Raw genomic sequence first — 72,089 nt, forward strand, 5'->3', positions numbered from 1 at the left:
TCGGCGCCAGCGGGTGTGGTTGGGGCAAAATGAGATTTTTAGTGCAATTTAATCTATAGGTGAAATAGAGTAAAATTAAGTGTTCCCGAGTTGTTCCACACCCCCTAGGCGCCAGGGGTGTGGTTGGGGCAAAATGAGATTTTTATAAAAAATTAATCTATAGATGAAATAGAGTGAAATTAAGTGTTCCCGAGTTGTTCCACACCCCCTCGTCGCCAGGGGGTGTGGTCGGGGCAAAATGAGATTTTTACAAAAAATTAATCTATAGGTGAAATAGAGTGAAATTAAGTGTTCCCGAGTTGTGGTGGGACCGTTTGGGGTGAAGTACGTCTGAAGCTACTTCCGTATGCGCGTTTGCGACGGTTTATTTACATATATATTTAACAGTACATAAGTATCATGTATAGGTATGGTCACGGCTTAGGAGTATTGGCGCTTAGCTTCGCACACATGTTTAAATTTTTAATATGACCCAAGCGGCATGGGACAGCAGAATCACGCAACTCTCAAGGATAACACGATGTATAAGCTTCTTAAATATTAATTTGAAGTTTTGAATTTAGTTAGACGAATTTCCGTGCAAAATCTACTTCAAATTGTGACGATATTTGTGACCTAAGAACGACCATCAGAAGCATTGGATTTCAAGCGGGCTGCCCCGGAACGGTTAGGTCGAATGCACATTCTATAGAGATTTAAGAGAATTTTTTCATTGTAAAATAATGTCTACAAATTCAAAAAAAATTTGTACAAAAAATAAAGTACAAAGTACAAAAAATAAATATTTTGCAAAAATTTGATGTTTGGAAAAAAATTTTACAAATTATTAAAAACTTTAATCAATCAATCAATTAATCATTCAATCAATAAGGATCAAGATGAAATTATTGTTTATTATTGTTTATTATTATTATTTTATCATAATAATATAGCATAACGAAAAACAAAAATTGAGGTTTTCCCCATTTTCAGAGAACACTTCGAAATTCTCGTAAGAAATTCCAGGTATGGTTTCAGGTCGGAAGGATAATTAGAGGTTTCACAATATTGTGTATCAATGTATTTTATTATAAACTTAATACAATTCGGTACAGGGTTTCAAAAGATCTCATCAAGTATTACAGTTTTCTCTATTCTTCCTACAGCATAAATGCATTCTCTGTTTAATTCTAGCAACTAGAATTCCCCCATATTGACCAGCTCTCTCTACAATCTTTTTCCTAAAATTATCTTCAAACCCCAAAAATTCAGCAATTAAAACAACTCCCGTAAACAAGTGTCCACAAACCAAAATATAAAATATCATTTGTATATGAGAATTTAAGGGTATCGGGGCATAATCCTTGTCTCCAAAAGAAATTCCCACCTCACTCCCTTTAATAAATTCGTTATAAAGCCTTTGCCAATTTTCCACTAACTTCCAGTACCTATAGATTCCTGCTTGCTCCAAATACTTGCTTACCATTCGTATCTCACTCTTCCAAAAGTGGAAAGCTATGAAAAGTAAATGTTTAATTTGTCTGTCCCTCTGGTCAAATAGAAAACATCTGATGGTTCCATTACTCGTGTCAAAATACTTCCCACCTTCTCTAATGTGAAGGAGTTCCCCTAAAATCTCAAACACATCGAAACCTTTAACCTTCCTCATTACCTCGTATTGTGAAACAGAATAACGAGTAAAATTTCCAATTACAGCATATGCATTCCCATTATCATCTGACTTGTGGGGGGATGTAAAATTTATGCCATGCTCGATATTATACCTTTCTTCAGCTGCAGAAATTATATGAATCCAATTCCTGAACTTGTTATTTATCAAATGCCTGAACCCGTTTTCATAGAGGTTATTCCAGTCATAAAATTTTTGACCGGTTGGCAACACTAAAAAATCACTGGTTACAATGCCAAGATAAACATTTACGAGGATAACTAGATTCAGAGCAATGAAGGACAAAAGCACACGGTTATTTTTGAGGTTATAAGATAAATACCCGTTCGTAAAAATTGTGTAGTTAATACTGTCTAAGAAGATTCTGAACATGTTATAAATTTTTTTATCGCGTTGTTTTACAAAGATATTGAAGAAGGTTATTAAGAAGCAAAATACGACAATGGTGCACCACACCCAAGGCTGGAATGGAGAAAGAAATATACTCCATCTAGGTTCAAAGAACAAACCGCTGTTATCCGTACAGTAAAAAAATGTATTTTGTCCAACCGATAGGAAATCAAAGTCTGCATTGAACTTAAAAATTGAGCTAATATCCTCGTCCGTCAATAAGTCCAACGGGATATATTTTACTTGAGAGGAGAGCATACTGGTGTCCAACAACTCGTCGAAATCTATTCCTGGTAAAAACGTTATTTCGCTGAAATTCAAATGATGCATCCCAATTACTGTGACGACAGAAATGGATCGGCAGTGGTTAACGTATTTTTCGACTTCCCCCCTTTTCTGACATGGATAATTTACGGTATTTTGAGTACCAAAAATGTCGTCGTAAAACAATTTATCTCTCAATGGATCCCTTATTTCTAATCTGTTCATCCAGTAGAAATATTCGTGGGCATATTGGAAATCGGAGTAGTGCAGGGGCAAAGTTAGTTTAGCGTTTTTGACTGGGTAAAGGTGTTTTTGTAATATGACGCTATAAATTTCCCAGATTGTTGACGTTTCTTTCTCGGAATTATAATCGATCGAAAGTTTACTTATAAGCAAAGGTGATGTTATGCGCAAATTATCGAATTCATCATTCCCATTAAAAGTTTTCGTCAATTTATTCCTCATTTTGTGCCATAATTTCGGGTCTGTGTAGAGTAGGACAAAAACTGCATGTTTCTGATTAAGAGCATCGTGGGAAGTCTGAATGATTGAAAACGTTTCAGTCAATCCGACATTGATGTAGTAGTAAAAGTTACAAGGATCACTACAATAAGTTTTAAACTTTTGTAAAAATTAGATTTTGCAATTGCTTGCACCTATTTGCGTACATAAATATTATTTTCACCTTTTACGATGTAATTTTCCAATGACTGCCAAATCATAATTTTCTTTAGCCTTCGTAAAATTTCCATTCCACAATACTGTTGGATACCTGACAAGAATAAGTGTGTGCACTTTATTGCTTTCTTCTTGAATATTTGTTGTCGTAACTACTTCTTGAAAGCATTCCCCTAAAGATTTATTTATTTGTGTGAAAATAATAAAGCAGATAACAATACTCCTCATTGTTTTTAAAGTCGCAATACGAAATGTGCATTAAATAGAGGACAAAGTTTTTATGTGTAATAAAAGATAAGAATTTTATCTTGCCAGTACGAACTCCATTGACCAATATGCTTAAAAGGGTTTGCTAATACATAAATAGGCAACACTTATATAGTACATAATTTCTTGGTGGTTGGATCGTAAGTCCTTTAAATAATAAATTTCACTTAGGTAACCCTCAACCATCTTAAACTTTCATTTAAAGTCACGCCACCTTCAAGTAAAGAAAAATTGACTTACGCAACTTTGTCGATATTTCCCTGCTTCATATGACTCTTCTGCAATAGCCCCTCACTTATATAGTATAAGTCCGTAGGTATATTTATGTAAGTATTAACTACATATTAATATTAAATTCAAAATCAAGTGATTCAAAAAGATCATCATGAATTAAACATTCTACACAACACTAGTAGCATACTTTCTGCAAGATCCCTACTGTATTTTACTCTTCGCTTCATTATTATGGATTTTGTCGTTCGTTTAACAAATCGCAAGTTTCGTAAGTGGAATCCGGATTAAATTACTGCAAAAAATCTCATTAAAAGATTAGGCATGGTGGCTTTTACTCGACATTTTGTTTGAATTTAAAAGCGTTACGTATGTAAAAAAAAGGGCGCTACATACGCTGCCGGTGTTACGCCAGCGATTGTATTTAACCAGGCCGTCGAGCCCTGGTTAAGTCGACGGCAATGCCATTTTTGAATTCCTACATAGCAATCAGAGTTAAGTCAGATTTACGTTTTCAGAAACCCGATCCGTTTTCCGGATTTACAAAATATTCGATCCGTTTTTGCATTTTCGAAAATATCCTATCCAATCGGATTAAATCGGGCCAGGGATTATCGAAAAAACGTATATTTGACTGAACTATGATAGCAGTGCAAATTGAAAGCTAGAGATACAATGGTTAGAGATATATAAGAATAAAGGGTCAGTCCACGTCAATGTCAATCATGTGTTGCGGGCCAAGTCTCAGATTTTAGGGCTAATTTTACCATAAATACGTACTACTTAAATAAAGTTACTAGTGAAAAAATAAAAATTCTATGTTAGAAATTGGCCGAGAATTTAAATTTGTAAAAAATTTAAGAAAAATTTTCCATGTGATGCACTGAGTGTCCCGTAATTTTGGGAAGGTTTACCTAAACCTAAAAGTTGTTGTAGGCACCATAAACTAAATTCTAAAATTTAAAAAATTTGAAAAATTTGAATTCTAGCCACCTTGTAATGGTAACTTCAAAACGCTATAACTTTTTGCACCCTGTCGTGTGCAACCCAAATTTCAAAAATTATAACGTAATTCTAAATTTCTAATCCACCATAAAAAAGTTAGGTCGCACACGATAGGGTGCAAAAAATTATATCGATTTTTCTGACACACATTAACACATGCAAGCTTATGTATGGGAATATTCCCAAAAATTATCAAAAAACAAGAGGCGTAAACAAAACTTTCAGTGACAAAATTCAAATGCCATACCAGTCAAGATTATTTTTAACCCTGAGTTTCAAAAAATCTGACTAAAAAAATGTAGCCCTGACCGCGTCGACATTTAAAAAGTTAGTACGTATTTCGTACGTACGTGCTACGCCCACTGCTGTTGAGCACCACCATCAGTAGCGTCGCTCGGAGTGGAGAGGCAACATCTCCGCTCTCATGACGCTCGCCCGATCGTGGGTATTGACGTGGACCGACCCTAAATAAACCGTAGTAACGTTAGAAGTAGCTCACCATGCAGCAATGATTTGATATAATTTTGCACCAAAGGTGCAGAATAAGCCGACAAAATAAGTGCATACATGTTATAAAATTTTGCACCATTGGTGCAGAATAATCAGTGAAATTAGATATATTGCAATCATAATTTTGCACCAATAAGCTGCATCCATAGTCCGTGATTTGTTCATGATTTGGTGATGCTTTCACGGGTCCATAATTACAGCATGTTAATCACCATAACAATTAAAATATGGACCAATCAGAAAATCGGAATAAAATAATTTTTGGAAAGTTATGGAGTATGGATGCGATAAACCATCAAATCATGACGAAATCATGAACAAATCACGGACTATGGATACAGCTATAGTGTATTTAGGATAACGCGAGAAAATAAATATTTACTTTTGACAAAATTTGGACTTTTGGCACTAACGAAATAAATCGTGATGTCAATATTTTGTGATTATTAGCTCACCCTGCGTAGCTCGGGAGCTATTGTATTCCTCTTGTCCGTCCGTCTGTCTGTCTGTCTGTTAACGACCCTTTTGCATCAATTGATGCTAATTAAAAATCCCCTTGACAATTAATGAATATGTTAGGCGCACCATTGGTATTGAACAAACCGAATCGAATTTTTTAGTAAATAAATAGCACCGTTGATATCTAACAATCGGTAACACAAAATGATGCGAAATAATTGGGGGATGGGATGCATAACGCACCAATAATGCATACTACTCGGCGGATTTTATTAGACAATTTTGACATAAATTTTTCAAAATTATCGGTGATCATTGGTAAGATAATCTGCATCAGTGATGCACAATATTTGGACTTTCCTCGATGCATAATAATTATTGAGCTATATTGTTTAATTGGTCTGCACCATTGGTGCACTATTGCATACAAATTATTGATCTATTTTGTTGCATTTTTCTGCACTTTTTGGGCAAGGTATGTATAACCAAATCATTATTACAGGGTGAGCTACTTCTAACGTTACTACGGTTTATTTCTTTCAGTTATACTTCAATATTGGTGCATTTTGCATCGATTCTCCCAATTGTTTTGCATCATTTTGGACAACCGATTGTTCGATACTAACGGTGCTAATTACCACAAAATCGTAGTCCTTCGTCGATAAATTTTCCGAACTAATTTGCACCATTTGCATACTGATCGATCAAAATTGTGTAATTATTAGCTCACCCTGCGTAGCATGAGAGCTATTGAATTCCTCTTGTCCGTCTGTCCGTCCGTCCGTCCGTCCGTCCGTCCGTCCGTCCGTGTGTTCACGAGTTTTTTGCATCAATTGATGCTAATTAAACAGCCCCTTGACCATTATTGGATACGTTAGGCGCACCATTGGTACTAAACAAACCGAATCAAATTTTTTAACAAGTTAATAGGACCATTGATATCTAACAATCGGGAACACAAAATGATGCGAAATAATTGGGGGAAGCGATGCAAAACGCACCAATAGTGCAGAATATCCGGGAGAAATGATCATACAATTTTGACATACATTTTTCAAAATTATCGTTGATCGTTGGTAGGTAATGCTGCACCAGTGATGCACAATTTTTGGACACTTCTCGATTCATAATAATTATTGATCTATTTTGTTTAATTTTTCTGCACCATTGGTGCAACATTGCATAAAAATTATTGATCCACTTTGTTGGATTTTTCTGCACCATTGGTGCATAATTGCAAAAAATTATGTAACTATTTTGTTGCATTTTTCTGCACCTTTGGGGCAAGTTATAACCAAATCATTATTACAGGGTGAGCTACTTCTAACGTTACTACGGTTTATTTCTTCCATTTCTTCTTCACTTTTGGTGCATTTTGCATAAATTATACCAATTATTTCGCATCATTTTCGATAACCGATTATTCTACCCCAAAGGTGCTAAATAGTAATTCCAAAATTGTAGTCTTTTCACTATCGATGTTCTGCATTAATTCGCACCAATTGCGTCACGGATACTTCGATACCAATGGTGCGATTAAGATGCTCAATAATGGACAAGGGGATTTTTAATTAGCATCAATTGATGCAAAAAAATCGTGAACACACGGACGGACAGGCGGACAAGAGGAATTCAATAGCTCTCATGCTATTAAAATGTCCCAGGTCAATTTTTTCATAAATTAATAGCACCGTTGGTATCTGACAATCGGAAACACCGAATGATGCTAAACAATTGGGGCATTTGATGCATAGCGCACCAATAATGCATACTAGTCGGCGGATTGTATTAGTCAATTTTGACTTAAATTTTTCGAAATGATCGCCGACCGTTCGTAGGTAATTATGCAACAGTGATGCAAAATATTTCGACCCTTACTCGTTGCTTAATAATTATTTATCTATTGTTTTCCATTGTTCTGCACCTATGGTGCAATATTGCATGAAAATTATTGGTCTGTTTTGTTGGATTTTTATGCACCTTTGGGGCAAAATAATATAGCCAAATCATTATTACAGGGTGAGCTATTTCTAACGTTACTACGGTTTATTAGCTCACGCAGGGTGAGCTAATAAAAGAATATCTGGAATCAAGTATGTACCACTCTATTTCCGAAATTGCATTAGAATAATAAAAAGAGTAAAAATGTGTTGGAATATCTGAAATATTATATATGTATGTTAAAAAATTTACCTTAATGTAAACATGGCTAGAGTAAAACATACCCCTAAGATCAGCTTGTTGTTTAACTTGACGTAGTTGTTGAAAGAAACCTCAGTGGGATGATTTGTTAAGAAACTATGTAATTCACGAATCTGTAAATAGCAGCAAAACATAAACATATTTATGCACATATATATAAAATCTAGATATTTTTATAGAAAAATAGTGAATTTTGACATAGCATGAGCTGCGTATTCGTATAATTCAAACGCACACAAAATGAATACTTGAGTCGTTTATTGTAAAAACCAAGCTATCACCTACCCGGAGTAGTGTCTTTACGAATATTTAATTGTGCCTTGCTCGTTGGAATTAAAGAAAGTGACTGAGTGAATTATACGGTTATTTTATCCACTTAAACTAGATTTTATTTAAATCAATTAAACGATGGTCAACACAATTCAGAGCTCTGCAACAACAAGAGTTGATTGATGACTTACTTTAATTATAAATTGATCGTGCAGCAAAAAAGAACTAACAATTCTAAACTTGATTGCCTACCACGACGACTAAAATCCAAAATGTCTGACTCTGACAACGACTAAAACTCGACTGTGTAGAATTCTTCTACCTACTTACTCTCTACGACTATAACAAAGAGAGACGCGCACCTAAAAATCCCACCCTGACGTCACCATGGCAACCACCACCACGTCACGGGGCAATCTTACACGCATATCCAACAATTTACAAAAATACATAAAACAATTTCATAAATACATCATTTTACATTTAACATTTATTGATTTACTAGTAAATCCGGCACATATGTACTCAAGAATTTTTCCGTTTTTATCTACACCAAGTGAAATATTACTCAAAATCACACGACGAATTACTTATTTGTACTTTACGCGAACATTCCAATGTACATATGTACCAGATAAGAACATTTGCTGGGTCTTTGCTTCGTCAGCAGGACCGTTACGCTAGTTATCTCAATTTTCGACCGGTTTGCACAGATAATCCGAACTTACAGAGATCTCTGTGTGGTGGGAATCCCTTCTTGGAACTTCAGATTTTTGCCTCAATTCCTCCATTTCCAGGATGGATGCGATCTGTTGTTCCTTTTATTCAGTAAAATATTAACGCAACTAAAGGGTGTTAATAAAGTCCGATCCCATGCATTTTTTGGAGCGTGGTTGTTACAAATTCAGCTGGAACTTTTGAACCAGTGAAGTTATTTATTTCAAATTTTTACCATGGGAGGAACAACTAAACGTGTAAGTCATGAGCATCTTAGAGTTGAGATACAAACATTGCATCAGCAGGGGCTTAAACCTACAGAAATTGTGCAAAAATTGGGCTGCAGCCGCAGAACTGTTTGGAAATGGAAGAATAAAAATTTTGTCCACGACAAAAAGCGACCAGGGCGACCCAGAAAGGTGTCACCTACCACAAAAAGAATGATTAAAAACAGACTTTGCAAGAAAACCGGTAGTTCATTACGTAATTGAGCAAGGGAGTTAAATGACTCAAAACGCTATAAAGAGAAGAAGAAGCAAATTAACTGTGTGACCGTGCAAAAATTTGTGAAAACTACGAAGTGGGGTCACACAGCTTACAAACTAACCAAAAAAACCTCTCATGTCACAAAAATATATCGATGACCGTCTGAAATTTGAAGAACTCCTTCAGAAAAGTGCCCATTTGAGTGAAAAAAGACTTGGTGAAGAATTGCGCAGTCACATCCTTTGGACTGACGAATCTATTATTGAACTATATCCAAAATTGAACCAACAAAATGTTCGTTACAGGACAGAAAACAAATCGGATGTACCATCAAGAGTAGTCCCAAAATTCGGGCTTAAAGTTATGGTAGCGGGTGGATTTTGTGCACGTGGCGTGACTCCTCTACATATCATACCAAAAGGCCAAACAGTCAATGCAAAGTATTATATGGAAAAAATATTACCTATCTATTTCGATAGCATGGGGAACAAGGAAATATTTCCGAATGAAAGAAAAATAGTTTTCATGCAGGATGGTGCTACAGCCCATACAGCAAAAGCGAGTTTGAGTCTCATCAAGACGCAAGTTTCAACGGTCTGGAGCAAGGGGGTGTGGCCCGGAAACAGCCCAGATTTGAATCCCCTGGAGAACCTGTGGTCCATACTTAAGGAAAATGTATACAAAGAACCACAACCCCGGACGAGGGAAGAGCTAGTAAAAAAAGTTCAAGATGTATGGAATTCGATTCCCACAGACACATTGGAAAAATTAGCACAGAGCCTTAAACAAAGAGTTGAGGGCATGGTTAAAGTAAATGGTAACAAGACCAAATACTAAGGTAAATATGTCGAACATTTTTTGTAAGTATCACGGGTAGTTTTTTTTATACTAGCCTTCACTTTTTTATAGGAAAAATGGGATCGGACTTTATTAACACCCTTTATAAGTGGTCGAAAATTAGCATTTTTCTCGTGACGTTATTATTTTTTTGCTTTTGATGGAGAAGCAACTGACGTGAAGCACCTTGACTGCGCTGCCGACGTCTAAAAATCATCAAACTTCGGCGCCGCCGAAAATTTATCGGCATCGACCTTTCATTCACGATTCCACTGCAAGCATTAACAATAAGCAAACTAGAGTGGTCTCCTGACAATAGTACGACAAAGATGTTTATTTATAATAATAAATAGACAATTATAAATGATTATTAGACGACATGCAAAATATTTATCAATATTTATCCGGACTTGAATTATTCAAGTTGAATAACTTAATTAACTTACATAATTGCATATAACAGTATGTATGTCACCTGGAAGCTAATGTGTTCTATTAATTGAGATCGGTAAAAAAATCCCTTAAAGTTCGGTTTGAGACTAAATGCAGTTTTTCTTTCTAAAAATAGATTCAACAAGGGCAATAAACTTCTGTTATGAAACTCGATGCAAATTTTACAGTTCTTCCTTCAATAAATTCTCCTCGATTTCATTTCCGTTCTCCTCATTTTTTAACAATTCTTCTAAGCTTTCACGAAACTTTTAAATTCTTTTTGATCAGCGAGTCTCTCTTTCATGAGTAGTTTAAAGTTGTCCACATGTCCTTGGTAGGTTTGAAACAAGTCGACGCATCATTAACAAAATTCCGAGTAGTTAACAAAATTTTCCTTTAATTTCGAAATTGCGAATTGGCAACAGGACATATCAGAAATCCGTTGTAATATTGAACATAAACTCCTTGCTCATATTCTAATTTCGATTTCGTTCAAATTTTGTTGCGGAATGTGTCTCAAGCTCGCAAATGCGGTCCCCAAATTTAAGGCTAAATAATTACAAACGTCGAAGAGTTACATCTATATTATAATTTCGAAAAGTCCGTCCCGCGAAATTTTCCGTGACATCCCGGCATTCTGATTGGATGCCAGCTTTCTGAATCCGCCAATCACAGCACGCATGTATTTTCGGGTACAATTTATGTAGCTTACAACCGATGTTACAATCGATGTTACAATCGATGCTACAATCGATGTTACAACCGATGTTACCATCGATTTTACAATAGATGTTACAACAAATGTTACAACCAATGTTACAACCTATGTTACAGCTTATGTTCAAACAAATACTTTCACAACGTAAAAACATTACCTTAGAAACGTACAAAAAATCCATCATTAACGCCTTGAAAATTCCTTCGTAATACAAAATTTCATAACAACACATAAAGTATTCCTTAGCACCATAAAAAAATTCTGTAGTAACGTGAAAAAACTCCTTAGCAACATAAAAAAATTTCCTTATCAACATAAAAAAATTACCTTGCCAACGTCAAAAAAATTCCTTAGCAAGGTCAAAAAATTCTTTAGCAATATAAAAAAATTTCCTTACCAACATAATAAAATGTCTTTAGCAACGTCAAAAAAATTCCTTAGCAACGCTAAAAAAAATTCTTAGCAATGTTGAAAAATTATTTACCAACGTCAAAAAAATTCCTCGAAAAAATTTAAAAAATTCCTTAGATACGTCAAAAATTTTTCCTAGCAACGTGCAAAAAATTCCTTAGCAACACATAAAGGATTCCCTAGCAACATAAAAAAATTCTGTAGTAACGTGAAAAAACTTTCTTAGCAACATCAAAAAACCTCCTCAGCAACATAAAAAAATTTCTCTAGCAACGTCAAAAAATTTCCTCAGCAAAATAAAAAGATGTCTTGGCAACATACAAAATTTTACTTATAAACAAAAAAATTTCGTTAGCAACGTCAAAAATAATCCTTGGCAACAGAAAAAGATGTGTTGGCAACATAAATAATTTTGCTTAGAAACAAAAAAAAATTCCTTAGCAACGTCAAAAATATTCCTTGGCAACATACAAAAATTTCCTTAGCAACGTCAAAAAATTCTTTAGCAAATAAAAAAATTTCCTTAGCAACATAAAAACCTTCCGTAGCAATATTAAAAAAACCCTTATAGAAACCTAAAAAATCCTTAGCAGCATAAAAATTACTGGATGATTTTGGACTTCGATTATAAATATCAAAACACTCGACTTCACTACATTTGCTGTTTATTTACTTAGAATTATAATTTTCATCGAGCTTAGTGCATCGCGTCTATTATGTACTGGCTTAATTTAATATACTTGGAATGATCGTGCAAAATAATTGATGTGGCCCGTCTTGAGGACGGGCTTATAGGCTAGTATTTACATAATTTCGAATTATTAAAAACATTCCCAGTTGGTTTTAAAATTCGTAATAAGTAACGGATTATATCTAGCGATTCCGCTCTATCATTAGACCTATGGATCAACTTAAAATGCTAAGCAAAATTCCATAATTCGATCGTGGCGTGCTAATATGCAAATTGCAATTATTTTGCAAAGTTCAACATCTTGGATAATTGGGGTCTAAAATCGAGGCAGCGGCGAAATTCTAGCATAAAATAATTTTTAAAAATTATTTCCAGTAATATTTCACCAGGTTTGAACGATTTTGACATAAAACTCAAAATTCGCAAATAATTCGAACATTTTTGCTCGTGTCGCGAAAACTGATCATGCGCTCCCCCAATATTATTTCAGATTCTTTATATACACAAAATTACGGAAATTTTAAGCCATCAAACTCGAAAATCGTACGAGTGCGAAAAAACACGATCTCATTGTATATATCTATCTTAACTATTAAAATTATTAGAAAATTGCAAAATCAGTTATCTATTATTAGCTCGCCCTGCGTAGCACGAGAGCTATTGAATTCCTCGTGTTCGTCCGTCCGTCCGTCTGTTGACGAGTTTTTTGCATTAATTGATGCTGATTAAAAATCCCCTTGTCCATTATAGACTTGTTTAGCCCCACCATTGGTATAGAACAATCCGAGCGCAAATGGTGCAAGTTAATTCAGCAAATAGATCGAGATAGGACTATAATTTTGGAATAAGTAGCACCGTTAGTACCGAGCAATTGGTTGTTAAAAATGATGCGTAACAAGTGGGCCATCTGTTTCCCCCAAAAAATCATGTCAGAATTCTGTTCTATTTGTTCGATTATTCTGCACCATTAACGCAAAAATATATAAATTTTATAATAAATAATTGGGGAAGGGATGTCCTACGCACCAATGATGCAGAATGTCGGGAGAAAGAACCATACAATTTTTTCAAAGTTTTCAAAATTATGTTCCCCGTTGGTCGCAAATGTTGCACTAGTGGTGCAAACTAATTCCGGATTTTTTTTATATTCTTCCGTTGATATTGCGCCATTGGTGCAAGAATCTATGAGAGTTACAATCTATTTTGTCGCCTTATTCCGTACGTTTGGTGGAAAGTTATATGACAGGGTGAGCTACTTCTAACGTTACTACGGTTTATTATTGAATCAACTGGTTTCATTTTAAATATTACAATTATTTTCATACCTTGGAAAATGAAACCTTTTTATTTTCATAACTTCTCGACCTGATGTTACTTGTCACCGATTGAATGCTGAATACTTGGCGAAATGCCTCCGTCGTCGCGACAATAGATGAAATATGATCTTCTTGATTTTGAATATTTTCAATAATGTTTTCCGCTCCTCTTCATCTTCTTCCGTCTGAATTCAATAAATGAGTTATTTATACAGGGTGGTTTATGTAAATGCCAGGTTACAATGGAAAATTTTTCAATGAGAAAACTCATAAATTTCGATTAGTTGCGGATTTGGGAGTGAGATTTTTATTAATTTTTATCAAAACTTATGGAACATTGATGACAAAATTCTTAAAATATTAAATTTCACAGGCAAAATTACGGTAACTAATCTAGATTTGCGAGTTTTCCAATTGAAAAATTTTACATTATATATAGCCTGACGTTTAAACCACCCTGTACGTCCAAAATTCCAAACAACGTTTTTTTACATAAATTATTTCCAGACCAAAAAAATGTTTCGTGTCCCTTCCAAATTTTCGTACAAGTTTTGCAGGACTTGCAACAACTCGAGATCAATGTCTTCAAGGAACGGGAGCTGTGAAGTGGATGCTATTTTCGAGTGGACGGATACATCTTCCCGCTCTTTTACCATCGCGTGTTGCAAAGCGTTGTGAAAATTTTTTTATGTATTACTTCAATCTCGTCAAATTTGTGTGTAATTTCGTAAAACCTCCTTTTCAGCGGCCTGAGCCAGCTTAAAAACCCTTCATTTTGGGCTGAGGGTAAAGAATAAAATAAAATTTAAAATTTTTAAAACATTATTTAGTGGGAATATTTTAATTATGGCCGAAGCATTAAAATTATGCTTATTTGTAGACCTATTCAAAATTTATGCAGAAATACCGGCCGCGGAAATTGTGGGGTACCGGAAGAATTATGGGATAGGAAGAACAGGGACTTATTCACATGGACAAGATTCGATTATGACGAATTTCTTGGGGTACCATGTCCCCCTGCTTCTGCCGCCACTGCGCAGAAATGGACATAATTATAATGCATAGACCATATAATTATGTCCATTTCTACACAGTATCTGCGGAAGCAGGGGGACAAGGGAACATTGTACCACCACAAATTCAGCAAATTTTAAACATTATTTGTTAGATATATATTATTTTGCAAGTAATTAATTATTCAAAAGATCCGCTACGGATATCGTATTGTTGGCAAAATTTTGAAATTCCGTGCTGTCCGGATATATATGAAAAATCGTTTTGGCAAGATATAGCCATAAATAAATACATGCTTGCACATGGGTCGTTTCCCCTTTTTTCTGTACACTTAGGTCTTTTCTGAATTAAGCATCGACTGCACTTAGGTTGTTTCTGAATTAAATACCGACTGCACTTAGGTCTTTTATGAATTAGTAGGACGATATATATTTACGACGAGCCATCCCAAATGAATGAAATGCGTCCCCCAATACTCAAATACGGTATGACTGTCAAATGGACATGACAATTACATGAGCCCTGGTTCGGGCTAAAAATTGTACAATTGGCTTTACAATTTTTAAATGTTATTAAATAAAGCTTTTATTAATGTGTTGAGAAGTAAAATAGAACACCTATTTATCCATTTCATTTCCCATTTACGTATGTACATGAACTGGAGGGATGAACTGAGGAGAATGAAATGTGCTGGGTATGATAAGTGAGGGAATGATGCGTGGGGGAATGAGGTGTGCCCGGAATGACATGTGAAGATATTAACTGTGGGGGAATGATACGTGGGAAATGTAATGTGGGGGAATGATGTGTGGGGTATGTAGTGCCCGGACACCCTCAAATACCATATCATGGGGAACGTCCGTATATTACGTCATCATTTTAGTGGGCGAGTGGTATAAGTCTTCCTATCTTTCCCATATTAAAATTCCCTATCCCTTAATTTACATACATGAACGTTGGGTGGATGGGTGCTAAAAACGAGCATGTTTGATGACTAACGAATGGTCGCGTGCTATGAGACAGAGAGACAAAAAAGGTCGGATTCATGCGAGTCCTGGGTCCACTGCAGCGTCTAGGAATGGGTTCGGATCGGATTTTGAGGTCTTCGGATCAAACCGATTCGGATTATGCAGGGTCTCGGATTGATCCGAGACGGATTAACCAACCAATCCGATCCGACTAGGATCAATCCGACGGATTTCGGATCGGATCGGATTAGTCTTATGTTTGTATATGATTGCGATACATAATTACAAATGTACAATCATGTAGTCTAAATACTCAAAGGGTGATGCCAACATATTTACATACATACCTATGTATACATATATGTATATACAGCCTAAATTATCCAAGAATTATATATGCGCACTAAATTTATACAACCCGACAAATATGCAACAAATAGGATGTGTATTATTATTGAATCATATTTTCAAAGCGGCAATTCTGGTACAAAAAGATAATTATGTCAAAAAACCTTGGAATACAATCTGAAGCTTTCTATATATTCATTTATTGAACAATAAATAATTTACCCCATCTGCTGACAAAATTTTTAACTTTAACTTCATATTATTAGTTTGCACCTCGATTTGAGTCATTGTACCTGATATATCAACGGTTCATAACCAGAGTTCTTATAGCGTAGCTTATATTTTTCGAAATGTGACTCATCCTACTTACAAAGTAAACTGCCGAGGTGAGATCGTGTCCAGGGTCCATCCATATTTTCGTGCAAAACTCATCCGCGTCATGGCATGATGCAAAGCTAAAAATCTGAATTCTAGACCAATTTCAAACCTCCATAAATTCAGTTTCCGCGGGATTTTCCAAACTTTCGCTTAAGATAATCACTAAAGTCAAAATTTTAAGAAAAAAATAAACAGCTACAAATTTTAAATTTTTGAAATATTTGTATGATTTGTTCGACGCATCCTCATGATTCAGAAAATGTGAAAGTTTTCAAAAAAAATTTACACAATAAATTTTTTGAAAAATTTCACGGTGGAAGTTGGACTATTTGCCATGATCTTAGTCAAAAGTTTTGCAAATCTGTCAAGGATATCAAAAGTTTTGTCGGTTTTAAAATTAAAAACAATTAAATTTGTCGAATATGCCGCCACGCCATGGCGCCAAATATGAATTTTGCCGATACCATGAATGAAACATAATGGATATCCTGGACCCGACGGGAACCTCGGAAGTTTCCCTCGTTTTCCTAAATAGTTGCTTGCAACTTGCGAGAAATTTCTAAATTTCATCTTTCAACTACAATTTTGAAATTTTGGCACATAACATCACTGTCCCACTTGTATAACCCCCACTACTGCACACTAGTCAATCATTTCCGATTTCCCTCAGCTGAAACCAGATTCCTAATTTGTCATGATTTTTTGTCATTATCTGAATTTGCCGTCTTGAAAATATGATTGAATAATTGTACACTTATAGAATCTACTAAATCCTGTATATTTGTTGCATATTTGTCTTTACATATTTGTCTGGTTGCATAACCGTGTGCGTACATATTTATATGTCCCTGCATAGTTTCCGGTTGAATATTTTTCACCACAAATATCACTGTTTCTACTGAAAGGGTGACCTTAACGCTACTCAATATGCATTTGTCAACAATGGTACTTTATTTTTAATTTTTATAATTTTTTGTTATTAAAATAACAAAGACAAGGAAAATTTTATCCTAGTAAATAATTAAGGTTGTTAGTCAAGAATTTTTGACTTTGCCCATGATTTTAAGCACATGCATTCACTAATTGTTCCAGAGGAAAGTTTATATCGATTTCCAATCAAAAGTTTGGCGCTGGAAAATGCACGCTCGGAAGGGGCACTGGTCGCTGGTGTTGCTAAATAGTCACGAGACATTTTGGCCAGTCCTGGGAATTGAGATTCATTGGCCTGTAATGAAAATATGAATTATGCATAACTAAATAATGACCAAAATATTTATAACTTATAAGTTATAATGCTCTGAATGTATCTACACACCTTCCACCATTCTAGTCGATTGCACGGCACGCCATTATTTTCATGTGCAATCACAGGAAGAGCCATATAGCGGTCAAATTCGCTTCGCTCATCTAGTTTGCGTTTTTTGTAAAGCTGGGCTACTAAGGAAGTGCTGCATTCTTGTGTAGGTACCTTTTCAGGAGACATTTCTACGGGGCTGATGGCATAATTTGTAAAGACCTGCTGTGTCTTCTCCTGTACCGCATCTATGCTACCTTGTGTCCAATTCTTATCTTTAAAGAAGGATCCTTTCAGAGTAGGGTCCAAAATAATTGCACATCCATATATTTCGTTAAGAGGAGTACTCTGTCCTGTTAGGTTGTTGTACTGGGCGATTTTATCATGACGGCGGACTGAAATTCAGCAGCTTGGTTGGTCGACTTGTTGAACTCTGCAATGTTTTCTAGCAGATAGTTGTAGACTGGGATTAAATACTGTATAGTTGGATACTTATCGCCACAGAGATAAGTAGAGGCATTTTCGAAAATCTAAAACAACGAAAAGTAAACTCACGGCGTTGAATTCCCTGAAACTTTAATTATGGTGCATGCCAAAGTACATCGTATTTGCACAGTTAGAAAAATTGACGCTGAAACTGACATCGGCGTTGATGAATTTGTTTTGTCTATTATGTGTTCTTCAGACCTTTGGTTAGCCATCCTATATCGCCGTTGCCACGAATGCGTACTAAGCAGCTACGTTTCGAGAACAAAATTACCGAACTACAAAAACCCTACAGTTTTTCTAACTGTGCAAATATGATCTATGTATGACCTTGTAAAGTACTGATCGCTCCGGTTTTGGGTTTTAAGGGCGAAGGCAGGAAAAAATAGTCATCGATAATTCAACTTACAGGTAATTTCATATAGTTCTAAAAAACTTACAGTGTATGTATTTCATTTAAAAAATTGTTTCAGCACGAGCCGAAAACGATGAATTTGCGAACGGACAATGCAGCAAATTCAGGAAAATTCAGGACTGGACAAAACTTGGGAGCCTTAATCTCCACAAATTACAATGGCATAATAAATTGTCTAAAGGGTAAAACTAACATACAACCTATGAGCATTTGTACAAATTCAGATTCTTTGAAATAAATGGAACTATAATAAAATGACGGTCATTTTTCCATCTTCACTTTACTTTTGGCATGCACCACATAATATTAAATTCATGTGCAAAAAAATACCTCCAAAAACCTGGACGTGCTTTCCAATGTTGCCCATTCATGTTCATCCAGAGCGAGGGACCTTAGTTCTGGCTCCCATGAAGCCATAATCTCAACGGCAGGTTTTAATTGAATTGCACGCATAATCATTTCATATGTGGAGTTCCATCGAGTTTTACAATCTAGTATCAGAGCAATTTCCTTCAAATTGGAAGTTTTACAGGCAGTGAGAAACTTTTGACGCCTTTGGGGCGAGACTCTTATCTTGACTACCAGTTTACGAAGCTAAAATTTAAATAATCGTAATTAGTTTTTACTACATACTACAATTTTTTCCGTATTATTGACCTTATTGACAGCTCCGATCGGTTGAAAATCGGTTTCCTCGGAGTCCAATGGAGGTGCCTTGAGCCCATTGATAAAGGCCGTAACCGCAAGATGAATTATATGAGCTATACATCTTGTGTGGTGATCTTTGGGACAGAATTTTTTGTTGGACTCCGCAAATGCTCGGCACAATGTATTATTATTACTCGCGTTGTCGGTGACAAGCGCCAGAATCTAGAACACAGTAAGATTTTTAAATCAAAAAGCTTCTATCGTACACAAGCTAGCTTTTAATGACAGTGTCGTTGTAATTAATAACAAATGTATCTAATTGACTACAAGAAAACGTGAAAAATCAATGCTAGTTAATTAAAATTTCTTTGCCATAATGTAATTGTAATTAATAATTAATTAACGATTTGGCTCCAATTAAGCCAAAACCTTAAGTTATGTGGCTAATTAGTTTGGGTAATTAACGACTCATGTTTAAAATTTGAATGCCAACATGTATAAAATCTTAATTTAGGACATGTTTTTAGATGGGTAGTCTAAATTAATTTTGCCGTTAATTACTCTCAAATGTGTCATTATTCATTTTTTGCTAATTTAATTTTTTGGAATATTAATCAAATAAAATCTTTCATTGCAGTATTATGCAAGGACATGTAATTAATTTGTTATCAAGTAATTAATTGGAATTTAAGTCAGTATTAATTTTCAATTAAGTAATTGTAATTGCGGTCAATTATCCAGCCGCTTTATTTATTACTTGAGTACTTAATTATTTGCTCTCGTCAATTGGAAATAAGTAATTAGCAATTAATTACATACTCAAGTAATTTTGCGAGATGACACGAAATTATTTGAGAAAAACTAATTTTGTAACTCGCCTTGTTTTCACTAATGTGATACTTCTTCAACGTATTAAGTAAAGCATCAGCAAGATTCTCTCCAGTATGCGGGCCATCTAAACTCACGAAATCTAACACCAATTGAATTTGTTTCCAGTCTTGAGAAATATAATGAGCCGTGATACACATGAAGGCCATTTGTGAAGGTGATGTCCACGAATCCAGAGTTATTGATATTTTAGACTCCATACCCTAGAAGTTCCACGTTTGGATTATCATTGGTATGTTTCAATATTTCGAAAAAGGTACTACCTGAATCAGATTAATCAATTTATCTTTCTTATCTAAATAGAGCTCCAATATCCACTTTTTGAGAGTCTTTCGCGTAGGTATTTGTGCCATCGGATTAAGGGATGTAACAAATTTTCGAAACTCTTCATTCTCGACTTCAGAAAAAGGCTGGTCACTAGATGTAATCCAATCCACTAATGCACTCTTCATTTGCTCCTCGTCAAACTGTAAGATTTAGAACCATAATTTTAACATTTATTTTAAGGGGCCGTTCATAAATTACGTAACGCAAGAGGGGGGGAGGGGGGGGGGGGGAGGGGGGGGAAGGGGGGTCAAAGCCTCCAATGGTATCGTTCCTATTTTACGCATGTTAAAGGGGGAGGGTGGGTCTGGAAATTTGCAGTTTTCGCGTTATTTATTTTATGGACGGACCTTAAGAGGTAGCAATGTGTAGTTTACCTTTTGTGGATTTTCAGGTTTAAAATAGCTGCTTACAGATGTACCGCTCATCATAGTAGTTTCTTTGGAAGGATGCTTATTTCGAATATGAGTTTGAAGGGTTTTAGTACTGCCCATAGATTTACGGAGGTCATATCTACAAAAACGTGCACTGTGAGTACTCAAGAAACTTAACAAATTAAAAGTTAGTTATCTTACACAACACTACAGTAGTTGCATGCCTTTCCTACGAAAGTTTGTCCGTTCTTTTTAACCTCCTTGTCCGAAAAATGCTTCCAAACCCAACTTTTACCTTGGTTCAGCTTTGGCGGATCGAACCCTTGGGGGGCAGGTCCTTGTGAATTGCCTGCATCGTCATCGTCGATAACTACACTTCCGTCGTCGTCCTCCATTATCTTACTATACATAATCTAATTTTTTACTGGTACAGAATTTAGCTTTAGCTTTAGAAATATTATTAGGCACGAGATTTGCCTGTAGTGCGGAGGACGAGTTGGTGAAATCTGCCTCACAATTTGTGAAGTGCGGGCGTGGAAGCTTTTGGGGCGATTTCATTCGAACCCAAAAATCCAATATCCATTGATTGAAACATTGCGACTTAAGTTGTCACTTTACATGACTTCGACTTTAAAATGTTTACTGATATGATATGCAAATTTGTGGGATAGTTATTTTGTTAATTAAAAAATTTGTGATAAATGAGTTATTCTGAACTTTTTCTTCTTTTCACTGTAACTTTTGTTTTCATGATTAACATGTGATATACATACATACATACATACTTAATTTGATAAGAATGGCCCTGGATTTTCAATACATTTACGTTCCCGTACATAATTCCCAAATAGCATTCACAATATTGTACATGTGTAAGCCCGGGTTAAATTATTGCAAATTTAATGACGACGCTGCCAGCGTCGTCATTAAAATCACCCACTTTATATCTATTTAAATATTCCATGTCATAAACCAACAACTCATTTAGTTAATATGCAAATATTCCATTACTTCTAAATTCAGATTTTCTTATATTATTCATTTTGGACGATTTGGGTACTTTCATTAATTTGCTTATCGCATGGATATACCACAACAAATGTCCACTTAATGTGCACATCGTGTGCACTGTTGACTCTGGACGGTGTATCATACACCGTGTATGGAAGACATTAGAACTTTTCGGGCACTGGCGTAAATAGGGGTAGGTGGGGGAGGTCCCACATATCGGCCCCCAAGATGAGACGGCCCCCGGCCGTCGGACGCTTGTGTGTATATATTATTGGACTTTTTTCATTGCCGAATAAAATATTTAGAAACAGGAATAATTAGTCGAAGAAATTTATATGCTGGCAAATCTAAAGCTGTTACCATTTCATCCACATTTTGCAATTTGTTTTTGGTTGATGAACAGGGTGCATAAACTTATTTGCTCTCCGTGGTTTCTCCTATACAGGCTGTAAGATACAGGACTGATTCTAACTTAGAAGCTATGCATTTATTTGTGCTATATTTGTATAATACGGACAGTTGTCACGCTATGCGCAAAAAACTACCCGCTACCATAAATTTCGACACACATTTTGAAACACTCATGGGTAGTACGGGCAACGTTGTTTCGGTTGTGTAAACCATATGTTGTAGGTTCAATTCTGGATATGGCTCATTTGAGAATTCATTAGTCCTGAGGATATGACGCCATAGTTCTTGACCTTGTTTTTTTCACCGAAATCGCCACTTTTTTGGTCTATTTCCCCAAATTTAAGAGGTCATCAATGTTCCTATGACATGTGAATGTTTCCTGGGTTAGTTTATAAGCCATGTAACTCCAATTCGTCGATTTTGTAAATTTTTGAATTGTAGCATGGTAAAATTTGAATGTTTATAATTTTGAGTCGTTTTGAGTTAATTAACTCCCTTCAACAATTGAGTACCCAACTTCAGTTTTCTGACGAATCTTGAGCTTAATTGTTGTTTTTATAGTTGGTGACATCTCACCAACGTCGCTTAGACGGCTTTTTGTATATGACAAAATTTCTGCTCGTTCGTAGTCCCACCGTTTTTCGGATCCATCATAATTTTTCTAATTTTTGTTAAATGTTTAATTGCTGCTCAACTTAACTTTTTATCGGGACAATATGAAGGTCATGATCGACCTATGATATTGGACTACTCATGGTAAAATTTTCAAAAATATGCATTAACAGGTTCAGAAATAGTAGCTGAATTTGTCTCCGCGCGGGTAGTGAAAACTGACTGGGGAGAAAATAAATACGAACCCTTTATAACAATTAATTTAGATTTAGGAAGTGTGTGCAGAGCAAAAAGGCAGGCAGTGCCTTTTCGTCTTCCTGTTTGCCTTTTTGGCCCACAAAAATGCGTGCCTTTTTGTCTTTTTGCCCTTTTGCTAATTGGGGCGAGATGAGACAATAGGCCTATGATAAAGTTAAAGTGAAAGTTGTTCATTGCGTTTTTATAATTGCCCTAAATATGATTTTTAGCCCAAAATTTGATTAATTTAAAGCTTTAGCGGACGACGATGTAGAAACGACGCTAAAAATGTCTTGGGAGAAGTCTTCAACTAATTTAAAGTATTGAGGAAAGCTAGAACCCTCAACTACAATTTTAAGAACATTAAATATATTCTGTCATTTCCTCAATACGTTATAAACAACAATAAATTAGTTTCAATCATGAAAATCGAGCAAGTAGGCAAAAAGGCATCAAAAAGGCAAGAAGGCACGCAAAAAGGAAAACGGGCATTGAAAAAGGCATGAAGAACTAGCAAAAAGGCTGCCTTTTTGCACACACTGGATTTAGGCCCCCATATCCAGCTCACATGCCGGCCCCGAATCTATAGTTCCGCTACTGTTTTCGGGCACACCCCGAAAACTTTGCTTTCGAAAGCGAAAGCTTTTGGCACACCCCCAACTGGAACTCTAGAACCCGGCCTTGGCCGGGCTAAACCCCAGTAACTACATAAATAAATATGACCATATAAATATTATTTTAAATAATATTTATGCAGTCATATTTATTCTTTCTTAATAAGAAAGTATGTATGCTTGCCATAACATATGTACATATGTACGTAAGTAACGAACCCTTCAAAAATATTTCAGGGTTAATCCTTTTAGGAAATCAACCTATCGCTTAAAACCTCACTCACTATGAATAACCTAAAGTGACCTTTTTCTTGGAAAATACATATCTATTTATCACTCAAATTCCAACATACCTATGTACTTATTTATCCTATGTTCAACCTTTGCTCTAAATATTTTTGGAAAGGCAAATATACCCTTCTTTTTGAGTCGAGGCATTAAAATTATGCCCGTTTTTAGACCCATTCCTTACTCAGAAATGGAGGCGGAAGAAGTTAGGGCAAATACGTGTGGTGCCGTAAGCCTCGTGGATGTACATTTATGAGTAGGGCGGACTTATTAACATTGATAAAATACGATTACGCTGAATTTGTGGTGGGACAATGTTCCCCAGTCCACCTGTTTCCGCTGCTACTGCATGTGTACATATGTAGAAATGGCATAATTATAAAGCCTTGGCGACTTGTTGTCCAGGTATAAAATGGGTAGTCTGGCATTATTATTGCTCATTGCAACGGCCACACTCGTTTCGAAATAGTTGAATATTCATATTTTGGTGCTTAAAGATTACAGAATAAATTTTGAGTTTTTCCTCAACCTTAACCTCAACTATCAATTTTATAGTTAGATAAATATATAGCAAGCAGGAGTTTTAGATTACAATTAAACCTGGTAATTTAATTAGATAAAGGTAAAGCATGAGTGACATTTCCGGAACTATGGTAAAATCTGAAATTCCTTCCGAAATGTTGTCAAAACCTGAATTTGACTGGAACGGAAGTCACTACGATCGAGAATTGAACCTCTTTCTCACCGGATATCAAAGTGATTTGATTCTCCATCTGGGAAGTGAAGGGTTAAAGGTATCTTGTCTAATCTAATCCTAAGTTTACGATCATGTATGAAGTAACGATTTAACTTTACGTATTTATGTTTTATTGATCAATTTATAGATTCCCGTGCACCGAATATTTCTCCAGGCCGGGTCACCAGTGCTGAACGAAATGCTCAAGAGAACAGCAGCGGATCTAATTATTAAAGACGACGTCGATATTCGAATTTTTAGGATGCTACTTAGGGTAAAATTCTTTAATTACTGAGAAATTGAAAAGTCTGCACTCTCAGGGGGCGGCGGAAGTTGGGGGGTGGGGCAAATCGTCCCCCCTGGATGCTCTATTTTTGGGTAATAAGATTATTGTCACCAACCGGAAATAAGTCAAAAACTGATGTACCAAACAAAGTTGATGTCGTTACATTTAAAAATGAAAATAATGATTTTTTAAATAATTAGTTAATAAATTTTAATTAATTATAAATTTAAAAAAAAAAAATTTATGTATACTCAGGTACTTAAAATGTTCATTTTTTATTAAAGACGTCACCTCTGTTTCGTACCCCGTTGGTGAAACAATGACTACGCTACCCAGAAATAGAGTGCTATACATGGTACTTCCAGCGGGTGACGATTTGTCGCTAAGTAATCTAAAGTGTATTTATAATTGAGTAATTATTTTTACTCTACAAATCATTTCCAGTATTTGTACACGGGAAAGTCCGACGTGGAAATGGGGGATGCCCTTCAACTAATGCAACTTGCGACCAAATATCAAGTCCAGTGTTTGCGAGACCACTGCGCTACTGTTTTGGAGGGGGATTTGACTTTGGAAAATGTACTTCCTTTGTTTCAAAGTGGGATGGAATATGCTCACGGGGACTTTATCCAGTCCACGCTCAAATTCATTTGCACGTAAGACTAGACCTGATAAATTCACGTTTTTAGGAGTATGAGTAACTACAAGCAGTGGCGGCGGAAGCAGGAGGGCTTTGTCCCCACAGAAATGCTGCAAAATGTTAAAAAGTCCCTCCTATTCCTATCTCATAATGCTAATGTCCCCCAACTTCCGCCACCACTGACTACAAAAAATTCACTAACCCGGAAACGTTATGAGTATGTTGTGGTCACCATGCGTAAGTACTAATTTAGTGGTTTTAGTAGAATTCGAACAAAATGAAATATCCAGAATTTAACGTTGCATTGTATTCAGAAATACCCTACTTTTTAGCAGGAAAATGTCCAAATTTAACATTGGGATGGTATATGAAAAATTCCACAAAATTGTGATTCAAGAATTTACGTATTTCAAATCTTTCAGAAACGACATTTGCCTCATTACGAATCAAAATGTTAAATATCTGTAAGGATTATTTTCACAGTTGGGTAATTTTATCTGACAGGAATGCACGAAAAATTTTGAAATCTGACCACTTCACCACGCTTCGACTGGACTGTTTAATCGAAGTTATTCAACAGGATTCACTCCAGGTCAGGAACGAAATAGAGGTGTTTGAAGCAGTGTATCGGTGAGAATGAGCATGGTTCAATTACTTAATTCAAATAAATAATGATTGATTTATGTATGTCCTAAATTGTTTATATGCAAATATCTCCAGCTGGGGTCAGGCCGAGTGTACGCGTCTCTCTTTGGATTTTAAAAATTCTGAAAATCTCCGGAAATGTTTGGCCAAACCACTGACTCATATCCGATTTCCGTTAATGAGTCATAAAGACTTTGCTCTAAAAGTGGCGTCAAAGAAGCTGCTAAACGTCGAAGAGACCATGGAACTACTCACCTCCTTTCTTCTCCCCGTGGATGAAAGGTTAGCACTGAAAAATTTTATACCGTCAAATTTGTATCCTGTATAAAATAGTATACATACGAAGGTAAAACATGGCGATAAGCTTCGGAAAAATCGTAATCATGATTTTCGCTGGCAAAATCGCACGATGCTTACAAAATCTCGTACATAACTTAGTTTTCAATACGAATAATAAATACTAGGATACCAACAAATAATCACAATGAAGGTCTCCGAACTCACATATGCTCGCTCATAGGCGCAGCCACGGATTTTTTCCAGAGTGGGCACTTTTTAAAAAAATATCATACCTGTAAATAGTGATTTCAACGTTACTATCTGGAAGTTTTGAGAGATATGTACACATACATATCTAACGCGCTACTTATGCGGGCCTATAATTTAAATTATTGCCTCTCAACCTGGGCCTTTTCTGTGTATTCAAATGGCGATTTTGAAATCTGTCATCTCCGATCGTTTTTTTAAAAATGAAGATTATAGTATACTATAGATACATCTAAAAATTAAAAGTTTTTAATTTAAATTGCAAAGTTAAGAGACTATGTAGAACTTGGACTTTTCTCTTTCATAAAATAAAATAAATCGAATATACTAACAATGCACATGTCAGACATGTTTTTTACGAATCATCTTAAAACCAGTAGTAAAAAATCATGGAACGAAACGCAGACAACAGTTGGTGTAGCACTTGAGCCCTTCTGCAGAATTCACGGAATGGCGAAGGTTTTAAATTGGCAAAAACTCGGATTTCGACCATGTGAAACTCTGCGGAGATCACCTCTCCGCGTTCCGGTTTTCTCCTTCGCCAGGTCATCAGTTCTCACCTTCAAGACAAATTTGATTTATTTATTTTCCAACCAAGTTCTCATTCGGTTTTTCAAATATTTACCTAACGATTTTTCGTTGGATTTGAAACAATTTTAGCACGTTTAAATAATATATAAACTATATAGATTCATATTCAATTAACTTCTTACCAGTGAAAAACTAACAAAAATTGGTTCAGAATAATAGTTCATACAATTTTGTTCTTTCCTTCGCATAGCGCGTTTTAAAGACTTCAATGAGAAAAATTATGTCGTTGTTTGATCTTCGTCCTTATCACACATACGAATATAATAAATAGGTTTATGAATAAAAACACAATGTGAAAGAAACACAAAAAATTCAACTATGCTGAACCAATTTTAAAGGATTTTTCCTTTCAGAAGTTAATTGAATCTTTCTAAATATTTTACTTAAATGTTAAAAAGCGTTAAAACATATTTAGAATCCAACGATGAAAAATCGTTCGGAAAATCGTTAAAAAATAGGATGAGAACTTGGTTAGAAAACTAATAAATTAAATTTCGCATTGAAGGTGAAAACCGCTAACCTGGCGAAGAAAAGCGCAGGAGAAAGTCGGAACGCAGAGACGTGAACTCCGCATGGTGAAAATGCAAGTTTTGCCCAACTTACAATGCACATGTCAGACATGTTTCCACGGATCTTCTTGAAACTAGCACTCAAATATCAAGGAACTAAACGCAAACAACAATTGGTGTGGCACTTGAGCACTTCTGCACAATTCGCGAAATGGCGATGGTTTTAAGTTGATCCCAAAAACGCGTATTTTCACCATGCGAAACTAAACGGAGTTCACCTCTTCGCTTTCCGATTTTCTCCTCCGCTTCTCTTCACCAGGTCATCGGTTTTCGCCTTTCGTTCAAAATTGAGTTTATTATTTTCCCAACCAAGTTCTAAGCCGATTTTTCATCTGTGACTTTTAAATAATTTTTTAACAATTTTTAATATTTTAAATGGATATAATTAACTTCTTAAGTGGAAATTATAATTTTGTAGTTGGTTGAGAATAGTGGATTCGTGAAAATAATTTCCACTGATAAGAAGTTATTTAAACTCATTTCAAATATTAGAAAGTGTTAAAAAATATTTAAAAGCCAAAGGTGAAAAATCGAATGACAAGTTGGTTGGGAAATTAGCAAATTAAATTTTGAAGGAAAAGTGAAAACCGATGACCTGATGAAGAGAAACGCAGGGGGAAGGCGGAAAGCGGAGAGGTGAACTCCGTAAATAGTATCGCATGGTGAAAATACGCGTTTTTGCCAACTTAAAACCATCGTCGTTGCGAATTGTGCAGAAGTGCTCAAGTGTCACACCAATTGTTGTTTATGTTTAGTTCCTTGATATTTTAGTGCTGGTTTCAAGAAGATCCGTGCGAAACATGTCTGACATGTGCATTGTTAGAACCTTGTATTTAGTTCCATGATTTTCTATTGCTGGTTTTAAGAAGAGGTAGGAATTAAATATTTTCTTATGGAAGAAAGAAAAACATAACCTTAATCTCATCATTTTGTAAACCTAAAAATTATCGATTTGCTGTTCTGAAATCTTGATAGAAAACGACCGGAGATGAACAAGTTTCAAAATCCTATTTGAGTCCATGGAAGAAGGGAAAATTGAGACACAAAAGTTCCCATTCAAAACCCGCATACCAAAGAAACAAGTTTAATATTTTAGTACCGCCTTTCTTCGTAAATTATTTCGCGATTGAAAATGTAATTTTGCACCGCATCCGTATTATGAAGTTAGATATTGAATATTTAGTAAGTATAGGTATGTAAATCTAGCCTAAGCTATTTGATGGAAATCAAGATCGGGGTATTGTACCTCGGGTTTTTGCGGATTTTGGTGAGTTTCGGGGTGGCAAAAAGAGCAATACAGACGGATAGTCGGTTTACTTGGGGTATTCAAGTTTAGTAAAGTGTCTGATATGTGATAAAAGGACATGCCTGATAATTCTACAGGTTAATTAGCTTTTAAAATTTAATTAATAACATGTTTTGTTGTGAAATTACTGGAAGGGTATCTCTTATTCAAGAATTAGACCCATTTTTCTCCGATTACCCCGATTATCCCGACTACCCGGATTACCTCGACTACCTCGACTACCACAAAAACCTAGACAAAACCCCTCGGTATGAGTTTTCAATAGGAGAGCCCCGGGGGTTTCAATAACGAAACGGTTTTCCATTCAGAACTTCGAGTTTTCAAAATCCTGAACATTATCTAATTTTTGATCTTTCAGGTGTTTCATCAGAAGAACTTATCAGATTTAGTAAAACTCAAATTCTCACGAAATTTGAGTTCCAGGTTTTTTGTCGGGTTTCTTCGTTTATAAAAATTATAACTCCTTCAAACTTTAAATTTCAATGGATTTTAGATACAGTCATTGCGAAATCATTGTGAAGCAACCTGTTTTCGAATTTGCAAATTCCCTATACAAGTCGAAAACTTTAAGGATGTTAAAAAGCCGAAGGTATGCATTTCTGGTAAATTGATTAAAATTCGCGCATATATAGCGTTCAATTTTAGCGAGGAGCTTGATGGTTACGTTATAGCACATTCTGAAAAATACAAAATATTGGTATGCTTATTTCATGTGTGCTTAACAAAATAAAATTCGTTCCGTGCAAATCTGCGTACTTATGTATGCGCATATCAAAAACCTGCACTGTAAGTTAAATTTCCAAGATCAGTAACCAATTGTTGTGCATTGCTTTAGTTTTTCTCAACTGCAGTTTTATTTCGTTACAATTTAGCCTGACAATGCGAAATAAAAATTAACTCATAATTTTGGACTCCTAATATTTGTCGAATTTAAAACTCATGATTGCAAATTTAGATATTAGTATTTGTAAGATAATATCTAATATTATCTCGTTATGATTTTTAAGTCGAGTCAGTAGGATTTGAAATGAATCTTGTGGGCAAAAAAGCCAAAATTGTGTAAAATTTTTTTACTGCATACCGAAAAATCGTGGGTAATGATTTCAAAATTCAAAACCTTGTTGACATATATTGATTTGGAAATGATTAAGCGTGATGGATTTGATTTGAATTTCAGCCCGCTCGCAATGTTAATCAAATGGGCACGTGCTTTTGGCGGGCAGAAATTCCATCACGCTTAATTATTTTCAGCACAATAGTGATAAAGAATTGGTAAGGGTACCAAAAATATTACACTGGAAGAATAAATTTCGGCGTATTTCTAAATTAAAAGTTATGTGAGCCATGTTGAAAACGTTAATTAAACCCTTGGAGTATATGGGAATATTTGAGGGTGGGCATTTGCATTAAGTGCCCACCCTGCGTTTTTCCAGGGTGGGCAATGCCCACCCTGCCCACCCCCTGGCTGCGCCTATGTGCTCGCTCACAGATTTTGACCAAATTATTTACTATTTACCAGTCAATCTCAAACTTAATTAGTATGAATTTTGCAAGGGGTGGTGGTTAACCAAACCTTGCAAATTTCATCGTAACTAAATTTGTGATCGATTGACACTAAAGTAAAAATGGGCTGGGTTGGGAGACCTCCATTGTTAGTGTAAGCGTCATTAACCCTTTAAACTGTAACGAAGACAATAGTCGTTTTATAAGGAATGGTTTAATTCAGGAGTAAGGCAAAAGTCGTCCTAAAAAATCGTGGTCATGGCGCGGACGGAAGACAATTGTCGTTTCTAGGAAGTCATTGATTTTCACCATTTTCTCTCTGTGACCTAAAATTTGTTGCAATTTTGAGGGATTTCTCCTATGCCAACACAATGCTAAATTTGAAGATTTTCTTCCTGAAAATTTGGATATTTCCCTATACAACGCAATGTTAAATTTTTTGATTTTTCAGTTTTTCGAGTTTTATTAAAACTCCTGATTTTCTCCTCCCGCGCCATGACCACAATATAATTATAGGGTCCCCGATTTAATGCATTTTCTTGTTAATCATACACGTTAAAGGGCTAACCTTAATTTCCTCTGTTCTAGAAATATGCTTCCACCCGGAAAATTCATGTCAAATCCACGACTCTATCTTACCAACTACATTGGTGCGCGTGTCACCGTCAGTCGGAACCTTGCCGGCGTTGCCAGACTAGTACGGAATATGACTGGGACACCAGGAAATACAAATGGCAGCGAAACTATTGTGTAAGTTATACAATTTTTGCCAACTTATTGTCCACTATTTTAAAATTATTCCCCAAGTGTATGTATGTACACATTTCCCCACCATCTTTCCTGACTGCATTTTAAGAAAATTTTGAGGTTGGGTCATGTCAATTCAAAATTTCCAGGAATATTTTTTTCACAAATTTTAAAGTTCGCAAATATGGGTGATTTATACTGGTAGAGTTGCGTTGTCGAGAGAAATAAAATAGTCCATAAAACACAATCAAAAATAGTGTACGTGAATAATTGTGTACATACATGAATAATTCTTGATACCGAACCTAACTTTGTCGATTTTTTAAACAGCAATTTAAATGGTGGGAATTCTATAATTTAGCCTGATTTTATTTACAACGAAACTCTCCCCCAAAAATCTTCTATCTGAATCTACATATCGTCGTACTAATTCCATAAAGACCGAAGTGCAGTCGATAGTTAATTTTAAAAAGACCGAAGTACAGAAAAAAATTCTAAAAAGACCTAAGTGCAGGCATGTATTTACTTATGGTTATATCTTGCCAAACCGATTCTTCATATATCGCGCTATTTAGCCATAAGTAAATACACACTTGCACTTAGGTCTTTTTAGAATTTTTTTCTGTAGTTCGGTCTTTTTAAAATTAATCACTGACTGCACTTCGGTCTTTCTAGAATTAGTACGACGATATATTCTCAAACTTTAAAATTTCATAACAAAATATTTGGCGAAATTTGGCGAAATTGGCATGACCCTATTTAGAGATTATCCCTGGCTCACAAAGTCAAAGGACCCTCGTCCCCACCATTTCCTCCGCAGCGTGCGGAGGCAAACAATCTAAATAAGCAATATAATAACAAAACTGAAACATCTCTCCCATTTGGAATTTCCACCACCGAAAAAGCTCTCCTGAGAACGATTTATGTTCCGAAAACAAATTTTGAAATGTTTGGAAGTCTACAAAATCAGACTTATTATTGGGATCGGTTACATGTCAATATCACTACGGTTTGTAAAAATTTGCACACGGCTTTGCACCAATAAGGCAGTGTGAACCAAGTGTTGAAATACTTATCAGTCCGACACGACGTGCCAAGCAAGTGCCAAATGACAACTTGGTACAAGATTGATAATGCCAGATCATGACGCCATTTGAGTTTTGTAAACATTGCACCGTGTGCAAATTCACTGAGTGCAAGTTATAATTATAAACTAAACTTAAAAAATTGCTTAGGTGAGACTAGAATTGCGATTAAGATTTGTAACTAAACCGTGGCCTCCACTATCAGAGAAAGTGTTCGTATTCCTAACATCACCGCCTTGGGAATAATTCATTGGGTTTCGTAATTATACAAATTTGAATCTAATAGTATGTATGAAGAAAATGTTTTACTAAATTTTTTAGTTATGATTACCTAATGGTTAGAAAATAACGGGAATATTAAGCAAGCTGAGAAATTTTACAAATTTGATTGTTTGTATGTTTAGTCATCTAACTATTTATTTATATTTATAACTTATTTAGAATTTGCACTAAGAAATTAATCCCAGGGCTGCGACGCCAGGAATTCGAATACTTACTCTGATTGTTGGGGAGGTGATTTATTTTCATATTTAAACACTCAACCCCACAGCAATGCTGCCTGGTTTCATACTACCGAGGGAGCGTTGTTATTTCTCATCCGTTGTTGGTCATGTAAAGTTTTTAGTGAAGCTAACAATATCTATTTTTCGAACAGAATTTTCAATTAAACCCCTAATTTTTGACTAATCAAGCATAAATCAAATTCAATGAGGTTTTTTAAAACATAGCACAGGAACGGAGAGGATTCCTTGTGTGCGAATGCCGATTCGGATTCAGCATTCTCATAATTGAGTCTGGACACGTATTTAATAAAAATCTGTCAAGCAACGGCAAAGTGGTGGAACCGTAGCTGAATGGTTCCTTTTTTCGTAACCAAAGCTCCACCTAAGAAACATCGGAATAAACTTTCAACATGATGAATGACAGAAGAATAATAAATTTTACAGATATGCATAACAACCACTTAAAACAACCTGGTATAAATACTGCATCATACGTACCATAAATTTCGTACTATATCATAAATAAATAGAAAAAAACGTCGTGACTAAATACTATAAAAATGAAGCTTGTTGCAATTGCTGTCGTTCTTGTCTTGCCTTTCAAGACTAAGGCAAGCCTTGCCTTAGTCTTGCCTTAGTTCGCATGCATGAAGTTGTATGTACGGGTAACCAACCCGCCATGACCAAATAACTGCAAGGCTAATACTCTGGATTACATAAGAAGCATATTTGGATTGTCTGGAAGAACTGGGCGTTAGATTTAACGAAATGGTGTGGGCGTAACATGCACATCTGCGCTGCTGCATTACAGAAAATGACGGGTGATTCGCAAGTGTCATAAGTATTATAATTTCGGCGAGCGAAAAATGCATCAGTCGAGCAAGAATTTTGCACACATTTTTTGTGCACATGTTATTTCAATTGAGACGGAGGGCGTATGTTGGGTACATTTTCTTTTGAAGGACACCAGTACAACAACTTTTTCGACTACTTACATTTATTTTTTTTATCCAACTTGTGTGTACCCAAATCCCAAAGAAAAATATTCAACTTGGAAAAGTTTTTATTTCCAAAGTGTAGCAGAAAATCCAAAATTGATGCTAAATCAATTAGCCTTTGGCTTTGTGGAACCCCATGGCTACCTCATGGAACCCTTGGCCAGGACCTCCATACATTTGGACCCCAATCAACCATACAACCCACCTTATTGGTATGACAACAAGTAAGTAAACTAGTGACAAATTATGCTATTTAAAATAAATTGCATTAGTCGCAATGATTTTTCGCTGAATTTGAATTACTGAGTCAGAACTGTACTCACTATATTTTTGGTTAATTAATAAATTTATCTCTCAGAGGAGTCTGGTGCAATAATGTTCATCAAGATCTCCAATATAGTCAGTGTGGAAGGTGAGTAGGAGCTTATCGAACATTCGTTCTAAAATAAGAAACTTCCGGTTATGAAGTTCTATAATCTGTTGAAAATATTGGTATAACAAAAATTAGCGTCTTTATTTTAATCAAGGTGTGGAGAGGCCGCTGGTAACTACGACGCTTCCCAAGGTGGCATTTACGACAAGGCGTCCTTACCGGCAATTACACTTCGGGATCTGTAAGCAGTAACTTCAATTTATAGTAGATAGCTAGTGAAAGCCGGTTAAAAATTAAGCTTAGCAAATTCAACTAATACCATACGATCATAAGTTCACCGAACATATTTTTCTAGATAATTGAAATCAAAGCAGGCCTTGACAACGCCCATTTTGGTAAGAACATTATGTTATAACGCTATTAAAAGTAAAGTTTCTCAAAATTAGCCTGCCTTCTGTTTTATATATTTGAACCCGAAACTTTCGCCTGATTGGTACAAAATGACTTCGAAATAGTGTACTTAAAATTTAGCTTAAATTGGGCGACGCGTTCGCACGTTACCCGTGCCTTTGTCATTCCACAAAATCAGTGAACACCTTATGTATGCAAATACGTAAATGCAAGGTGCCTGGACTAATGTTTAGCAATCATTTTTTCTTGTGTTTAGGTCACTTTCAAATGGAGCTTTGCGCCCAGGAGCAAGAGACCAACAACTGCTTCAACCTCCTTCCAGTCGTCTCGGCCTCGCAGCCGTTGAGAGGAGAATACCAAGTCTGCATCCCGTTCGACAACCCTGCACCACCTAATGACATTGTCACCGTCCGCCTCCAGCTCCCAGCCGGAGTTAGGTGCAGTAGGTGTACCCTCCGGTGGACCTACAGGTTTGAACACCCTTAAATAAATCCGAAAATAACAAAAAATTATTATCATAAGGGTCAAAAATGTTAGACTGCAGTATTAATTAGCGTGAACTGTATATATGCATGAGTCAATTTAGACCTAAATTGATCCACGTTGCGGACACATAAATTTTTTAATTTTAAAAATACTAATCACATAATTTTTTCAGGACCTCGTATCCTAATGGAGCACCAGGTAATTCATGAAATTACTTATACAACAAATCATTAGAAAGAATGAAAGATTATCATTCTAACTGATGTACTTCCCATCAATTTACAAAAAAATCATAAATTGTATGTTTTTAAGTGTGAGTTTATTTTTGTATAATTGTCCGTATTTCCCCAGACTGGAACAATTGCTATACTGCAGCTCCAGCCCAAACCTTCCGGAACTGTGCGGACATCAGCATCAATTAAAAACAGAATATAAAAATGAACACAAATTATTGTATCCCCAGTACAATCTGTACACAATGTGTAAACAATTTTATCAATATTCAAATAAAAAGCAAGATAAATAACTGCAGATATTTAATTACTTGGATTTTGTAAACCACCTTTCATTTGATTGGATAGAGTATGAAATAATCACAAGTTTAAAGTTAGTCGAGCATTGTAGTGCATAGACTATATTACTCTACGCTTCGCCGAGCAGCGGCGTGAGTTGGGAAGGTTGGGAAGCCGAAACCTGGCCCCCGCGAAGCGGTGGTCCGCAAAGCATGAGGTAAAACTAGAGGTGAGCTGGATATCCATTTTTTTGGATAATACATGGCCCGATCCAATCCAAATGGATTTGGATGGATTGGATCTAAAAATTTTTGGGCCAAATGGATTTGGATGGATTGGATCTGAAAAATTTTGGGTGAATTGGATTTGGATGGATTGGATCTGAAAAATTTTGGGTGAATTGGATTTGGATGGATTGGATCTGAAATTTTGTGGGTGAAATGGATTTGGATGAATAGGATCTGGGTGGATTGGATTTGGTCGAATTGGATAAATTTCGTCACCATAAAAAATATCAGGAAGTGTTCTTTTTAACACTCCGATCTCATCCTGACAGTAACTGGGCCATACTTTTGTTGCATGGCACACACTGTGACATATATATTGTCCAATCAGATTTATCCCGAACACTAACCATGAGTTTATATATATAATTCTTTGGATAATCCATGCCCTGATCCGATCCAACTGGATTTGGATGGATTGGATCTGAAATTTTTTGGGCCAATTGGATTTGGATGGATTGGATCTGAATTTTTTTGGGCCAAATGGATTTGGATGGATTGGATCTGAATTTTTTTGGGCCAAATGGATTTGGATGGATTGGATCTGAAATTTTTTGGGCCAAATGGATTTGGATGGATTGGATCTGAAATTTTTTGGGCCAAATGGATTTGGATGAATTGGATCTGAAATTTTTTGGGCCAAATGGATTTGGACGGATTGGATCTCAAAAAATGACGATCCAGCCTACCTCTAGGTAAAACGGGACTTTGGTCATACATAGTTATTGATGAAGTTACTCAAAATTTAATCGATAAGCATTTTTGGACTCCCAGATATATTTCGGATGCATTCGTACAAATGCTATAACAACGAAGGAAAAAAAGTTGTAAATTCGTAATTTTAGGGTAACCTCGCCTTAAACTCGTTTACAACTGATTCACAGTCTAAAATAAAAAGTCATAATTTTTCTGTTATCTAAAACTTATACCACTTCTTCCCAGATTTATCTGGGAGACCAAAAATTCTTAATAATTAAATTTTGAACAAGTTGGGAAATATTCATAATGCATTTAGGGCCAACTTTTCAACTCACCAACAAAACTAGTCCTACCTAGTATGGCCAATTGTTATGACCAACACACAAATTAAGGTAGCGAACTCAGTTTATGGAACTTTGAAAAACTAACGATATCACGAGAAAGCTCATTAAATTCCATTCAAAATGTATCAACCAGTTTTCAAAATTTCCTTCTCTTGAAGCACAACCATCCCGAAGTCTTTATATCTTCATTTCGCTCGCGGTACGCACTCATTCCAAGGGATATTGGTCTAATTTCTAGGCGATAGATTTTTTGTAGGATACCAAACTTGCTTGAGGTTTAACACATGTATCTAGCTTCTGTTTGGACCATATATCGTATTCCAGAAGGTAGAGGTTCGGTGACAGTGAATTTTATTCTTGGTCCGAAATGGAGTCATAAATTTTGGAATTCTACCCCCACTTTACTATTTTGGCCTTATGACGAGGATCTGAGCCCTACTCGAATATCTAGTAACTATTTTTGAATGGGGTGTGGTCCAGTGGCTTTCCATTTCGCTCGATGACTTCACAAAATATTTTTTGACAAAACATTTCACCCCCAGAGGAAGAAAAATCACGTTTTCGAGCAAATCCAATCTATGCCGAGTAAAAAAATCACAGAATCTGGATGGTGGATCCGATTACTATTTTTGAAATTTTTATGAATAATATGGACTGGTGAGGTGTCGACAAAGTGCTTTTGCTAATTTAATATGGCCTCAATTGTGAAAGTTTACTTATCTTTTAAAAATACTTATTTCGATTTTTAAAGCGCGTACCGCATGATCAGTGCCCGGCTTTTGAGGGTTCTATTTTTGCTTGGCGTGAACTTAACAGGTGTTTCTCTTCATATCTTAAAGACATGAGTCCAAGGTCGAGTTTAGGGGCCTGGGACGTAGTTTTACTTGGCCGGTTCATTTGTAGGGAAATTTTTTCTTTGGGTCCGGCATGAATTCCGCCGAATTCGGGTTTTGCGCGACTTCGTGATTATTTGTGACCTCTTTAACCGTTCCCTTCAACCCGTTTGTCGGTTGTAAAGACCTAGTGGATCATTTTATGGTGCGGTCGACCATCTTAATGTTTATGTAAAAATGTTTATGTAAAATTGCAACACATCGGTTTGGTCGACCTGTCATTTTGGAACCTTGGGTCACAAAAGCTTTCGAAGCATGGTTTCTGATAGAGAATTGCATGAGGATTTCAATAAACAATAGCACAATGGTCTAGCATAGCTCCTACTAATTTTTTTGGCGCGCGGAAGGCGTTGGTCATTTCAATTGGCCCTACTAGGTACAGTCAAACACATTCACACACATTCTAACTAATTCTAAGTAAAATTGCATACTAATGATAAATTAGAACAAGAAGAACAGGTTGTCTATTGAGTGGAATTCATGTAGTGTGTGAGGTCAATTTAGTATGAGGTCAATATGGTCAGGGGTCAATCTGTCGTGTGGTCAATACGGTCAGGGGTCAATCTGTCGCGGGGTCAATATGGTCAGGGGTCAATCTTTCGCGGGGTAAATACTGTCAGGGGTCAATCTGTCGCGGGGTCAATATGGTCAGGGGTCAATCTGTCGCGGGGTCAATATGGTCAGGGGTCAATCTGTCGCGGGGTCAATATGGTCAGGGGTCAATCTGTCGCGGGGTCAATATGGTCAGAGGTCAATCTGTCGTGTGGTCAATACGGTCAGGGGTCAATCAGTCGCGGGGTCAATATGGTCAGGGGTCAATCTTTCGCGGGGTAAATACTGTCAGGGGTCAATCTGTCGCGGGGTCAATATGGTCAGGGGTCAATCTGTCGCGGGGTCAATATGGTCAGGGGTCAATCTGTCGCGGGGTCAATATGGTCAGGGGTCAATCTGTCGCGGGGTCAATATGGTCAGGCGTCGATCTGTCGCGTGGTCAATATGGTCAGGGGTCAATCTGTCGCGGGGTCAATATGGTTAGGGGTCAATATGGTCAGGGGTCAATATGACCGGGGAAATCTGTCGCGGGTCAATCTGACGGGGTCAATTTGATGCCCTACCGGAAAACCCCGGGGTTTTGCTATTGAAAACCCATGCCCCGGGGTTTTACCTGGATTTTGCGGGTAGTCGAGGTAGTCGGGGTTTTGGGGGCAAACTGAGTCAGTGTCACATGTATTAAGTTCAGAGATTAATGAAAAAATAAGTTTTTCAGTAATTTCGCAACAAAACTTATTTTTAATTATATTTTAATAAGGAATTAATTTGTTGAATTGCTACTAATACCCTGTTATCATATTTTGTAAAATTTGAAAACCCCGACTACCCCGACTACCTGTGGGTATTTCTCAAATTTGCTACCCCAAAACCCACCAAAACACGCAATATCCCAATACCCCCAAAACCCGGGGTAGCATACCCTGACGTCAGGCAATGCTTATGTAGGCAAAAGCAATTTACCTAAGCAAAATTATTTTGTATTGAATGTTTAGGCGAAATTCTAAAATTCCACTGCTATTATGGACGGAATATCAATTTAATGGAGAATTAAGAATTATTTTATTTAACGATTTATTTGATGAATGAATGTCATTTCTGATGGTGGGGAGCGAATAGCATTTAATTTATTACTGAGAATTAAATAATTGAATATAGTTTGGAATATAGAGAAATACCCGTACAAAGCCTCGATGTAGCCTCAAATGGGCTTTTTTTGGGTCGGATACTTGAAAACAAGTATTTTTCTGTGAATACCCTATTTTTTAGACGGACTTTGGAAAGTGTTAAATCGAGTGACTCAACTTCTAGAGGCTGTGGGGAAGCCATTTTTGAAAGTTGAGAGTTGAATTTTTGCACACACCTTTCTGAAGATAATGTGCTCGTCTGTTCGAAAGTTTAACCCGCTTTATTTACCCCCTGTTGCGTTTACGGTGTATGCAGTAAAATCTAATTAGCATTTCAATAGCCTGTTTTATTATGAAAAGGAACAAATATTGTCGATGGTGACATTCATTTTACTTTTGAGAATGTTATTAATTTTTTGAATAAATGATATCACTAGCAATGCTTTGTGCAGAAATTCCTTTTACACATGTATTAAGACATCCGTTCTTTGACATCACATATGCTCCCAGCTTTGGTCTCACCACTCAATCTCCTTCTTTCGAAACACTTGCACAAGTTAGAATATCCACAGCCGAGCTTACGTTTATCAAGAGTGTCACAACTTCAGCCATCCCCATGCTCTTTGACCGCATGACACGATCAGCGAACTTTAATTAGAGGGGTGAGGAGAGAGAATGTTCTTGGCATAAATCCGTCGACGGCTCTAACTCAGCAGCGAATCCCTATTAAGGCACTTCTTACGATAGTTTGAGAAACGTGCTCTCACCAGATGGTTAAAGCTGTCTGGACACGATCTCTAGCAAATAAATAACAGCAAAAGCGATAATCGTAATTCCCATCGTATTGAAGAAAGGTGACAGTGTGTTTATAGATATGTATGGAGATGCCTCTTTCAATGATTGCCACCTGCTCGATTTTAACTTGTGGAAATGTTTTAATTGTCGTTCCCACAAAGTGGGATATCCTCCCCGAGCAAGGGCTTCAATGGTCTGCCCGATCTCAAATCTTAACTTGTTATTTACAATAGCAAGTCTTCCTTCGTTCAAGGCAATATCATAAATGGCAAAGCATTTATACTCTCCTTTCAAGACTTGATTTTCCAATTGCACCAATAATACCAAAACACGGAGCTTGTTTCCAACTAAGGCGACGTTCCTGGGACTAGGCTTCCTGATGTAGGCGGATTCATTCTTCCAGTTGGGACTTAAAATATAAATAATAAGTGTTTTCATATTTTGCAAAAGGATTAAGAATCTCTGGTAATGGTATACATATATGTTCGGAAAGACTATCCAGTGAGAACCTACCCAGTGATAAGATTACTAACCTAGATAAACTATCAATTTTTACGCAGGTGGCTTTTATAGTAACAATTTATATGCCGGGAGTAACAAATTAGCCAAAGTGTAGAAAAATGTAGAAAGTATACAAATTTTTATTACGCGAGTTAGATAATGCAATCATTGAAGAATTTACTCTCCACGTCCGTATTACGCTTCAGCCATAAATTATCACCACCATGGTAGAATTAGATATGTAGACCGTATGAAGTATCTGTAATCTTTTCCCAGGAAATATATTAAAAGATATGTTACTATAATCTGTATTTTAAAGTGTTGCCACCGTCCAAAAGTAGTGCTTACAGAAAAGGCTATCCATTTAAAACATAAACCATAATACGTAGGTGTTTTATTATTAATTTTCAAAAGGTATGTTCCGCACTGTTTCTGACCAAAATTTTGATGAAATAACAAACTTCAAATACATTTAGGAGGCTGTGATTTTTTTCAGCTCTGTGGGTTAACATAAACACTAGCAATAAATCGGCAAACTTTACCTCGACGGAAAAAATGCTAGATTTGCAAATTAAATATCGTAGTGTGATTTAATTTTTAATGCTGGATCGGCAATACGTGTCGCAGATTTATGGTTGAATCCTTAAAATTTACGATGAAGACTGCCCAACACAAAACACAAATTCAATTGGGTCAATAATTTTAAATGATGGCGAAACGAGATCTCGGGCAAAAAGTTGCCAGGACGCTCAAAATCCGTTTCTTCCACAGAAAGGCTCCGGAAACTAGAGGAACAAATAATGAGAGATCCGCGATTGAAGCTGTCCTATTTAGAAGATGAGATGGGTGTTTCAAAACCAGCAATTTGTTCCATGTTAACTGAAGACTTAGGTATGAAAATGGTTTCCGCCCGTTGGGTACCAAAATTGCTTTCAGCATCTCAAAAACAGGATCGAGTCGACTTTTGCAATGCCAATTTTAACCTATTAAATGAAGACTTGAACCTGCTCAATATTTTATTAGTTGCATATGGTACTTGGGTTTACTATTATGACCCGGTGACCAAATAATAATTCCCTCAATGGAAGCACGAGGGGTTGCCACCGCCCGTGAATTGAAAAGTGCAAAAATCTGACAAAAAAATGATGATGACCACTTTCAAGGATACCAAAGGTCCCCTCCTTATAAAATTGATTGCTGTAAATACTACAATAAATGGGGCCGTGTGTGCAGGAACCCCGAAGGAGCTGCGTCCTCCGGTTGAAAAGACACGTGGGGTCAAAATAAAGAGTTGGCCTTTTTTTAGACGACAACGTGCCACCTCATACCTGGCTTTTTGCGACGGTTAGTGCAGACGAAAATCGCTTTACCTGCACAAACCACGCCCCGTGCAGTCCAGACTTGTCCCTTAGTGATTATTATTCGTTTCGAAACTTAAAGAAAAACATCAGGGGAAAACGGTTTTCGGATGATAATGAAATCAAGTCGTAAATTTTGGCATATTTTCGAGGTAAATTTTAATGAGTTAATGCTAGTGATAATGTTAACCTACAGAACTGAAAAAAATCACAGCATTCTAAAAGTATTTGAAGTTTGTTATTTCATCAAAAGTTTGGTCAGAAACAGTGTGGAACATACATTTGGAAAATTAATAATAAAACACCCACGTACATATGCATAGTCACACAAGAACAAAACTCATAAATCTATACAGTACTTACTTAATAATGATGGTTTTATAATGGGGGAAATTGCCTAATGATTTGAGACGAAACTCCATCTCCAATTCGTCCTTAATAGATATCCCACGGTAAATATCTTCAGACTCGTACACCAAGGTGTAACCGTTGTCAAAATATTCGCTCAGAGTGCGAAGCACCACATAGGGCGGTGGCGCTATCATGTTGGTGGTCAAGTAGAACTCGTATTGGGCCAGAAGCATGAAAACTGTGAAAAATACGGATACCAGTATCCACACGGGGAGAGATTTATTACCAGACGACTGTCTTAAATACTGCGCACAAATCGAAAAACCTAAGTCTCCAATGATTTTTAGGAAATTATAAAAATTCTTAGTAGAATTGTCGCGCTGACTTATATTCTTCGCTAACCCTACGAGGACTACACTCAGGACGATTATTAGATTGCTTAGCCAAACCTCCCAAGTAAACGGAGACATCCAAACATCAGCATCCGAATTTTCCGACCACACATTGAAATTACAATATATCGAGTGATACCCATGGTACCGGAAAGAGTACAAAACACTAATATGAGAATACCAATACCGTAATAGGCGCAAATTTTGGTGGTAAAAGCCCCAACCAAATTGTCGCATTTTTGCGTCAGGTAAACGTATAAACGTAACGTTGACGGTGTCTGCGATGGTTAGATATTGAGTCTCCTCGGGATCACATTCTTTGCTCTGGTGTGCCACATAGTATTGCCCTTTGGAACATGGTATACCTTCCATAAATTCCCGCCCCAAATCGACTGCAATACGCATGCGAGGGCGCCAATCCTCTTGAAGCATGCTGATGGTCAAACCCTTAATCCTTTACCTGACCATGTGATAGATATTTGTGCAGTAGAAGCAGATAAAAAACCACTCGATCTCTGCCGATTGGGAATTTTGGCCATCCTGTTTTAAATGAAGGACGAAAGTCCTATACGACCCCTGGAGGTCAGTTACTTTTCTGGGTGCTGTTTACAGATCAGGAGAAATGTTGCATGGTCCCTCCCCCTGTGTGCGTCGCGAGTATAAGTTGAGTAAAATATGCGGAAGGTGTTATCCTTGAGGGCGAAATTTACAAAAACTGTGACCGTGCAGATTTCATAGAATGTGAAATCAAGTGCGTTCTTTTCATCGAGCAGGATTGGATCGGAGAAGTTGAATCGACTGGTGACTGTGAAGACGAGCTTGTTGGGATTGTTCGCGTGGATGAGGTTTTCAGTTAGGTCGGCGTCCTCAAAGGTATTTCTGACTGTTACAAATATCAAAATGCAGGGTCCAAAGTGTCCAAAGTATCCGTTTGGGAAATTCTTCCAGCAGAAACTTGAGGACACATGGAGTAGTAGTAGGGAGAAGACAAATTTTAAATACATTGTGGATGAAAAATTTATAACCGTATTTATATGTAGTATGCAAATAATCATGCTTGCATGCTTGCATGTTATGATAGATTCTTTACCTACGGGAATTTGGAAATTGGGTGGTACAACGTGTTTTCGTTTATTACCTATTTCATAATAAGTGTTCACCACTTCTTGCAAAACAGTACCACCTGGTGTAACATTACCAGAGATGAAAACTTGTACATATTATGACTACTTGAATACTGGAGATGTATAAATGTGCTGAGCTGTTGGCAAAGTACTTCCACACTTCAGCTAGCATGCATTCAGGGAAAGCAGTTTTTGCTATGTATCGAGTTCGGAGCATGTGTATGATGGGTCGAAATTACTTCCTGTAGGAAATGAGATTTTCTCTACTGTATGAATATGTATTTTATACATAAGTGAATATGCAAATTAAGGAGAGCCAAATAGCGTGCTACTTAATTTAGGTCTGTTCGGTAAGCACTAATTTGTACGACAATTCGTAATTTTGAAGAATAGGGACGTCCATAAAATTCATGGCATAAATTATATCAAAGTTTTGCGTACAAATCAGATTAGCGCTACATTGAAAAAATTGGAATAGCAAGTTACAAAGGGGATATTTGAAAAATCACCATGTTTGCGGGACATAATTTATGGATGCTCCCTCCACAGCGTACTTACAATGCGATGGTGCGAGGTGGTTATGGCCCATATCGACCGGACTAATCTTAAATTGTTTACATTCACAAATGAGTGAACCCGTATAATTGCGCTTTTCTGAAAGGGCGTATGTACATATTTATTACTGTATCGGAATTTTCAAAACAAATTTCAGCCAAAATCCGGATTCTTAACGCTGTAACGCTTTAAAAACGCTGTAACTTTTCGAATTTTAACCCGATTTCAAAAATTAAACACTATTTTTGCTGACCATTACTTCCCTGAAAGTATAGAAATTCAGTTTTTTTAACTTTTAACTTTCACAAAATTATGGTGTTTTGCATTTTTTTAAATTCAGAAACAGCATGAAAATATCACATATTTAAATTTAAAAAATTGAATTCCAAACCTTCTGATCCGTGTTTATGTACGTGTTGACAGAGAATGCAAGGCTTTCCCTTGGATTGATTTTTGAAATCGATGTCTCCGTACATAATTTTTCAAATTATGTTTGAGATATACTGAAGTTTTATCTGACGATCGGTCTAGGGCATGTAATCTCGATATTTCGAGATCTCGAAATACCGAAATTTCGGTATTATAATATCAAATTTTCGGTATTGTAATACCGAAATATCGGTATTTCGGTATTATAATATCGAATTTTCCCAAGTATTAGTTTTAGAGTAATTCAATAATATAATCAATAAATAACTAATTAAAATTGGCTGGGGACCTAATGGACATCTTTAATTACAAAAAACCACACCCCCAGGTGGGTGCGACTTCTGGCGCTTTTGGTAACATCCTCATATTATAATGTATATCGTGCGACACAAAAAAATTATTGAGGTAGATGTTACGCATTGTTATGCATATTTTATAATTCACATAATTTAATACGTACATGTGTGTTTAAACTAATAGGTGATATTGTTAAGAAATATATCCAATAATTCAAATAGGTACATATGTATGTACAAATAAAAACTAATAGATATATTCCAATATACACATAACAAAAGTTCAAGGACTTCTCAAGAAAGAGTTCTTCACAGAAACCCTGGACTTTGGACAGTCACGCACCGGATGCATGATGACCCTTCAAGTCCCAAATTCTGCAGCAGAAATCTTGGGTATGAAAACCCACAAGATTTCCAGAAAACGTACACAACGAATCCCTCTTCCTCCTCATAACCATTGGCTTTGCGCTACAGCATAACCAACGGCTTTGATACACTTTACTATCCATATGTTCAATGTAAGACGAATTTTTATAAAAAATAAAAACGAAATTTCCCAAAATTTCATTTATGCTCTTTCATTTATTTCGGCGTAACAGTAGAATGAGGACCCCAATGAACATCTCCAATTACAAAAACACCACACCCCCCGGGTGGGTGTGACTTACGGCGCTTTGAATACTATCCTCATAATGTATATCGTGCGACACAAAAATATTATCGAGGTATAATGTGGACCCCGATGAGCATCTACAATTTCAAAAAACCATACCCCTCTGGGTGGGTGTGGCTTACGGCGCTTTGGGTAAGATCCTAATATGCGTGTCGTGCGGTACAATAAAAATATTGGGGTGGAATGGAGGTCTTTATCGTCACCTCCAACGACCAAGAACCACACCCCCAAGTGGTCATAGCTGTTATAAAATCGACATTATAAAATCGACATTATAAAATCGAACATTCGCAATTTTAACACAAGTCTTACTTTGTCCAGCATCGTGAAAACGAGCGGGAAAGTTGAACTTGCTTCACATATACGTTTTTTTTTCTAAAAATACTTTCCAAAATAAGTTTTCCCAACATTTAAATTTATCCCTAAAATGGAGGAACAATCGCCATCTCAATCACAACAAACGTCTCCGTCCGACGAAACTGCCGAAACCCGATCACTTTGGGATTTATTTTCAAAAATAAAGGGAACTCAAGACGCAAAGTGTCTGACATGCGACCAAGTTTTAAAAAATACACGAGGAGGAACCTCTGGACTGCATGTCCACTTGCGAACCAGACACAAAATTTTTATCAAGAAAAGAACGGAGCTTGGGGACAAAAGTACAGGTAATCACATTTCTTAAAGATAAAATCAGAGCTTTACTAAATTTACATTTACCTCCACAGAAAATGGTGACCTCATTCCCAGAAGTAAACAGCAGAAAATTTCTGAATTGGTTCCTACATTGGAAGACAAATCATTGGAGGCTGTGCTATCTCGATTAATTTCCCTGGATGGATTACCGTTCGCTGTTTTTTCCACGTCAGTGGATTTACGCGACCTGTTCACAAGCAGCGGCTACATAGACGTTCCAAAAACACCTCAGATTATTCGAAACAATGTTATCCAGCACGCTCAAAAAATCCGTGGCCATGTAACAAGTGAGATCGGGAAATTTAAAAATTTGGGCAAGAAATTTTCTGTAACTTTCGATGAATGGACGAGTAAACGAAACAGAAGGTTTGTAAATATTCCCCTCTTAATTATGTGTATACATATGTAAATATATCTGACGTTCAGTAAACAAAACTTAAATTGTAAGTACATAAATGTGAACGTCCATCGTGACGACATTTTCTGGAGTTTGGGATTGGTCAGGATTCACGGAGGAGCACCTGCGGAGAAATGTCTGGAGCTTGTCGCCGACAGACTGAAAGAATTCGGATTGTCATTGAAAACTGATGTCATTTGCATCTGCACGGACGGAGCTTCAGTAATGACCAAAGTCGGAAATATGTCCCCCACTCTTCAGCAGCAGTGTCTGGCACATGCAATCCAGTTAGGAGTTATGGACGTTCTTTATACGAAGCCTAAGAAGAGCAATGAAGAGCAACAGAGCAACAATATTGATCTTCCGGTGGTGGATGATGGGGAAGGCTCAGAGATGGATTTGCTCACCGTTGAGCTTGACCCCCGCGAAGCGGATGAAGATACGCCAAGGGACTTAATCGACAATTTTCGACCTTTAATTGATAAAGTTCGGCGTATCGTGAAAATTTTCAGAAAGTCACCTAAGAAAAATGACGAAGTTTTACAAAAGCACACGTTGGACGATATAGGAAAAGGGTTACAGTTGCAGCTTGATTCTAGGACTCGATGGAGCAGTTTATTCGACATGATTAAGCGATTTGTCACCCTGAAAGTTTCAATTTTAAAATCTTTAATTGACATCAATTCCGAAATCTCATTTTCCGAACAAGAATGGGGAGCCCGTTAAGCTTGCAGTTGAAGCCTTATGTCGAAGAGACACGAATTTGCATACGGCTGACGCTATATTGCAGTTCATGATAACAAAACTGGAAGGCCAAGATTCAACTGTGGCAGCGCAATTGGCTGCAGCATTGACACGACGAATACAACAGCGTCGAACCAATTACTCTGGTATGCTGAAGTTTTTACATACGGGGAAGCATGAATCTGTCCCAAAAAATCAAGATAATCCATTCGGAATGCCGTCCATCAGTTCGATTGCAAACAATGTTCGTGACTTAATTCAACGGCTTCATGAAATTCCTCCGAGATGATTCTCAGGATGACTTCGATGGAGACACCTCATCTCACTTAACCTCGCCTAAGAAAAAAAAAGGAAAAAACAGCTTTGGAAATGGAACTTCAAGAAGCAATACAAAGGGCTATATCTTCTACACACTCACAGAAATCGCAGGGTAAACAAAATTTGTTGTCCACGATCAAGAAGGAACTTGCTCTATTTCAAAATGGGGGAACAAGGGGAGTTCTTCTTCAAATTGTGTATGATAGTTTGCTGACAATTAGACCAACAAGCGTAGAATCCGAGCGAGCATTCTCTTCAGCCGGGTATCTGGTTAGCAAAGTCCGTGCCAGTCTAAACGATGATACCATTGATAATTTGTGTTTTTTGAGATCATATTACCAAATGTTAAAATTTAAAGCAAACACATAAAACTTGTTAGTCATTAGAACAACAGGTGACGGAGAATAAAATTTTAACATTAAAAAACTACTCAATTTATTGATGTTATTCTAAGCATTACTCATAATTCTTAACTATTTTAATTCATAATTTTTACGATTCTAACTTAGATATTTCCACATTGAAATATCTAATTGTAAAACATATTGGGTATTATGTACATGCCATAGTATGGTTACCTTCCAAAGTACCTTTCGCTGGTGATAAATTATTGGTGTTGCATGACCTATATCCGGATACTACCCAAGGTGCTAAAAGCCACACCCACTCGGGGGTGTTCTTGTGTATTTGGGGGTCATAATTGTGGTCTCTATTCTGTTCCGATAAATTATCTGTCTCGCGATATGTAATTGACTTGACTGCCTAACGCTTAAAGCACCGATGGCCACACCCCTTATGGGTGGGGCTTGAGGTATTTTGTCATGTAATGCAGCCATGCCCGAAGCGTGTGACCTTGGGATTCTGGCAGACCCACAGGGTGAAAACCTCACTAATTTGAATATAAGTTAAGTTTTCCCCACCCACTGCCACGCCCACAATGTTTTTCGTGACCTCAGGGTCTTTTTTGTAACTCCCCCACTCGTGTGATCTCGAAATTAATTACTGTAAACATTATGTGGTCTCGAAATTTCAAATAAGGTTTGAGACGATGTTTTTAAAGAAGTATAGAGATGTCATCATTTTATCACATTGTGACCTTGCTTCGTCAATGGGGTAAAAAATTTGAAATTATATATCATTGCTAACCAACCGAAGATTTGCTTAATTATTTACAATCATAAATTACAAGATTTTAATTTCGGTATTTAGATACCGAAATATCGATATTTCGGTATTTGAATATCGAATACCGAAATACCGAAATACCGAAACCGATATCGATATTACATGCCCTAGATCGGTCCACTTGTGCAGTTTAGACATCTATATTATAATTTCGAAAAGTCCGTCCGGTCAAAGTTTCCGTGACATTCCTGCATTCTACGATTTAGGCTACAATTTCATTTATAATTTACTTTACAACTTATGGTACCACTAATGGTACAACTTGTGGCACAACTTATTGTATAACAAATGGTATGGTTATCGCCTTATCGATATGGTGCACAAGTTAGTTAACATTTAGAGATGATATATGAATACAACATGTTTATCTGGTAATTTATATATATGTATGTTCCGAAATGTTTTGTACTGCAAATAATAAAACTACCGATAATCCAAACAAAATCGTATAACGGGCCTCGACTTGTCTCCAACTGACCCAATGAATAGTTATACAGAATACTCATCACTCGAGCTTGAGCCTCTAATCTCATTACGTCCTAACGACGCAGGGTCAACATCTTCACGGAATTCAAGTTCCTTCGTATCCTGATTTTTCGCCATTTCTTGGGAACTTGGAACAATTGGATTCAGATTGGTTTGAGTCGCCAGAGTGGAATCCTTTCCCTCAAGAAGAAAAATTCTTGAGCAGCATAACGCAGAAGACTTGCTGCAATTCGACGTAGAATTACAATCCCATTTCTTATGACATGAACATTTACTGGTGGATTCCTATTAAATATTATTAATCGTTAATTTAAAAGTTACTTTAATTAACTTGGATATGGCAAGAAAGACCATGCTACTAATGAAAGTGTCAGTTATCTCCGCTCGCTTAATTCTCTTAGGAACAATGTTAAATTTTGAAATCTTGTAAGGACTCATCTGGAATTTAATAGGCTCAATGGATCCGAAAACAAACATTTGTTATCTCTATTTGTTTTAAAATGAGAGCAATAAATCGTAAAACGTGTTTTCCAAACGTACGAAAACAAATTTTCAAGGATCGAAAAAACACTCGCAATTTTTTTCTAAATTGAGGAATGCTTCGGAACACAATTAACCGAATACTGGACAATTTTAATTAGCTACACTACCCATCTAAATTTCACTAAATTTCCTGTTACATACCATTCATTACTTTACAGACAACAAACCAACTAACACTTTCATTAGTAGCATGCTCTTAATCACGCTCGTTTTACAAATCGTCGTACTAATTCAGAAACGAGATAAGTGCAGTCGATGCTTAATTCAGAAAAGAGCCAAGTATACAGAAAAAAAGTAAAAAAAGACCTACGTACAAGTATGTATTTACTTATGGCTATATCTTGCAAAAACGATTCTTTATATATCGCACGATGTAGCCATAAGTAAGTAAATACATACTTGTTCGTAGGTCTTTTTTCAACTTTTTTCGGTACACTTAGGTCTTTTCTATATTAAGTATCGACTGCACTTAGGTCTTTTCTGAATTAAGCATCGACTGTACTTAGGTCTTTTATTAATTAGTACGACGAAATATTACCTCCTCCTCATCCCCAACTACCCAAAGTGGTTCAATATCCGCCGTACAAAAGGGACACTTGCTGGCCCTGCTATTAATTTCGACCCAGCATCGAGGACAGTCTCGCACCTCGGGGGGATCCTCAGAGATGACGTACTTTCTTATCAGGTCAAATGGAAGGATGATACAAAGGTATAGGACCAACCCAACGATCGCAAAGGTTACTATGGCATCAAGAAATTCGCCGTGATAGAATTTTGAATTGTTGATGGTGAAGGTAGACCCCTTAAATTCCGGGATGCCGCCAAATATCCCGAAAACCGGGATCACAAAGGCGGACGTGAAAACGGCGACGACATCTATGAACGCGTTCCCAATGATGAAACCTGCCGCACCTTTGATGACGGAACCGTCTCGGAAAAATTGTTTCAAACCCATTTCGCGAATATTTTATAATTGCAATATTTGTGGAGAAATTTACGAATGCGAATTATTTTACGTGCGAAGATTTATGATGTACGGTACGATCTGAAGTTTAAGCTGGAAGATAATGTTTAGAATGGGATACATATCTGCAAGATAACCGAATGATTGACACCTGGATCTTCATGCGTCCTTCCATTGTGATGTGGCCCATTATTCGGGCAGAGTTCAATTGGAATATGTTGAAATTATGTATGCACGGACTGAATTAAATGGAGATTAGAGTTTGTATCCATGTGTGTATCATTTGCTTCAGAATTTTGTAATGAATACGTGCTAAATAAAAAATGGGTTAGTGGAGGAACTGATAAGGTAATTACCAACGTAACGAATGTGAAATATGCGGATTGAATGTAGGAATTAATCTCTGTGCGTACTCACGTCGACCTTCGCATATCTCGCAAATTGAGCATATCAACATAACTTGCGACGTTTTGCGAGATATGCGAGATTTCGCAAAAATTTAAGTGGAAAACCATGGGATTTTTTTCGCAAATTTACCCAGCAATTGTTCATGTTCTTATTTCGCAAAACTCATCGTTACCATCGCCAGGAGGGGAAATTAAAGATATCCATGGAAATAGTACCAAAATATGTGTTATTCAGTAGATTTGCGAGATTGGAAAGATTTGAGAAGTCATATTTTGCGAATCCCGTCACGATAGAAGTATTTTGATCTTCGTAAGTTTGCTAAATGAGTTGCGATGCGGAATAAGACTTTGTCGTGTGTACGCACTCTGAAAAGTAAAAGATGCAACTTAATATGAAGAATACATCAATTATTTTTTGTTACTCAGTTGTTTGCAATTTTGCCTTTTTGGAGTTTTTTTTACTTTTTTGCAAGCAAAACCATTGAAAAAATCTAACAAGGGACACTCACGACCTGTCGTTTGAGTCCAGAGTACTCACTATGTTTTTTAGAATCTACTAGGACCCCAGATGAAGGATCCATTCATATTTCCGTGTAAAATTCATATTTGGCGCCATGGCGTGGCGCCAAACTTAAAAATTTGCATTTTCGACCAACTTCAAACCCCCATAACTTTTGCATTTTATGTCGGATTTTCAAAATTTTATGCTTAAAATGATCACAAAAGTCGAAATTTTTGACAAAAAAATAAAAATAAAAAATTTCTAATTTTTGCAATATTTTTAGGATTTTTTCGACGAACCCCCATTTCGAAGAAAATTACGAAATTTTGCGAAAAGTTAAAAGCGATAATTTTAGAAAAAATTTCATGGAATAAGAAAGTTGAACTCTTTGTCATGATTTCTGCCAAAAATTTTGAAAATCCGTCCAGGATTTCAAAAGTTATGGCGGTTTCAAAAATAAAAACATTCAATTTTGGCGAATTTGGCGCCACGCCACGTCGCCAAATATGAGTTTTACACGGAAATATGAATGAATCCTTCATCTGGGGTCCTAGTAGATTCTAAAAAACATAGTGGGTACCCTGGACTCAAACGACAGGTCGTGAGTGTCCCTTGTAAGAGCGATAAAATTTGGAAATAAATGTCGACAGACTGATTGTTTCACTGGACTTTTGTCGATATAAATATTTGCTGCAACTATTTAAATATGTAACGTTCGTCAAACGAGTCAAAAAAAATTTTGGATAAGGCGACGCCCATAAATTACGCTACGGGAGAGGGGAAGGTGTCTGGAAATTGGAGATTTTTGAGTTACGAAATTGATGGATGGCATGTATGTATCTAGTAAAAATCGGTTTGTGCTAAGGAAATTGGTTTGTCCATAATTTTTTCATCTTGACTTATTGATTTGGATACGTGGGCATCCATCCATGACAAATAAGTTTCGGCTTATATCGTATTCATGTGTTATAAGTTTGATATTAAAAACGAGACCCTCATTTTTAGGCGATTTGTGCGGGATTGAGCCTGACGTTGTGCGCGCATGGCCTTGAGATTTCGGCGGGGTAAAGGTTATCTTGATGCCACTGTATTTGCTTTTTCAATACACACTTCTCCAAAATGGTGAACCTTCGCCAAACCATACCATTCGTTCTTACCCTCTTTACATTACTTGAAGTATCTACTGCTAATCTCAACCAAGATAAAGACCAAAACTGCCTCTTCATATACCGCGAATACAAACCGGACGACTACTTCCGTTCCTTCATTTATTTCACGGCAACATCACAACTACCCGACACTGCTGATGGCCTCATCACTTGGAACATAATTTCCCACACGTTTCCCCAAAATCATGCATCCCTCCTTATACTAAACAAACCCCACCTAGGGGACAATTGTCTCATAATCTTCCTACTTCTAACTGATACCACACCCAAGCCTAACCTCCGAATCGATCAGCAAACCATATTTTCGCACTATTACAAATCATCCTATGGCGTTTTCTTGATATGCTTGCACCCACACGTGTCAATCCCCTCCTGGGGTAACTCGCCCGCCTCGGTGTACCTCAGTTTCTCCACGTCTACAAAAATGGTGGACTCTTTCCTCTCCAAAGATGGCGGTGGAGGTTATGAATATTTCCCAATCCCACCCCACGTTCAAACTTGGGACATATTTCAGCGAAAGTGGCGACCTTCCATGACCTGGGTGCCGGTTAAATGGACTATGTTTGCGGTGAATGATTTTAATCATGCCTGCATCCCGAGGTCTGTATGGAGCAGGATGAAATACAGTTTCCCAAATACAGTTGAGGAATACACTTATCCATATGATGATAAGCAAGAATTATTTTTTCCTTCTTGAAAAATATTTCAATATTTCGATATCCTATAGTCCCCCTTATAACGAGTTCTGGAAAACGGAAGTAAACACGATCTACGTGAAAGTGCAGGTGTTATCTTACCTCACTTATCTTTAAAGGATTCCACTCCTAGATTCGGTAACTCATAATCACATCATTTATTGTCGGGCGGTTACAAAGTTTGAATGGTGTGAGGATGATGCCATCCGATCAATCGCACCCCATCAATCGCACCCCGTCTAACGCACCCCACCATTTCCACCCCTGTAGATGCCACCCCTTATCAATCACACCCCTAGGAGTATCCCACCACCGATTTTGTGAGATTTTGACAAATTCTCAGGTACAAATAAATAAATGCGTGTAAATGTGCGATATGTAGCTGAATTTGTTGGGGTTTGAATAAACGTGGACCGTATGGTTCACCCCGTACGATAACCACTGTTGGACCGCTGTCGGCATAACTGTCTCACTCCTCCCGATTGTATGGATGATACGGCTAAATTTCAGAAAATGGTTGTTTTATTATCTGAATGAAATTTATTTTTTAACGTCTCTCGCCTTCCGACAACCGATTAGATCTTATTCCTATAAATATCTAGGATTTGTCATGGCCGTGATAATTTTATCGTCCGGGTATGAATCCCTCATCACGATGAAGCTAATTCTACCCACGGAATTATTCAAGCCAGATAATATTCACGAATTCTTCAAACTCAGGGGTTACAGCACAATTATTTATGACGGATCCCGAGATAGTCACGGTTATGATCAGGGTAAGGAAAACTCCGGGGTTTGCTATTGAAAACCCATACCCCGGGGTTTTACCTGGGTTTTGCGGGTAGTCGGGGTAGTCGGGGTAGTCGGGGTTTTGGTGGCAAACTGAGGAGTAGAAGGTCACTACTTGTCGGGCCCCGATTTCGATCTCCTTTGGATATGTTGTAGTACTACATGAGTGTAGAAAAAGTGAAGGAGGGTTAGACTCCATGAGCCCATTTACGCCCGCCACGCCCCCTCAAAGGCGCCCAAACCCCCAGAGTTGCCGCACTAAAATCCTCGCCAAAAATCGAGTTTTGGTCAGATTTTCAAGAAATTTACATTTTTGTGATCCCAGATAGTTGCTCTATCATATCCAATAGCAGACTCAACTTTTTTGAAATATTCAATGTTTTCGAAGATTTTCTGACCAAGGGTATGTATTGAAAAAATTCGAAATTTCAATAAAAAAAGTACTAATAAAAATGTCGAATAATGTGCCGTAATTACAATATTTCTAAACGGCACTTTATTCAGGAGCCACCTCCAAAACTTGTTCCAAGCCCCAGTCCCCACATCTTCCTTGACAAGACCGCCACAATTTTTGAGATAGCCAACAAATAACTTTTTCGCGGAATTATGCCTACAACAAAACCCACCAACTCCACAACTGTCCACTGCAGGGAAGCGATGTTCATGACAAAAGGTGCGATTAGTCGTTCCCAATATGTCATCTGTATGAATACACAGCACAAAATCGGCGTCTCCTTTCGAAAGTCGGTGGTCATCTTGTGGAAAAAAATCGTCAAACATTGGCCCCGCGGCATCCAGGCCGGTCATGTGAGCGATTTTTCTACCCCCACTTTCCTGCAGTAATTCTCCAGTTCTTCCCATAATGTGGGCACCCTACATGTACATCTTTGCAAAAATTACAACTCTACAAGCTAGGCAAAACTGGGAATAAGTAAAGAAAACGTACCAAACTATGGCCTGCCATGTTAATTTGGGACCGAGAAATTCCTAAATTTCCCTCAATCCATTTCACCTCCTGGGTCACGTGTTCCGCAACTTTAGGCACGGTGAAGGACGCCGTATCCGGATAGGTGAAGAGTCCTCGGCTGCTTTCTTCACACCAATCGACCACAACAACCAGATCAATCTCCTACAAATGTAGAATATGTGTAAAAATGCTACGTAAAATTTAAATTTGCAAAATATTGAAATATTTTAGAAATCCCGCAAGATAAAATATCTTGTTAAATTTTAATTATTTTAATATATAGCAGTAATTATTAACAATTCAAACCTGCTGAGTTTCTAGGATGGCATCCTTAACTACGAGTGATTCCGCCTCTTCAAGGGAACCGCTTTGGAATCCATGAATATAAAAATAAACACGTTTTGGTTTTGTGGATGACGATAACTTGGCCAAAACATTCTCCCTGGTCAAATCTACGCCATTCTGGCCTTTTAAAAAGTAGTGGAATTTAGTGGCTAAAATTGCACTTTGCGAATCCTGATTCGGGGTTATGATCAATTTTCCAACAGTTATTAAACAACCCAGCACGATTGCAGAGAGGAGTGGAAACACTGCACATTTCCAACCGAGGGAATAAATACGCGTGTATTTTTCATCTGAACACATTTCGAGTGTTGAATCCTGTAAAAGTTTAATTATTACAAATTATTTACAAGGTATGCAAATAAGTGCAAAGCTGCAGCTTGACAATAATTTTTTGACAATATTGTTACCGGCGGAGATACTATACAATTCTACCGCGTGGTAACACTATAGTAACAAATTGTCTTCTTTGGGTAAGAAATTGCCTCCGGTATAGGTAATGTTTTTATTACCTGAGCGTTGACATTGGGGGCAGAGCAGGATTTAGCCTCTGTATATATGTTACCTTTCGGTGATAAATTATTACCCGAGCAATAGAGTTGCATAGTACCTCCGCCGGTAACAATATCATCAAAAAATTATTGAGAGTGTGTCCAGGAACAAGGTAACCGTATCTTTTCCGAAAAATTATTAAAATTGTAACAAATTATGATTCCTTCATAATTACTATATTTTATTGGGATTTTTTTTTCTTTTGTGAAAAATGACATTTGTTACCCAGTATTTAAAAAATGTGGATAAAAATTTTCCCCTTTTATTATTACCTGGTTTCTGGACCGCTCTGTACATATGTAAATAAAAATAAAACAGGACTGTTACCAAATCAGGTTCTCGTGTTTACCCAATTCTTCCCCACAACATGGTAAAATTACCGAACCTCTTTCTATATTATGAATATGTTAAATTAAATATTGTAGCGGTAAATAGTTTTTGCGTGTGGCGTGACAACCCTCCTTAATATACAAATATTATCAATACAAAGAATTTTATAGCGAAAATGCAACCTAAGTACATACTTTGATAGCATGAGAAACAAGGTATTTTATCCAAATACATATATTACTTACGTTAAGTTAGGGACAGGTTTAATCTTTAAAATAATCGACGTTACCTGGAAACAAGCTCAAATAAATAATGTTTTTCCTTCTAAAAAGTTAAGGCGTCACTTCCGTTAAACAATTACTTTTAAACGAATTATTTGGTTAATTGGAGAAGTTAAATTTTCTCTAAGAAACGAAGAAATACAATTTAATTTACATTCGCTCGTAATTTTTTATTTTCTTGAAAAAAGTATGTATATTCCTTACATTGTATACAACCACCTTGTTCAATTTCAGTCGAGATGAAAGGAGAAATTTCTATGTTTCCTTCTCAGCCTGGATAACAAATTGTCACATTGCAAATTCATCACACCATATTTATCAACTGACCTCTCACCTTTCTTAAGTTGGCATGAGGAAACTTGATCATGCGATGATTTTGTGATGGGAGCAATAAGCACATTACGTTACGCAAAAAGTACAGTTTTGGATGTATAATGGTCAAAACTGATGAGGAGAGACGCTCTACATGCCAATTCCAGATCTTGATGCATTTTGCATATTTGGTAGATCTAGGCGAAAAATGAATTACCCTAAAACAGTACTCCATGACTACATTTGTTCTCGCTACACCCCCTCAAAGGTACAAAAACCACTTCATACGTTCACCAAAAATGTAATTTTAGTCAGATCTTTTCGTCGGTTTTACTTTTTTTTTTGTCCCAGATGGTTGTGTTACCATGTTCAAAATAAATCTCAATTTTTTTGAAATTTTGAGTTTTTTAAAAAAAGTTCCGAGCAGTGGTTTGCCCTGAAATTTCGAAAAATTTAAAGGGGTTGAGGTTGCTGTTGAATACGATAAAATATCTAACTATCTGGGACCACAAATATGTAAAACTTGGACCAGTTTAGGGTTATCCATTTTCGCCTAGATGTACCAAATATTCAATGGGCATCAAGATCTGGAATTTTCATGTAGAGGGTTTCTCCTAATCAGAGGAGAAGATGTGGTCTACGAAGTTGTATTTTTTGCGTCACATAATGTGCTTATTGCTCAAATGACAAAATCATCGCATGATAAATTTTACTTGGGCCAACGTTGAATGTAGGACGTAATTCCGCATGTACGTATAAATCTTGGACTCTGGCCTGGTGTATCATTTACTTACTACATACGTATCGCGAAAATATAGAGGGTAATCCTGCCATTGATTATGTTAATGTGAGGCAGGATGTCAAATAAAATGCTGTGCCAATATTCGCAACAAGTTGAAATTGTCGGGTTGCGAATACATACATCGTCAAATGGTGAACTTGAACTTGAACTTGAACGTGAACTTGTTTTAATGTGAACTTTGTTCACATTAAAACTTACAGAATCTCAACCACGTACACACTCTGAAATTAAGTGCAAGTGTACCGAAAATAATTCTCGACTGTTATTAATCTGGTGATGTGACGACCAAGGTCTTACTTTTTACATTTTATCAACTTTTTACCTTGCTCAGTGGGAAAAATGAGGGAAATTTGTGTTATTACCCGTTTTTAAATAACTATGTATATTTTACTTGCACCGGATGAGCAATAATGAAAACCGGAATCTTGAGGGCCACAAAAAAAATTGATTTTGTTAATATGTATTTGCATAGTTGGTAGAGCTGATTCTTGTGAGTGCAACGGTATCCCTAATTTAGTTCAATTCCACCCCTTTCCCCAAGGGGAGGGACAGAAAGTCGCAAAAACTTGCAAACGGGGACGCGAATTTCTACATGATGTAAAAAGATATCGAAATACTACTTTCGCCAAAAGATTCCTAATTTTTTTATCTACCACCCGGCTCTAGCGTTTTTGGAAAATCGGAAAAAAAATCAAAAAATAACTTTAAATATTTAAATATTTAATTCTGGACAAAAATTTCAGAAAGCCCCATGAATGAGGCTTTGTGCAAAACGTGTGTAAAATTGTGTGCAAAATTGTGTAAAATTTAGTGCACCAAATGCTTTTTAACGTATACATAATAAAACTTAGCAAAATTCCGTGATAATCAACCCAATTTTTGATATGTTGTACATTTCTACATGCTGAACAAAAAATGTTTTTGTCCCTAAGCCCTAAGTGACCTGGTTCGACCGGAAATGGAGGTCAAAGTTCAGTGAACTTTTTCGCTCGAAACCCCACCAACTCTATATTTTTAAAAAGCTACGGACTTCACGAGTCCGTGCATACACCATACCTGGGTCAAAGGTCAACCCTTGACGTTTCGAGTTCAAATATATTACTGGGGCAAAGTGAGATTTTTGGAGCAAAGTGTCCAAAGTCCGTTTTTATTAGGATTACTGTAAGCTTGCCGGGAAAGATCATTATCTGTATAATTTTTTTTCCTTGTTTAAGGTGTTGGCCATTGTAAATCCAATTTGTTTGAAACCGAACACCAAGACAATTTTTAGAAACACAAGGTAATAGTGAAATTGGGTTGAGAATGTGATATAGGTATTGTATTTGTGGTAGACGAACAATCCGTTTTTACACGAATTTGATTAGTACATATTTATCTATTTCCTTATTATTAAGGGATGAAAGCCATTTATAAGATCGTTATGTCCATCCGTCCGTCCTATAACTTTTTAACGAAAACACATATTTAGAGACTTGAAATTTTAATGTATTTTCCCAAAGGTTGACGTTGCACATAAATACACTCAAAATAAGGTAGTAATGAATCATTACCATGCGGAATGACTATGTGAAAATCCAAAAGGATCCAACGTCAACGCCGGACCCAAAGTGGCCAGTTTGGAGTGTCGAGGTCAAAAACTTTTGCGGTAACATGCAAATAATTAAACTTTTAAGTGTATGCATTCTAAATATATTTTGAAAACCTTTTAGATGATTTTACCAAGGAAAATGACAAGGCTAGGAAACTTTTGAAAGCATCGTCCGTGGATAGCAGTCAACACGAAGAAGAATGCATAAGCCCAACGCTGGAGGAAGGTAATGCAGCTAAAATGTTTTAAATATAACTTATGATCATAAAACTGTATGCTTTGAATGATTGATTATTTTTAGGACAAGGAAATCATGTTGTTGACATTTCTAACTTAATCTCGCCTACCACTGCATTTGAAGACCAACGTATCTGAACTCTCGTCAATGAATTTAGAGGTGAATGAAGTAATTAATTTCATCAGAATAATTATGCGTATTTTTGTCATTTGAATTAATTTTGAAATGAATTAAATAAATATAAAAATATATGCAACGAAAAATGATCCTCGTCAACTTTTTTTGCAATGCCTAAATATAATTGCTGGTAAGTACCAACCCGTTGATTTCTAACGCGTACTAGTCTGGTACTTATTTTTCGGTGGCTAATCAACGCCAACGAAAAAATTCTAAATTTCGTTACCAAATGAGCACCTTTGATCATCATTGAATCAGCAACATTCTGCGTTGCATTTCTTCACTACTGAAGTATCTTTATTTCGGTACACGATAAACGCTGAGGGTGCAGCTCGGGATGAATTACGCGTCAATCATGTATTCAAAATACTACAAATCATTTTCCAAAACTACTCGTAACGTTTCATTGGGCTTTTAAGGAATTTAGGTAATAAACTCAACAAAATAATCCTCACATGAAAGACCACATTGGAGAAAATTAATTTAATATTTGATACCTGTACTTTCGAAGAAAGAGATTCATTTTCATATCATGCTTAAACACAAAAGCCTTGTACAGAAAACCCGAGCTTTCTGGCAAAACCGACGTCTGGAGCTTTCTCTGAGACTTTAATGTGTTTTTGCAATATTTTTTTAGGGAGTCATCAAACTTTTTGAAAATATAATATGCATGATATTGGAAATGTGAATCCAAGTTCTTATACGAAGTTCTCAAAAAACGCTCGAAAAGGGTTGCACTATGGGCCAGGTTTTACAAATTGTGGCCAAAAATATACATAGCCCGCACTTTACGTCATAAAAATAATTCCTTCCGTACAAATATAAAGTAAAGTATAGGTGACTAGTATATCTGACTCAATGCTTAGTGGCAACCTGGCACACCCCCAGGGGGTGTGGCAATTGACAATTTTTTTAGTCTAAGTAAACCCAGGCATGCGACATGTCATTCTTCTTGTCTACATAAGGCGATTAGGATGCAAAACACGAAATTCAAAAACCACACCCCCCGGGGGGTGTGGCCATCAACATTTGTTTTAGTCTAAGTTAACCCAGGCATGCGACATGTCATTCTTCTTGACCAAAATTTTCAACTTCCTTCAGTGTTTCAGCTAAGGAGTATGTCAGGGAAAGGTGCCATAACGTTTCACATGGATGTCAGCGAATTTACTAAAAAAAATTGCGAACGAAGTTCAGGTGTCAAATATGTAAATAGCATGGCAGTATATAATTACATATAATTACATACAATTACATAGGAAGGAAATGGTGAAAAATGAGACAGTTGATGGGCACTGCATAAGCTAAGAATTATACCTCAAATTACATTTGAAATTTTAATTGCCACATGAATACGGAAATTTTGAAGCATAATAAATTTAGAAATTCAATAAAATGAGCAGGGTTTCGTTCTTCCCGTCAAACACGATTTTTTACCACGGCAGGTGGGAAAAAGTGGTAAAAACCGTGAAAAACGGTTTTTACCGTCCAAAGTGGGAAATATGGCTGTCCATGTATTTAGTTATGGAAAGCTAACTTCTTTAATAATCAATATTTCCGGAATTGGACTTCATATTCGTGATCTCCACGAATTTCTGAGAATTTTTAATGTAATACGAGCAATTTTGATCAGTTTTAATTATTTTTCCAGTTTTCCCGTATGAATACAATATGTACATGTTAATTTTAGAGATTGTTCGAATTGGACCGTATTACCAACTAATTTTCTCAGAATTTGATGGATAATACTAATATAAAGTCAAATTTTGAAAATCTTAAGTTTAAAAGAAGTTGTTTCGGATTGCCCCAAAACCAGAGTTTTTCCCATTTCTTCCATTTTTCCCGTTTCCCACCCATTTTGGTGGGTGGTAAAAATGCCTTTTTCCCACTTTTTCCCGCTGCCCTGGTCAATTTGGTTTTTACCAATTCGAATCCCTGAAAATGAGGGGCTGACTCGTACAAAGGAAATCGTGTTTGCAAGTCTTTCACTTCTTGTAACCTGATGACTGAATTTTCTATTTGAGACGAGCTGCATTTTCAGCTTTTGTTGTCCGAACCAAATTCTGTGCACTATCTGGTTTTTGTAGGTAAGGTTTCTACGGGAGTGTCTAATACGCCAAGGGTCTTAATAAGCTAAGCCCATCATCTAACTTCAATTCCTGAGGCCTGTAAAATTTGTGACATTTGAATTATCAAGTCCATTCAACTGGGCAAATTAAGCTTATCAGAATTTGTAATAATGATTATAATTGGAAAATTAGACAGTACTTATCAATGCGGTTACCAATTTTAGTAAAATAATCTTACGGACAAGCAAATTACCGTAAAACCTCTATTTATAGCCCTCTTCTAATTATAGCCGGGTCCCCAATTATGGCCGGGTCTCTAATTATGACCTGTCTTGTCCGCTGTGTCTTTCTTCATAGTCCATTAAAGAAAAATGTTGCACATTATGCCAATCAACGAATAAGTTGAACTACTAATTTTTTCCTATTAATTTCAGGTTAATAATGGATATAATCATGACAAACAATTTAAAGAACCTGCTAAACTTCGTTTCAAGATGTAGATTAAAAGTGAATGGGTTACTTGCGGCTTATCTTGCTAAATTAGAAAACTCAAATTGAGTCAACATGAATTAAATTTGATTTTGTAACATCTAAAATTTTTGGAGCAACAAAATTTAGCCGGGTCTCTAATTATAGCCGGTCTCTAATTACATATAGCCGGTCTCTAATTTTAGCCGGGTCCGTGACCCTCAGTTCTGGATTTTAGCCCCGGCTATAAATAGAGGTTTTACGGTACGTTGATCCAAATAGTCAGAGTGAGTTAATTAATTTCGTAGGCGTGTCTTCAAAATTCTGGTATGATGATTTTTCAGTCGAACGTATGTTTCCATTAACTTCTTCATTTTGAATTAGACCCACCAGAATGTAATATTTAAATATGTCGTTTATTCCGTCTGGTGGGCCACGCCTACTAAGGGTGTGGTGTTTAAATCCTAAGTACTAAATCGAGATCCCCTCCTCGAGAAGAGGAAAATTACATCCCATCACATAGTCAGGCAGAAGTCGAAAAGTCGCAGGCGACCACCCCCACTTGGAAGTGTGGCCCCTAAATTTGAAGTTTTCAATGGTGATCCCCTCGTCGTGCTGAGAAAAATGATATATCACATGACCTGATTTCGTTAAAAGCGAAAAGTCGCTGATGGCCACGCCCACTGGGGTGTGGTCTATCAATTTTAATTATTCAGTCCACATCCCCCGGTCGAGCTGAGAAAAATGATATGTCACAACCCATGTTTTGTAAAGATCAGAAAAGGCGCCGAGGGCCACACCCACTGGGGGTGGGGCATGTGACCACTTCAATATTGCTCAGGGTACCCGGGGGGTGGGTTTACTTTTTCGTCATGCATTTCCTTACTAGGTACTATAAATAAACAAATAAAGAGTGCTGGCGAAGAAATTCTTGCTATATCACCTCGCGCTGCGGGGGAGGTCCTAGTTCGAGTTCTGCTTGACGGACGCAGCTTGTCGCAGCAGAATATACTCCCGACACTATTAGGTGTCGAATAGTACAAGTAGTGGCTCAGATGGAAGCGGATTGGGGCGGATTGGTGAGAAGTTGTTAAAGCCCTATATCCGTAATGTATTATGAAAAGTTTATTAATTTTTTTCTCTCAAATGACTTTAACGATGGCCTTTATATTTGGCATGGGGAACAAGTTGGTTATGGTGAACACGATGGCACACGTCTGTTACCAATTCTAGATAGTGCCTTAATGGCCACAAGATATTGATCCTGGCCCATAGTGGGTTGTAGGGAAAAAAGTTAGGGATCTCTTGGCGAAAACCTTATATTAATATAACTCTATGGCGGACACCGTTTTAAAAAATATTGATACACCTTTGAGCTAAAAATCGCAGACGCATATCATTTTTACAGCTTTCAGCTCCTCATACTACGTGAGGTGGCCGAATAAAAACGCCGGAAGTCCAACGTTGGACTCAAGAATTTGTGAGGTGCGAAGTTATTCCGGTTTTCATGACCCCAATTTTTATTTTCTTCACAAAAAATAAGTATAAACGCATTATTTATTCTGGCATCGGAATGAGCCAATATAACCGAAATTCGCGAATTTTATCTGTATCCATTTAAGTGTTCGGGACGATTTCAACTTTTAGTCTGAATTAAGAATTTCAGTATACATGTTCCTTCAGAAAGTTTAGGACTTTACAGGAGTGTGAATTAATGTCAGAAACTGATCAAAAAATTCTAAAATTGGAATTTCGTGAAAGTTTAATTTTAAATAAATCACGTTTGTCTTTCATAGACAGTGCCCAATCCCGCCCGTATGTTTTCTGGGGCATGATCGCGAGGGGGCCCATCTGATATAATTTGTCACCAAATACATAAATATATTGCATGCCTTCCTTGTCAGCATTTTTTCAAGGGGAATTTAGATCAATAAAGTTTTGCGAAAAAATGCAGATTATTTCATTATCCATGGTAAAATTGTAAAGATTACACTAACAAGGGGGCGTTTCTGGAAATAGGTATGTAAAATTGGGCATCAAAAATTTTAATATTTTTCAAATCGGATTTCGACTAAGTATTTCGATTTTTATATATTGAAATAACCAGGTGGTTTCCATCCTGTGAAAAATGGGTTTTTAATACCGCGAATTACAAAACAAAAACAAATCTACATATGAAATATGTATGTACATATGGCACAATTTATAGCAACCAATTAAATTGGGAATAAGGTATTCTAAATTTATAAATCCTTATTTCAACAATATGAGTTACCTATTAGATACAAAATTTGTACCAAACTACTGTCGAGTTTGCCCACGCTAAATACATATATAAAAAATTTATAAAACTTGATCACATTTCACTACGGTGCAGAAATCTCACTCACAGGTTGACTAATCCGATCACACATTTGTTAATTTTAGTCGACCAGTTAATATATTAAAATATGCTAATATATAGTAAATATATCTTTGGTAACCGGCTAATTCCAAAATTTTTAAACGCTTCCGAATATTGAGAAAACAAGATTTAGTTATGTCAAAAATGGGAATTGTAACAATTGCACTAACAATAAATTGAGTCTCTAATTTTTCGAAGACTAAAATAAATGTTCGTGTATATGTATGTATGTAAACCTTTGGATGCTTCGCCGCTCAGATTTTGGCGTTCTGTATTCTGGATGCCCTTCGCAATTGCGGGGCCTGTTTATAAACTCATGTTTTCGCATTTTGAACTCATGCTAAGATTCGAAAAGTTCAGGTTCATGAGAACTCGAGGTTTTGCCCGGAACGCAATTTAAAATTCGCGCCTCACGATCATATTTAATCAACGGCGCCTCACGCTAATATTATATCAGCGGCGCCTCAGCTCCTTGGGCAACTGTGAGGCCGCCTAACCCTCCTCAGGAGCACAGTAACGATTAGTTGATTTACTGTATGTGTGCTCCGAATTTCATTTGGGATAAGATATGCAATTCTGCGAACTTTTAAAACTTCTTTTGCAGTTTTTTAAATTTGGACGGGTTTAATTAACATTGAATCATTTGTTTCTGAATACAAGAATCGTTTGTGCGAAATTTGTATAAACAATTACTTTTGGGCGCCTCGCGGCGCCCTCAGACTTGGCGTTCTGAGAAATTCTCCTCTACCAAATTTCGGGGCCTGCCAGTAGAAGACAATATTTGTTTCTCGAAAACTATGTGAGACAAGAAAATAAAGCTTAATGGTTTATCAAATAGTCCGGAGACCGTTTCACAAAATTTTTTCCACTCGGCATTGTATGTTTACGAATATAAGAAAATCATTTATCAATTTTCGCAAATGTCGTTTTTATCTAGTGTACAGCGGGGCGCCTCATGGCGCCCCTACAATTTGGCGCCCTAGGCAGGTGCCTAGGCTGCCTGGCCCTTAAACGGGCCCTGTTTGATGGTCTGGAAGAGAGAAGAGAGGTATGAATACAACCTCACTTACCTTATAACATTGGAAAGGCCGAAATAATCCGTAATTACACACTCTAAATAAAAATGAGTAAAATTTACCCAAGGTTGGGTAAAAAAGAGGATGACACAACAAAAAGGTAAAATTTACCCAACATTGGGCAAATTTTACACAACTTTGGATAAATTTTGCACAACGTTGGACAAATTTTACCTTCTAGTTGTGTCGTCCTCTTTTTTGCCCAACCTTGAGTAAATTTTACTCATTTTTGTTTAGAGTGCAGGTATACAAATAAAAATATTGTTTTGAGTACTACTGCTCTCTAGGAAATAGTTTGATTTCGATTTGACGCTGGTTGAATTTTAAGTTCCTCCCACCAACTAATCTGGAAACATATAAAGAAATACATATACATATTTACAAACTATGTACGCATGCATGATATGCATATGACCGTAATAGATGACATAGTGTATAATTATATAATAAAAAACGTAAAGAGAGCGCTGGATCTTTTATGCAAACCAAAGTAGTTACTTACCGGTTGAGATCTTGAAATGTATGATTTTGGCACTTTTAATGATAACTCAAATTAGTAAATTTTCCGATGCAGTAAATTTAATTTTAATTACAAGAAATATAATGCGTTGCTGTCAGATATTTGACAAATTCAGTGATGAAATACGTAATGCAGCATGGAACGAAGCCTTTTGCATATATTTTCATTCTCATGAGACTTGTTTATTCAATGGAGTGTACACACATACAGACATGATTACCTAAGTATTTACATTTATACATATTAACTATACACACAAATGCATTCGGTTGACGTATGTATGTTACAAAAGAGTTTGCTTTGCCAGTTTTTTTGTATATTATCGGTCATATGTAGTAAAAAAAATGTGGAAGTAGTTCCGTTGCAATTTGTGAGACGCTTGTTTGATCATCATCAAATTTTTAGTGGTCTTCATTCTACTTTGAAATAGGTTATTTTTAATTATCAAAACTTGAAAGCTAGGGTTCGGAAAACCCTGGGGTTTTTCTATTTAAAATTTTTCTGTTTAAACCAAACCTCGAGAGTTTTTCCGGTGTTGTTGGGTATTTGTTGGTTTTCGTGGATTTTGCCGATTTTGGGGCAGGTTAAAGCAAAATTCGTAAAATTACATATTAGAGTAAAGAACTTCAATATTCTAAGTCAGCATAGAATTTTAAATATTTTCATTGACTCAAATTTTTAACTCAAAAGTTCATGCTTAACATGTAAACTAAATAGAAAACCAGGAGTATTGAATGATACTTGGAAATTCAAGTCGCACATAAAAATTTCAAAATTCATCAAAATTTCATGCTGAATCAGAAAATTTAAGTTTCATTGGTTAAAGTTGTAGTTTAAAGAACCTTTTTTCAATCTACCCCATAATCATCCAAAAACCCTGAAGACTCGTGGTAACGAACCCTGCTGAGAGCGTTAAATAACTAAAATTGTCGATGTCATGAAATAAATTCAATCAATTCAATAAAGAATCCTTACAATCCTTAAGACACCATGATTTTACATCCGTCAGTAAGGGCGAGTAATACGTGAGATCTGGCTCTTTGCTTCGGAATCGAAATGCATTCCCACCTTGGTCAATTTCCGTGTAGAATGTCACATCCTGGATGAAACCGGAGATACGGCGACGCAGGTCGCAAAGGGAATTAATCGGAGCAACATTGTGACAATGATTGGATAAAAGAATACCATATGATGGGCTTTGTCAGGAGTGAGTGTACTCGAAATCTTGTTGCCATGGATAATTTTACACAGTTTTACCTGTACTGTACTGGTGATGACGCAGTGCTCCTGACCCACGTGAATCCTGCACTTATAATATCTTTGCAAGGTTAATATTTATACGTATGGTTTGTTTTTTATTGTAATCGTTGAGGACTGATAACCAATTGTGATTGATTCATGTATAACAAGGTAATTTATTTTCCGCTGTCTACAATGTAATGTGTAATTCATTCGCATTTTATCACCCGGCATTGCACATTGTAATATTAGGCCAGGTCAAGTCCCAAAAGTCCTAGGGGGCGTAACTATGTAAATGTATACATATTTGTAATTCATGGGAGGCAGGGAAAACACTTTTTAAAAAATTTGGGGACCACACCCCCTGTGGGGGTGGTTAGCCCCCCAGGGGGTGTGGTCCAAATTTTTTTATATTTTTACAATCAGCAACTCATATGGACTTTAGGATTGTGGATTGAAAGAGGTTAAACAAAATGACGCTTAAAATTATTTCCTGCACACTGAAATGGTAACAAACTGTTTCCAAACGTTCTGGGGTGATGTAAGACTTTGATGAATTTAGGGTTTTTTAAGCTTGTACATGCTTAGAATAATTATATATGCCACTGAAACTCTTAAACGTTGAGAGGAACTGTCGTTTTTTTGTAAAATCGCAGAACAGGTTTTTAAGAAGTTTGACACCTAATAACTTCCTTGGTCGGTGGTTCCCGACGGACTTTTTTATGGTAACCTGCATAGTAAGACTAATTCATTATTCGTTTAATCATACATGGCTAAATATGCATCGCCATAATTATAAACTTATGTATCTTTTGTTTAATTTCACTTATCATTTCATACACATTACAGAAATTAAACATCAGAAAAGCTGACTACAAAGGAGTCGAAGATTCGCATTACCTTACCTTGATAAAAAAAAGTCGTATACCTAATCTTAAAAACGAAGAAATTAAAAAAAGTCAAAAGTCATAATTACATAATATAGTAACACATATGTATGTATTCAAATACTTGAGCTTAAACTGCTACTTTAGTTTGACTAACTACGTTTTTCAATCTACCCATCAAATTAATTTATGCAACCGACCAGGCTTGATTTATATATACTTTCAATTCATATCTAATTCACCCTTTTTTAAATCGTATAAAAAAACATTCATTTGTCCTCTCACTTGACGTGTGAGTACTAATAATAAATTGCGAGCTTGACGAAACGAAGTTAAAAAATATTACTTTGCATAAATTGCAGGAGCACGATTTCTTTTACATGAATAGCTAAACACAGCCATTTTTTTAGGTACGATCCATAATATGAGCATATTTATCGTATTTACATAAGTGTGCATTTTTACCTGGATTGAAAGCATTCGGTGCGACACTACATACACACATATTAGTATTTATAGCATGCAAAACTGCAATAAAAAAGATCTGATGACAATTCAATTCCATCATTAAAGTAACATGAATAGGTTGAATATATATATTTACGTCAAATATATTGACGTAATTTACTCCCAAGCTCTGCATGGGTCCCTTGAGAAATGGTAAAATCTTGAAGCAATGAAGAGGATGACGGGTGAGACGATCGGAATATAAAAGAAACACTCTTTGCTATTCAACCAGTCATTCTTAAATATTTAGTTTGCCAACCAGACTTCAATCGGTATATAAGTACACACAAGGATGAAATCCTATATAGCTACTGTCTTACTTGGTTTCCTCATAGTGGCAATATTCGCGGAAGAACGTCATCAATCCCCTTCTGTCGAATTTCTTAAGAATAATTTTCCTATCGATGAAATTAATTCATTCGTTGTGGGTAACTCGGATGGTGATTCAGGTATGCGCATAAATATTATAGTATTATTAAAATAGTTCAAGAAAAAACAAGGTAGTAAAAATCGTAAGCGTTTTTCAATGTCAAAATCTACAGGGACGCTTACAAAATCTGGTAAGTTATTTTACGGTATGAAGAAGAATACTAACGTTACGAAGAAATTATGAATATTCAGGACCCGTGAGAGGGGCGGGCAAGCCGGGCGGTTGCCCGGGGCGCTGAGGCGCCGAGGGGCGCCGGAGGGCGCCGCCGAAAATGTAAGTTGTTAAGCGATTTCTTACTCAATAAACAAAAACCGATTTTATTTGAGGCTTGAAGTGTATCTACTAATATTTGAATATTATACTGTATGGAGTCGGTAATTCCCAGATCCCGTTGAGTAGAGCAAAACACCAAGTTTTTTGTAGCAGAGATCAACGCCGTCCAATTTGGCTCAGCCGGCAGCACCGATTTTGTAGGATTGCTTGAAGCCGCAGCGCTGCCGAGCGCAACAAAGTTGTAGGAATAGGAAATCAGATTTACTGGCGGCAACGGTCCCTTAAGTACTACCGAGGGCGCGTCGTAGTACAATAGCCGGCGTTGACCTCTATTTTGTAAGTTCAAGTTCTTAGAGGCTGTTGCTTATTATCATACCCCACAAAAATCCTAATGGTTGTTAGGGATTTTGTTTTTGTTGGACTTTTTTGAAAAGATATTAATGTAAATTGAAACAAACTATTTATCTTCATTTCAAAACTAGTCAATAAGAATTAAATTTTCGGATTCATTGGAACTTTAGTACAATTTCATCCATGTATATGAATTTGTCATACTTATCATTAACATCCTTCGGTCGCAGTTGGTTTCCATGTTATAAATGAACTTTTGACTTGGTACAAATCATGCGTGGAAATTATTAACATTACATGCTGATTCTAAATATTGTATCAGGGTTGCTCAGATACTTAATTTCGATTTGTTTCAACCCGCTCCAAAACTCGAAAAAACCTCCCAAATCCACGAAAGTCACGAAAAACCAGAGTTCAGTATTTCTAGAAAAGACCCGGGTTTTCCATAATTTTGCTTTAGGTTTAAGCATGAGACAAAAATGACTTTTTTGCATGAAGGCACATAGGTCGAAGTTCAAATTAATTTTCCCACTGACAATTAAAGTCTTTCACGTGTAAAACTCAGATTTAGATGGAATTGTTCACTTGTGATTTTTTGCAATATGTTAACAAAATGTTATTAATTTGATTGCGAGGCACGGATTTTAATGTTTCCCAGCCAAAATCTCGGTTTTTCATAAACTTCGGACCCTATCGAATTTTATCTCGAATTCAAAAATTCGAAAATCTTCCTTCAGAGGGGCTTACGAAAGCTATTAAAAATCTAGTTTTAGGGAAATTATAATTTCAAGACTTTTTCGTCTCTTTTCTAAAATCAATAAAAATGAATTTCGGTCAACTTTTAAATTTTCAAAAATATTTCTAGTGGATTTTTAATAAATGAAGCAAATCATTGCGAAGGAACATATTTTCGAATGTTTGAATTCGAAAAGTTCCAGGATTTCAAAGACCCGTTGTTTTAGCTTGAAAACAATTCCTCCCTCGCGTTAATATTGACGCATTCTGACCAACAATAACTAGGAGTGGCAATCCGATCCGATCCGAAATCCGCGGATTAGGATCGGATAGGATTGTACCGATCCTAATCCGGTCGGATCGGATCGACTGCTTAATCCGATCGGATCAATCCGAAACTGGTCATCGGATCTCGGATCGGATTTCGGATTGGCGAATTTTCCCAAAATGTACACATTAGCGCTGCGTATAAACTTTCACTA

At 36.6% G+C, this 72,089-nt stretch overlaps 3 protein-coding genes across 5 annotated transcripts; 2 read left to right on the forward strand and 1 right to left on the reverse strand.

Moving 5' to 3' along the window:
- Positions 1 to 17,291: 17,291 nt before the first annotated feature.
- On the reverse strand, positions 17,292 to 18,066 carry LOC118439034 (zinc finger BED domain-containing protein RICESLEEPER 3-like). Its single transcript, XM_035860049.1, has 2 exons — positions 17,577 to 18,066; positions 17,292 to 17,486 (listed from the first exon to the last, which is right to left on the reverse strand). The coding sequence occupies exons 1-2, from the start codon at positions 17,742 to 17,744 to the stop codon at positions 17,292 to 17,294; spliced, it is 363 nt and encodes a 120-aa protein (XP_035715942.1). The 5' UTR covers positions 17,745 to 18,066.
- A 6,002-nt stretch (positions 18,067 to 24,068) lies between these two features.
- LOC110860086 (BTB/POZ domain-containing protein 2-like) lies at positions 24,069 to 31,548 on the forward strand. Its single transcript, XM_035860001.1, has 6 exons — positions 24,069 to 24,657; positions 24,748 to 24,873; positions 25,330 to 25,541; positions 26,030 to 26,155; positions 26,246 to 26,452; positions 31,274 to 31,548. Exons 1-6 carry the CDS (start codon positions 24,493 to 24,495, stop codon positions 31,437 to 31,439), a joined length of 1,002 nt encoding a protein of 333 aa, XP_035715894.1. The 5' UTR covers positions 24,069 to 24,492; the 3' UTR covers positions 31,440 to 31,548.
- Positions 31,549 to 34,083: 2,535 nt separating this feature from the next.
- Positions 34,084 to 35,831, forward strand: LOC118438985. 3 transcript variants are annotated; one of them, XR_004837176.1, is made up of 7 exons: positions 34,084 to 34,242; positions 34,377 to 34,430; positions 34,546 to 34,632; positions 34,747 to 34,786; positions 35,059 to 35,272; positions 35,461 to 35,486; positions 35,640 to 35,831. XR_004837176.1 is itself a non-coding variant. In XM_035859972.1 (5 exons), the coding sequence occupies exons 1-5, from the start codon at positions 34,155 to 34,157 to the stop codon at positions 35,708 to 35,710; spliced, it is 453 nt and encodes a 150-aa protein (XP_035715865.1). In that variant the 5' UTR covers positions 34,090 to 34,154; the 3' UTR covers positions 35,711 to 35,831. The 3 variants fall into 3 exon arrangements, 2 of the variants coding, with proteins under 2 accessions (XP_035715865.1, XP_035715866.1); XM_035859972.1 differs by lacking the exons at positions 34,546 to 34,632; positions 34,747 to 34,786 and having other exon boundaries at positions 34,090 to 34,242; XM_035859973.1 differs by lacking the exons at positions 34,377 to 34,430; positions 34,546 to 34,632; positions 34,747 to 34,786 and having other exon boundaries at positions 34,093 to 34,242.
- The last annotated feature ends 36,258 nt before the right edge of the window (positions 35,832 to 72,089 follow it).

Source organism: Folsomia candida, unplaced genomic scaffold (assembly GCF_002217175.1).
Source record: "Folsomia candida strain VU population unplaced genomic scaffold, ASM221717v1 Fcan01_Sc029, whole genome shotgun sequence".
In the NCBI taxonomy this organism is placed as follows: Eukaryota; Metazoa; Arthropoda; class Collembola; order Entomobryomorpha; family Isotomidae; genus Folsomia; species Folsomia candida.

Coding starts and splice junctions, on each gene's coding strand:
- LOC118439034 (XM_035860049.1), bottom strand. CDS start 17,744: ATGTCTCCTGAAAAGGTACCTACACAAGAATGCAGCACTTCCTTAGTA. Junction 17,487..17,576: donor ATCGACTAGAATGGTGGAAG/GTGTGTAGATAC, acceptor TTTTCATTACAG/GCCAATGAATCTCAATTCCC.
- LOC110860086 (XM_035860001.1), top strand. CDS start 24,493: ATGAGTGACATTTCCGGAACTATGGTAAAATCTGAAATTCCTTCCGAA. Junction 25,542..26,029: donor ACGCTCAAATTCATTTGCAC/GTAAGACTAGAC, acceptor TTTATCTGACAG/GAATGCACGAAAAATTTTGA. Junction 26,156..26,245: donor GTGTTTGAAGCAGTGTATCG/GTGAGAATGAGC, acceptor AAATATCTCCAG/CTGGGGTCAGGCCGAGTGTA.
- LOC118438985 (XM_035859972.1), top strand. CDS start 34,155: ATGGCTACCTCATGGAACCCTTGGCCAGGACCTCCATACATTTGGACC. Junction 34,243..34,376: donor CCTTATTGGTATGACAACAA/GTAAGTAAACTA, acceptor TTTATCTCTCAG/AGGAGTCTGGTGCAATAATG. Junction 34,431..35,058: donor CAATATAGTCAGTGTGGAAG/GTGAGTAGGAGC, acceptor TCTTGTGTTTAG/GTCACTTTCAAATGGAGCTT.